Source organism: Pinus tabuliformis, chromosome 4_1 (assembly GCF_031772625.1).
Source record: "Pinus tabuliformis cultivar Carrire ecotype Pingquan chromosome 4_1, CPIR1, whole genome shotgun sequence".
Classification (NCBI taxonomy): domain Eukaryota; kingdom Viridiplantae; phylum Streptophyta; class Pinopsida; order Pinales; family Pinaceae; genus Pinus; species Pinus tabuliformis.
The window spans coordinates 831,031,981-831,104,069 of NC_142303.1; positions in this window are offsets into that span (position 1 = coordinate 831,031,981).

Genomic DNA, 72,089 nt, shown 5'->3' on the forward strand with positions numbered 1-72,089 from the left:
AGAGTATGGTTCATTGCCTTGATTATATTATTTGACATGTTGGCTTCCCTTTCCATTGCTAGCTCAGCTTGCTTGATTCTTGCATCCCAATCTGTGAAGAGAATGTCTTTGTGTGTCTCCTTTATCTTAGGTGGATTGGCTTTCTTTCTGTCCTTTCTCTCGTGCCATTCGATGAACTCTAGGATTCTTGTGTTTAGATTAGTGAACTCGGCTCTCTGGTCGATCACCTTGTCTGTTAGCTCTTCGGTAGTAGCCATATAAGGAGTAATATGTGACATCTTTTGGTCGAAGTGTTCTTGTTGTTTCATCAGGAGCGAATTTAGTTCCAGTGCCTCTTTAACGAACTCCTCAGTAGTAGGGACATCCTTATATCTTTCCATGGCTTGCTGTAATTCTTGAAGTTGCATGTTTTTAGCCGATATATCGGCTTCATGGATTATTTTCAGGACCTCCATGCTCTGTTGCAATTGGGCAAGCTGCTCAGCTGCTTGCCTGTTCACACTTGTCTTCTTTTCTTCAAGATGTTGCTCACATTGTGCAATCCTATCCTCCTTTTCCATTAACAAAGTAGAGACTTCAATATCTTTGTACATGGTGACTGTTTCGTATGCTCCCGTGAACTGTGATAATCTAGTCAAGTTCTCAGCTAGGTTGATAGGAATGTCCCTCCAAACTATTTCCATTGGCTCATTTCCAGGTGGGAGCTCGGGTGTTTCTACCCTTTTCCTTTTCCTTTGTCTTCTAACCATAGCCTTGTGGAGCGGGCTGTAGAACACATCAAGTGGCGGAATTTCGGTCACCTTCAAGACAATCTCTGATGTGGGCAGAGTAGGGATAATCTTAGTCTACTAGGATGTTGTTTCCTACTCATCCATAGGCTTGGACTGCTTATCCGTGGATTTGGACTGCTCGTCCAAAGACTTGGGCTCTGTATTCTCTTGAACATGCAGAGGAGTTTTACTCTCCAATGTTTCTTGGCTATTTGTTGTTTTGGGAGTGCCTTGCAGTTTATGATTAAACTGATCCCACTCCTACTCCATACTACTGCCTTTGACCTCTGAACTTATTTCTGTAGTCGAGGTGATCATCACTTGTTTCTCAGCTGACTTCCTGCTGGAATTAGCTATATTGTCTATGTCTCAGGCCTTCCCTATATCTGGTGTTTTATCAGTATTTATCTGAGAATCTACCCGAGAACTAGGTCCTTCACTATTAACAGTCACATTGGGTGTGGGCTTATCTTCAATTTTCAATAAGTGCATTGGGATTACTTCAAGCCTTTCATTTTTGAATTCCTGAAATTTATCAAAACCTTCAGGACTTAGGTTCACTTTAGCCCATTCGAACACTTGTTCGAAGGATTGGGCCAACTGTAATAAATCTTCAAAATCATTATCATCATGGTTGTATGGCTTGAGCTTTACTGCAGTAGTGATGTTATATGCCACCTTGTCTAGATCAAATTTCCTTTTCGGCAATGTATGAAGCCTGAGGGCTTCCATGTTTTCTGACTCCTTAGTGGCATGAACAAAATTTGCTAAGGCAAAAGAACCACACTTGACAGGAAAAGAGGGCCATAATAACTTCTTGCTGTCTTTGAGAAATTTAGTTAGGACTTTTCCCACATTTTGGTAGGCAATCTCTCTTGCCAATAATTTATCAGAAACATATAAAGGAAGGACATGTCAGCCAGCTGTGCTACCAAAAACCCTAATGTAGGTGAACCATTCTTCAATAAAATATTTTCCAATGGCTAGTAGGTCTGTTGCAGATTCTTGGGAAAACCTGGGGGCTTTCTAATTGAAAATTATTTGATGCAGGGACAAAACAACAACATGACATATTTTATAAAAGTGGGGTATATAATGTGATTCCCATATTTTCTTATGACTTTGATGAATTGGGTAGGGGTCTAGTAAGGTCCATTTGCAACCCATGGTCGTAAATGTCGTGCAAAAAGAGATGGCTTCTGTTGTACCTTAAGAAACCAATTTCCTGGCTATAGAGAAATTGTGCTTAAGACAATAATGTTTGTAATTACTGTCACTTATTTGTCACTTAATTATATGCTATGTTCTCAAATGAAAGGACCTAGAAAACTTGGTCTTTAATCCTTAATACACATGTGACCAGAAAATCTCAGAATGCCATTTGCTACTAGATATAAATGATGAATGAAGAAAGCTTGAAGGAGATGTTAAAGATAATATGCTATTTAACACAGAACCTACTATCCGTCACTTAGAAGAATTATGAAAATGAGAAATAAATCATAGACAATATGCTACATGACACAGAAACTATTATCTACAACCCTTGGAGAAGTTAAAGATAATATGTTGCCTTACACAGAAACTATTATCTATAACTTAGAAAGGAAGGTGAAAACTTCAAGTATAGGAGCACTCTTTTAAGGAATTTTAACTTTATCTACATAAGCAAATAAAGACTTGCAGCGTCATTACTATACTTGAAAGAAGAAAACATAAGATGATACATGATAGAGAAGTTACAAAATTATACCCAACAATTCATGGAAACTTTTTATTCTTTCATTAATCAACAACTATATCAGTAATATAGTAGCTTAGTCTCCAGGTTCTCCAAAATTCGAGCCCCTTCTCTGTAATTTTTCCTCCTTTTATACATTTATGAAACAGTTGTTGATCTTTGGAATTGTCAAACTACTAAAACTGTTTCTCTAACTATCTGAAGTAAGAATTATTATAGAATTTTATAGAGGGTAAAAGACACCTCAAAGAACATACAATAACAAGAAATAACTGAACTAGAAGGTGAGGATAACTGCTTGCTTTTCAGCTCTATTAATTGGCTCTTGAGTTCCTCTGTGGATGCTTTAATAATTCTTAATCCTCTTTAACCGTAATTAACTGTGTTAGACTTTGACTTGTGCGAAAACTGGGATTATGTATATATCGGGCGTTTTGATTAGCCAAAATACAAAGAAAAAATGCCCAACTGCCTTTTCTTCGGATTTGGTTTTAACACTAATTTTCCCTTTATACAACGAAATTAACGCAAAGCAGAACTTGAAGAGAATTAACTCTATTTCATAACCCATCAGATCCGCTCGTTCAATACTCCATTGACTTTCCATCGCAAATTGCAATCGGCTTTCAATTGGTGTATAAATCCAAAACTTAACGATACACAATATAATGGATGAAACGGGAAAATTAAACATAATATATGTAATATCGGGTCTGGCTTATTTCATATCGCAACCATATACCTAAACCTTAACTATTTGCGATAAGATGGACGTGCAGAGTTATAAAAAATAACATATAAACTATATAAAAGGCACTCTGTGTTATTGCGGACCCACTGGCATTATAAATGCAATATATATTTTTGGGTCCATCATCGTAAATCATGATTGGCGGAACCCATATGCACGTATATGAGGGACTTTACTATACACCGGACCCGCCAGAACTTTAAAACATAATATCTATATCTTTTGGGTCCACTTTTTCAGCACTTTATTAACTGCTCAATGCATTTTGTGATTGCGATTTAATCGCGTCACTAACACATATATATCAAGTCTATTCTCCACCATAGATTTCAACTGCAGGATCCGATGGATGGCATCGATTTCGGGTGGACTACTTGCACGAGAGTTACCCACCCGAAATGAGTAGTTTTTCTCACTCCTCTAGTTGCTACGTGTCAACCATTGAATGGAATCGGGATCTCTCCTCTAAAAACCACTTACCATTTTGCATCCACCCAAAATTCCACTTATAGCTTTAAAATTTTCTTTCGTCTTGGTTAATGCCCCGAATTGATTCGCTTCTGATGACCGTAGATCTTCTACCATCGACAACTCTAATATAATGCTCCTGGTCTGACACGATTTGACTTGATCACATGGGCCGATTCTTTAACAATTGTTTCCTTTATGATTTCGATATATAATAAATAAAATACTTCATTTCTTTTAGAGTTTGCGGATGTAAAGAAAGTAAGGTAGCTCCATTTAGGTTGAACTCCTACAATGATTTTAGATCGTGCATGGTGATAAAAGTGATAAATAATCTTAAAAACAATATAAGCTACAACATCTGGCTCCAATTGGGGATAGTGCTTCTGCCACAAAAGCACTAAGAACCGCAGATCAGTGCCTTATCCTCGGGAATGAAGTCATATATTGCTTCACCAAACTTAACTGTGTAAAAATTTATACAGTGAACCCACACCAATATCTGCAATGATAAGATTTTTGTGCTTTGATAGCAAAATATTGAGAATCGTAGATCAGTAGCCTTAGTTGGGCATGGAGTCCAAAAACTGTGAAAACCCTGAAATTTGACAAACTAAAACCTGACATTCTTAAAGTCTGAAACCTCTGCAAACCAATTTCCAACTAGGAAAGTCACCCTTATTCATCAACTAATGATTAAACTGAAGAACTGCAACTGAAAACCAAATGCTCAACACCTGAGCTTATTTATGTATAAGTTCCTACATATGTACATGATTGGTCTCCATCAAGTGAAGTCAATATTCCAATGGTACTAGGTTGGCATTTGGGTGCTTAATCTAGAACCATTCTGCCAGTGAATCTTGAAAATGCAATTCATCTTGAAAAAATAAAAATAAATAAATAAATAAATAAAAAATTATGCGTAGAAGTAGCTCACAACAAAAATTAGGAGTATATCCACAAAATGATATGTGTACACTGTTGATAAATTCTTCCATGTAATCTACCACAAGATCTTCAAAAGTATAATAAAAAATATGTTCTTGATCAGCTCCAAAAAAGAAATTCTCTATGCATGAAGGTTCCTACTCGATTAAACCTTCTGTTGGGATAATATGTTCAATAGAACAATCAACAACATATTTAAGAAAGTGATCTATGTCACTTTCATGTCTCCACTTTTCATCTCTAAGCTTTGATTGAAAATAATTTGTAATTCTAACCTCAGGAAAAAGAAATTTTTTCACATTACTATACGACATATGATAAACTTCAAACAGATTTTTTACCTCTGATCCATGGGCATCCTTATGTTCTTCAATGCAATAATATACAATCTCTTTATCAGCTTTCTTTTTACATAAGATAGCCTCTTTTGCTATGATAGATGGCTCAATATATTGATGTCCAACATATCCCACTTGCTAGTTTCTTCCTGTATGTTCAACACCCAACTGATGAACTTGAAGAGCTTCGTTTTATTCCCCATTTAAACCATTTTCATTATAGATAGGAGGATCATCAAATTTAACAAAATAGGAACTCTGGGGATTTATTTGCAACTTAATTATTTCTTCCTCTTCTCAACTGCTGAGCAGAAATTCTTGATGCATGTTTGAACTTTCCTCCATCTGAATACTCTCTTGATTTGCTTGGAACAGAGTCAACCAATTCTTTGCCTGGGAGATTATTGGAGAGAAATGCTTTATAAACTTCTCCACATCATTTTGAGAAAATGATGCTCGATTTGCTTGGAACATAGTCAACCAATTCTCTGCTTGGGAGATTATTGAAGAGAAATGATTTATAAACTTCTCCGCATCATTTTGAGAAAATGATAGTTCCTCATTTTCAGAGACTTGCTCATAGTTAATCTGGCTATAACTTCTCTGAATTCTTGATATATTATCAACAAGATCATTAGTTTCCTCAATAGGATTATCTTGAGATTTTAAAGTTTCTTTAAAATCATAATATTCACAACAACCTTCAAAAAGAAACTTGTGTGGATAATAAGATCTACAATAAGAATTGAATACTAAATGGAAATCTTTCAAAGATGAAATGCTTGAATGAGGCAAAGACCTGAACAAAACCCTAGGTTCTTTCCCAAAGAAAACAAAAACAACTTCATCTTCACATCTTCATGAATGATGCCCTGCTGCTCCATGCATTCATGAAAATCTTGGAGATGCTGAGCTGGATCTTCATATTCCATTCTACTAAATTTTGGAAGATACTTATTCGACACATGCATATAATGAGGATAGCCAGTGATCCCAGTAAAATCAAATGGATCAAATTTATGGACTAAGAATGCAGGGAGAGCCATTAAAACCCAGGAAATAAAACTTCAAAGTACAATGGAGTCGCCAATCAATATTGTAAGTGAAAATCACAGGTGTGAATGTACAACCAACTGTTGAAACTTGTCATTCTCAAGAATCAACTTCAATCTTAATAAACCCAAGGAAAAATTCTCTTATTCCATTGCTTTGCAGGCTATGGTCTCTATTATTATGGAGTCGCCTTTTATTGCTTTTATTTGAAATAGCCAAGTATTTCCTCCTCACTGAACAACCAAAGGAAAATCGTGAAAACTCGGGGAAAAGTATTCTTGTCTTCTTTCCTCGGAAACGGCGCCAATTAATGTTGTACCTTAAGAAACCAATTTCCTAGCTTTAGAGAAATTGTTCTTAAGACATTAATTTTTGTAATTAATGTCACTTATTTGTCACTTAATTATATGTTATGTTCTCAAATGAAAGGACTTGGAAAACTTGGTCTTTAACCCTTAATACACATGTGATCAGAAAATCTCAGAATGCCATTTGTTTCTAGACATAAATGATGAATGAAGAAAGCTTGAAGGAGAAGTTAAAGAAAATATGCTGCTTAACATAGAACCTACTATCCGTCACTTAGAAGAATTATGAAAATGAGAACTAAATCATAAACAATATGTTGCTTGACACATAAACTATTATCTGTGACCCTTGGAGAAGTTAAAGATAATATGTTGCCTTACACAGAAACTATTATCTATAACTTAGAAAGGAAGGTGAAAACTTCAAGTATAGGAGCGCTCTTTTAAGGAATTTTAACTTTATCTACATAAGCAAATAAATACCTGTAGCTTCATTACTATACTTGAAAGAAGAAAACATAAGATGATACATGACAGAGAAGTTACAAAATTATACCCAACAATTCATGGAAACTTCTGATTCCTTCATTAATCAACAACTATATCAGGAATATAGTAGCTTAGTCTCTAGGTTCTCCAAAATTCAAACCCCTTCTCTGTAAGTTTTCCCCCTTTTATACATTTATGAAACAATTGTTGATCTTTCGAACTGTCAAACTACTAAAACTGTTTCTCTAACTATATGAAGTAAGAATTATTACAAAATTTTACAGAGGGTAAAAGACACCTCAAAGAACATACAATAACAAGAAATAACTGAACTAGAAGGTGAGGATAACTGTTGGATTTTTGGCTCTGTTAATCAGCTCTTGAGTTCCTCTGTGGATGCTTTAATAATTCTTAATCCACTTTAACCATAATTAACTGCGTTAGACTTTGACTTGTGCGAAAACTGGGCTTATGTATATATCGGGCGTTTTAATTGGCCAAAATACAAAGAAAACATGCCCAACTACCTTTTCTTCGGATTTGGTTTTAACACTGATTTTCCATTTATACAATGAAATTAGCACAAAGTGGAACTCAAAAAGAATTAACTCTGTTTCATAACCCATTGGATCCGCTCGTTCAATACTCCATTGACTTTCCATCGCAAATCGCAATCGGCTTTCAATTGGTGTATCAATCCAAAACTTAACGATACGCGATATAATGGACGCTCCGGGAAAATTAAACATAATATATGTAATATTGGGTCCGGCCTATCACATATCGCAACCATATACCCAAACCTTAACTATTTGTGATACGGTGGATGCGCCGAGTTATAAAAAATAACGTATAAACTATATAAAAGGCGCTCTGTGTTATTGCGGACCCACTGGCATTATAAACTCAATATATATCTTTTCGGGTCCGTGATTGCAAATCGTGATTGGCGGAAACCATATGCATGTATATGAGGGACTTTACTATACAGCAGACCCACCAGAACTTTACAACATAATATATATATTTTTTGGGTCCACCGGTTCAATGCTTTATTAATTGCTCACTGCATTTTGCAATTGCGATTTAATCACATCGCTAACACATATATATCAGGTCTATTCTCCACCGTAGATTTCAACCACAGGATCTGACGGCTAGCATCAATTTCGGGTGGACTACTTGCACGAGAATTACCCATCCGAAATGAGTGGTTTCTCTCACTCCTCTAGTTGCTACGTGTCAACCATTGAATGGAATTGGGTGCTCTCCTCTAAAAACCACTTACCATTTTGCATCCGCTCGAAATTCCGCTTATAGCTTTAAAACCATCTTTCGTCTTGGTTAACACCCCGAATTGATTCACTTCCGATGACCATAGATCTTCTACCATCGACGGCTCCAATACAATGCTCCTGGTCTGACATGATTTGACTTGATCACATGGGCCAATTCTTTAACAATTGTTTCCTTTGTGATTTCTATATATAATAAATAAAATCTTCATTTATATTAGAGTTTGTGGATGTAAAGAAAGTAAGGTAGCTTCTTTTAGGTTGAACTCCTACAATGATTTTAGATTGCACATGGTGATAAAAGTGATAAATAAGCTTAAACACAATATAAGCTACAACAACATCCATAATGTAGGGACTAAAATATAATGGAGGAAGTTTGTCTGGAGAGGAGGCTCTCTTCTATCAATATTCGGTAATGATGGTTGCTAGGTTGTCAGATAGGATGGAGGCCCAATTCATGATGTGGGAATTAACGCAGACATCAATCAGAGGGATCCATTCTATGGAAAACTTAGTATTATTGGGTAACCCATATAATCTACATAACATAGCTACTGCATAGTTGTAGGGGTTTTCCAAAGAGGCTATAACATACATACCTGATTTGTCATATTTGAATTTGTTGTCCAATACTCTCCAACCCTAAATCAGCTTGAAGGGGTCTGGGTTCTTCTTTGTGAAGTTGGCCACAAATGTCTTGTCATAGATATCCTGAGGGTCAGGTATGTGGTACATTTTCTTCAAGTCCTCTGCTTTGAACGACCCTATGAGCTCCATTCTTGAATTCTTGAATTTCCTATCTTCAATGATGAGGTTTTCGATCACCCACCTAATCATATCCGTGTATGGGAAGATTTTAGCTCTTGCTCCTATCCTATGAAGGAAAGAACAGGAAGCATCCCTGAATTGAAGTCCTGGAGGCTTCGTTGAGTCACTTGTTGCTCTCGTGACAGTGGTTTTAGGACGTTCGTCCTCAAGCATATTGTATATGACCTCCCAAGTTGTTGCACCTCTGGTAGGGTTGCAGATTGTATCAGATAATATAGGAGCCATCTCTATAAACTCAGATTTAGAAATACTATGCTTGCTCTATTTCTGCATCACCTTACTTAGTTGCATGTCTTTTGTAGCTTTCCTGAAATAGACAAGATATGTCATCGCAGATGGTATCGGGTAATTAAGACTGAAAGCTTCTTTGAAATAAATTTGGATCATGAGAAAGGTTTAATGAGATACTCAACATTAACTACCCATAACTCGGAAAATCATTATCTTTCCACAGGCCACTAAATATTTATTAACCTGTCAATTCGTTCGTTTTGATATTAAAATGTAATTATTTCACATGCTTTACTGCTCATAATCGCACGTCACAATATTTAAATGGATGCAATATAGCATTACCAGATCTATCAAGTGAAATGTGATGATAAATATCACAATCTCACATTTCACAAATTGCTAATGGACATCGTAAAGACATAGTTGAATTGCTTGCAAAATTTGCGAGGTGCAATTTGCGAAATGAAAAGGTGATGTTGATCGAGATATTGCATTAAGATATTTGATCACTCATCGCAATCCTTTAAAGGTGTTTTATGACAGTCACATGGAAAAGTGTGATTTGCGATTTGTGACGACCACTTCATCCTTAGGTCATTTTGCGAGTTTTTTCTAAGTATTTTCTTAGAGTTAGGTATTATTATCCTAAGCCTAAAAATTTAAAAGGGGTCCCCATTTATATCTTTATTCTTAGTTATTTTTATTCATAAATGGGGGGGTTGTTTTGTAGTACAACACTTCCTTGCTCTAGCTTCCTTTTTTTCCTTTCATTCAAATACCTAAAACAAACATGCAAGAAACAACAACAAACATGATAACATAAAATCGAATTCAATTTACTTAAAAGGTCAAGGAGTTCTAAGCTATAAAATGTAATATTACACACGATATAGGAAATAAACCGTTAGTTGTATTAAAGTAAATTTCAAAGAGAAATACAACCGAAGCCTTGACGTTGCAGGTTCCCTTCGATGTGTCTGGGTTCCAGCACCACTATAAGAATCTCATGATTCACCCCCCAAAAAATGGACGTTCAAGGCCTCTCCCTCTTAACCCCAAACCAAACAAAACCACAATATTATTCTCCCTTCACAAACACAAACTAGAAGGCTAAGGTTCTCAAGATGGCTATCAATATTTGTAAATCATTTCAGCCCTTTCATTAGCTAGCTAAGGTTGGAAAAGGAGGAGTTTTGATATCTTTGATAGAGGGGAAATGGATCCTCTTATGATGGGAGAGGTCCTATCCCTTTTGGTTTGTTCCATTTTAATAGGGGAAAAGAGCCCAAAAAGTCTCTCTCGGCCCTATATTGCTTAACCATTTACCAGACTTCCGTTCACAAAGCTTCTAGACCTAGAAGCTTCAGCTCCATTTTTAAAAAATTTCCAAAAGATGGTCGACACATGTCATGAATGGCTTACCAACACCATTCGGCGCTAGGCCTAGTGTTAGACTCTGCAAATCAGCGCAGGGTAGAAACTGAGTACTAGCACCGGTCTTGAAAACTAGGTTTGAAGGAATATTCTTGGGAGACGATGTAAGAGGGAAATTTTCTATAGATGAAGAGGGATCTAAGGACATGTTCTTCATGACAGGGAAACACATGAGGGTCACTATAGAGGTCCTCTAGGATCAAGGAATGAGGAAAACATGAACAGTGACAAAATTTTGTGTAATAGATGCCCCCTAAAACATGAAGGCTGAACAAGAATGAAGGGTGAAATGCTTTATGAGTAGATACATGGAACCACAAACTATCGTCGGAAAACCTGCAAGCAATCATAGATACATATACATCATTGAATCTTTGATATATGAATCTTAGTATGGATGCAACCATCCAAAAGAAGATCATGTAAATGGATCCAAGGTATGGGTGCAACCATCCAGCAAGAAGGATCATATCAAATCTAAGGTATGGTCGCAGCCACCCAATAATGAGAAGGATCACATATAAAAGACTCATGGCATGGTCACAGTGATCCATCTGAAAGAGACATGTATGTAAGCATGATCATGTCACATTTCCCTACAACCTGGACTTTTGTAATCTAAGCCCAGGGTCTTGCGCTCCAACACGACCCGACCAAAGTACAAATTCTAGCATGTGAATAAATGCATTGAAGTTGAACATGATATAAAATCTCTTGATTACTGATAAATGATGTGAACCATTAACAAGCGTGAGAGGAACCACCAATAATGACAATGGCCCTCAAGGTACCAGCATCACAATTCATAGAGTGTGAATAAGGAACTGAAGTTGAACACCCGTGAAGTCACTCGATCGAAATCCAATGATGAGAACTTGTTGTCGAGTGCGAAGAAATTGCCACTAGGGCATGCAAGCTCTAAGGTATCGAAAGGGAGTCTCTCAGCCATCTTCCCAGATAATGAGCTAAAGTTGATAGGAAGTGACCTTATTGAAGGAGGGCCATGATGAATCCCACATCATCAACATGAGACAAGGGGATGTAATGATTATAGATGATACAGAGAATCGAGAATGAGTGTAAATTGCAGAAGGATTAACTCTTGAATATATCGGTGACACGACTCCGGAGTTTGGTAGCTTTTGGATCCATAGGATCGGAGGTCATGATGATGTGGTAGAGATCAAATGGAAAGGAAAAAGTGAATAACCCAAACCCAGGAAGGTTAACGATAAAGTGAGGATATCTCAACCCAACACAAAGTAGAAGAGTGTCATGTTCAAGAGTGACAAGCTTCCGACACAACTGGTAAACAATTTCCCATTTTCCCCCACCATTTCTGACAGGTACCCCAATTATTTTTTATCACAAGATTGAAGGGGATAGCATATGCTTGTAATGTAAGTCCATCCTTCGGATAGATCCGACCTAGTAAGATTAATGAGCCCTAGGAAGGAGAAGCTTAGTGTACTTCATGGTGACGAATCCGATGTCATTAAAATTTAACGAGTTCAACAAAGAAAAGACTAAGTGTCTTTTTCATGTTTAGAGAGTTTGAAAAAGACACGGAAAAGAAAACTCCAAAAGGTCCCTTTTTGTAAAGTTGTCTCTCGAGTCTGAAAAGGTAGAAAATAATACTCGAAAGAACCTTTTGACCATGTCAGCCAATGAGCACCTTTTTTCTTAAATAGTTTATCCCATCCTAAAAAGGGGTAAACGTATACTAGGTAAAAAACATTTTGAAACCATTTACGAGGTCAAAATTAAAACAACTCTACAATCTTTTCGTGTTTTAAGAGTCGGAAAAGGGCTTAAAGCAGACTCCCCATTTTCATTGTCTTTAACGAGTCAAAAAGGGAAAAATACTCGGCAATTGTTTCATTTTAGTTTTTTATGAGTTGGTAAAAGAGCTTAAGCATGACTTTAATTTCGCATCACCATTAGTAAACCATCACCTATCACTGCACAAGCAAATGCATTATCCATTTCTAAGGAAAAATGGCAAAAAATACTTTTTTAAAATCCTAAAACAAAGCTAAAAGCTTATAAAAAGGGAAAAAAGTAAAACATTTTTACCATTTATGTTATTTACCTCATTTGGAGCAATTTTTACCCACTTGTGCGCTAAATATTCAGGAGCTGATTGTTACGGGTCCAGGAGACCGATCGTCGAACCATCAATTACAGGTAAGAGCTAAGGCCTTAATCTTTGCATTAATACTTGTTTTTCAATCATTTAACCGTCTATTTAGGGTTTTTGAGGGATTTTTGGAAAAAAAAATTCGCCCTCAGTCAGCGTGGGATCTAGGCACAAGACTGCACTGATCGGGGGTTTTTAACATGGGGAATCGCATTGTCAGCACAACTATTTTAGAAATAGTTGCGCCAGTGCAAAGAACTAAATTTTTTCAAATTTTGCCCAATTTTAATGCTTCGAATCTGAAATTTCTTTCACAAAGACTGATGCTAAATCAAATGTGGGATGTTTGTAGGAAAATCAAAGAAAAAATATGGTGATTGAGTTGAAAGAATGAGAGCATGAACGAACAGGCCAAATGGCTTTGGAAGATCTGAACTGTCTAGATGCATTGAGGAACTGCGGGCTTTTCAAATTCTTTCTGACACCAGGCCTATAGGATCAACCTAAGTTGTTACAATACTTGATCAGTATATGGGACATTGGATAGGAAGTATTTGTGATCCATGATCAAGAGATGGAGTTGGAGACTTCATACATCTACTTCATTACCGGGTTGTCCTGCAGAGGGGAACCAGTCCAATTGTATGGAGGTAGGCCTGTTGGGGCGAGTGTAAACATGCTGCTTTCCCAACATTGCCCAGGAGCCTTGAAATCTACAAGCGACAAGATTGAAATCATGACCGTAAATGATCTTATATTGCAGGTAATGCTCTTAACCATCAACCGAGTGGTTGGGGCTCAAGCACTACACGAGTCCAACAAATCTAAGTTCTAGTATGCGGTGGACTGCCTGGCGCCCACAGTTTTCAACTCGACAGAAGCCATGAAGGTAAACATGAAACAACAAATATCTAAATTCAAAGGTGAAAACTTGAGGCAATTTGGATATGGTTCCATTCAAGTGACCTTCTTCTCAGAACAGATCCCATTGTTCCACTACAAGATGGCATAGGTGAATCCTCCAGTACCACGAGATCCATGGATGGTCCGATGGATTGAGTTGATGCCTAGATCTAGAAGGGGCCAACAGATGTCCTATAGGCCTTCCTTCTTTGTATGGCTCAGATGACAGTTGATCGTGGTAGAGGATTGACCGTACAGTGGGACTAACTTCTGTGGTGACCCCAACATGCCGCTCCCATAGAGAGAAGATTTTGATGATGGAGGTAAGCAAAACAATTTTGATTTTTGATTTCTTATTGTTTTTACATATATGTATTCATGACATCTCACTTTTTTAACTCCAAAAGTTGGACCAAAAAGGCCAGCAGGGATGTCCCCTATAGCTAGTCATGTGGCTTGACAGTTCAAGGTCACTCCTTATGGGGAAGGAGTGGACAATGAAGAAGAGATTGCCCGAAATATGGAGGCCTGACCAGAGGAATCCCAGAGTATGCACGGATCGAGGACATTCCTTGCCATTATTAAAGGCACACAGTGGGAGTGTCAGATTGGATTCGATGATTACTGACTGAGGTAGTAAGAGCAGTAACATGTTATCATGATCACCATGCATATTAGTCCATAGTTTATCATTTACAACTTTGAGGCCTGTGAGCTATGGATGTGTTCAGAACACATATATTATTTTTTGGATGTTGATGTATTAGACTCAAACATTATCGACATATATATATATATATATATATATATATATATATATATGCTATATTTCCTGTTTACTATGATATAATGTTTTTTCACATATTTCATAAATTTTTGTCTAAAACATAATTAGCCAATGCATTTGTTAATGTATTCATACACCTAGGAATATGATGATATGTGAAATAATCAAAATTTCTTTCCAATAGACAAATACGCAAATACATCTCAATATTTGAGGGTTTTTGACAGAATATTGCCCATTGAGCTGAAGAACAACAAGTTGCGAATCAAGGTTAACAATCATTTCTCGAATGTCAAGAGCAATGGCTTCTGACAAGAGTTCGATAACTGCGCTATATTCAACAATGTTATTAGTTGTTTGACCCAAACAAATACCTTGAAGATCAATCAATTCACCATGAGGTTCATAAGTAGTCCATCAAGCGGATGATAGATTCTAGTTACTACGGCAAGCAACATCAATGAAACCAACGTAAGGAGTCACAGACATCTACAAAGCAGGTGAAGACATAATAAGTAGGAACGTTGCTTGAAAAAACACACCAAAGAAAACTACAAAAAAATTAATAACACACTTATGTACATAAGTAATCATGCGAGATGAATCACGCATAATACTTTTTGAGGTATATCCCATTGTGGGGCTTCCTCAAAGGGTTACCCTCATAATCATTAGCTCTGTTGGCTTAAGGGGGCCTGACCCAGGTTCTGAGTTAATTAGCCAAACAAATCCATACACTACTGGCCCTTTTGGCATCAGCCCATGGAGCGTGAACTGAAGTCTCACCCGAAGCAGTATGGGGGGATGATGGAACCAAGTTTCTGCACCCTCGAGATGTCTGAGGGGTTGATTAGTCCAACTTTGAATGGCTTCACACAACTCACTTCGCACACTGCGCTGACCTACGAGGCCTTCGTGATTTGTTATAATCACCTTCGTGTAGCCCTAACCAGGGGCTGAGGTGCTTTTGCGCTGCCTACGCTATTTCCCCAAGTTACACCACGAATCTTACTTATCTTCTTATAACTGTTAGTTAACTTCATGTAAACAGATATTTTATCTTATGTTCACTTAATCAACACAATCATATAAGTTCGCACACCAGATTAACCATGAAATTGCAATTTATACCCAATACATTCAATGCACAAAATAGGAAAAACATACACATAAATGATATGAAACTTCTCTTTATTACTTCTCCAACGGTTACAGACTCGTCTTGCCCTGCGCACCTAGTAGCAGGGGTCCGTGTACTCAGCTGCGGACTACTAGGCCTCTGTGCACTCAGCTGCAAAGCCTTCTCCTACTCTATGACCCAAGACTTGATTCTACACTTAGATAAGACTCAATTCTTCATCCTTCATTCATGACTTCCCTCTCTCTTATTTAGAACTTAGAGCCTTGCTCTATTTATACAATCCCATGGTCCACGAACCATGGGTAGATCTCTAAAGCTGACATTACATTACAAAAATGAGGGCAGACAACCCTATGACTCATTTACAAGCTCGCACTCCACAGATTCTTTACATCAGATATAGTCAAAATCTGGGCTTTAAGCCCCAAAACTTCCCTTGGGGGATATTGCGCCCAACAGGCCCCCAACAGAAACATCATGACTCGCCCTCGAGTCACTTTGTTGGTGTAGAGATCTTTGCACAAAGACCTCCCAACTCTACCCAGACTGCTGCAAGGTCGGCAGCACACTTAGCAGCTGCCTGTTGTACCTCCTGGACACGTTGTTCAGAGACTACGGTACCTGAACTGCTTCCCTGCATCTCCTCCTGCAGTCCCTACATCTGCACAAGCTTGGCTTTGATCAAGGCTGTAATGACGAATTCCTCATTGATCCAAGGTTGTATGCACACCTTCAAAGCTGCTTCCTTATGTCGCGCCGCGTCTACTTGCTCTTTGATCACTTTCACCTATTGCATCCGTGCGAGCCTCTGTGTAAGGGCCACTATTTGTGCGGTCCCTTTTATGTCATCGTACTTTTGCTACAGCTCACATGCCTATGTTTCTAAGCGTTGTATGTTCGGGTCCTCCTGCAGAGTGGTGAGGAACTCAAACGACTCTTCAAATAATTTGGTTTAGTCCTTCACTGCACTGTTGATCTCCTCTATTCCCATTGTAATGGTGCTGACGTGCTATTCCCTCGCCTCTGGTGGAGTTGAAGGTCATGCCTTCAACTACAGCTCAGCTATCTAAAGGCTCAGCTCTAGTTGAACCTTAGCCATCTCTTCCTTCACCTCACGCACCCTTGTTGCTAGCCTCCAGATGTGCACCTCTACAGGTGCCTCTGCAGGGATGGCCAACGTAGGGACCATCTAGCAGGCTTCTTCAACCACCTGCACAATCTGTTGGTTCTGCACCACTACTTTATCGCATTGTAGGCTCAATTGTTCCATGTTAATTCATTGTTCGCTCATTACCTGGAGTGCGTAGCCCTCCCTAGCCTGCAATTCTGCAGTCACTCCATCCTGTAGAACATAGAGCATCTCCCGAGGGAGTGTAGCCATGTTGATCCCAACTCACTTCAGCGCACTGACTGTAGGCCTGTTGGCCTCATTTTCTGTAACCAGTGCCCCCTCTAGTAGCACTACAGTGTTGGTCATGCGGGCACACATAATTTCCTCAGCTACGCCCATGCCTATTGCGAGGCTGGTCGACAGAGTACCAACATGAGGAGTGTGCACCTACAACTCCTATATTTGTGCCTGGAGAGCCCCCAACACCATCTGATTTTCCTCCGCGAATTGCTATAGGGCCTCCGCGGTGATGTCGTGCACCATCTCCCCTATGTCATGTAGATCCCCCCTCAGTGAGGGTGATCAAGTCGAAAGAAGTCTTGGAGGCTTTTGACTTCTTCCGCTGCCCCATCTTCTCTCTCATATGCTGTCACTTCAGCTGTGTGCACGCTGTCTTTGGGTCCACGCCACCTTCCTCTGTTTTAGGCTCCTGTTCGGGTGAGGGTGACTTCTGGCTGACACGCTCCTTCGCTGCTGCCCGTTGATGTTCTTTTGCTGCCTTCATAGCATCCCATACGGCTTGGGTATTTGCTGCTACTGCTTTGTTCCTTCTCTTTTCTGCCAACTGTGCCATCCGTAGTTTTACCTCATCCTTTTTCCTTTGTGCAACGGACCTCTCTGATTCCACCGCAGAGCTGGCTAGAGCACGTCACTCAGTGGCCACGACTCAAGCATGGTGAATATAACATCGTCTGTGGCTAGGTAAGGTAGCTCATTCCATTATTTGTGGGCTCCTTGCACACCCTGATATACACATGATGGAAGTCCACCTTGAACTCTACAAAGCTCTGCAAACTATTATAGACAGTGGGTGATAACTGCGGCTTGCGGTTAATCTCGATTCTGATGTTCATCTCCATGAACACCCAGAATATCTTGCTGTCTCAGATCCTCTGCACATCTTTAGTTTCCTACACTGAAGTATACTTCGCTACCTCTGGAAGATCCTTCGCAATCATGGGGAACTGGCTGTCCTCAGGAAATTCCCAAGCCACTAGCACTATGGATAGCAGAAACCAAGCATAGTGGAAAGTCTTCCCCGGTTCCTGTGCCTCGCGAAAATTCTCCAGGAACTCCTTGCACAAGTACTCCGAACAGTTAAACTAGACTCCCTCTGCGCACTGCGCGGCAAGTGCAACCACCAGTGCAGGCACCTCATCTGTGTGGCACTTTCGCATAACCTTTCTAGCCAGTGTCTACGTCGCGACTCTGACCACATTATTGTTAATACTAGAGATTGCGTACCCCCTCTTCTTCTTCTCCAGCTTGAATTTTTTCTTCATGGCCTCCGCAATGGCCAAATCGTTGCTCTTACCCTCCGAAATATCTGCTAGGTCCTCCCCCTTGTAAGGGAGTCAGGTAATTCTATGAGTTAGGTGGTCCATGATGGGGATGGGATCCTCCAGCCATAAACACCCATCATGCACTAGGTAGAGTAGATGCCTGATGACAAAAATGGTTACTGGGGTGCGATGGTAATGTGACACCCAAAGCAGGTTTAACAACCCTACTTTCTCTACTCCGCACAACCACGTGTGTGGCTCCAACTCTACGACTCTTGCCACTATGTTTTTCTTCGGCCACATTAGCTGTGCGGTTGCCAAGTGTGGGAGTTTCTCATGGTCTACGAGATCCCAATCTTCAAAATTTAGAACTGGAACCTGTCCTAAGTGCGCTCCTTCAAAAATGATATCATCGGGGAGAAGTGGAGTCTATAGAGAGCTTTTGCTATCATCTAGGTCCTTGGGCACCCTTGATTTCCCCTTCCGTGGAGGAACACACACGGGTAACCTGGTTAGAGGGTCTGCACCCTAGGTTTCTTCCTCCATTTGTTCGTCCTCCTCCTCTTTCACCAGGATTTCCTCAAGTTCTTCCTCCTCCTCATCAGCTTCCAAATTGATCACCTTCCCCTTTTCTTCCATGGTCAATTTAGTTCTCAGCATGTTTCTAGGGGACATGCGCACCAGTACCATAGGCTGCTTGTATTTCTTGGGCCTTGACGTGCGTGGTGATTTAGGGATTTTTGCAACTATCCTGACACTTTCTGGGGCATCTCCTATCATCTGGCCTGCATGGCTTCTTGCGTGGCCTCTTCCATGGCTTCCTCTGGCGTGGTCATACTGTTGTTCCACAAATCTCTCAATGGTTCAGGTAGGTGCTCAAATAATGCCTTCGACTTCAAAAGATCAAACAAATCGATGCTCATGAATCTCTAGGCACACAATAGCTCAATTGTCAAATGGTTAAGTGTTGTTTGCTTGGTAGCCCTTTGCAATTTATAGCACTTTTTGTATTCAAATTCGACCGTTCCCACCAAATCCGATCCATTAATGCTCCCTTGGTAGTAAATTTTCCCAAATCTAAACCATAAATTTTTCCTTAAATGCTTGTCACTCTCTCCATTTGGTCTCAAACCAAGCATCACATCATGAATAGTGACTATAATGGTCACTTTCTAGCCAACCTGTGCGGTAGCGCAGCTACCCTTACGCTATCGTGGACCCTGTGACACCTTGCTACTGCGCACAGTCCTGACATCGTGTAGCTCTCGGGTAGAGTATTTTATAGTCCTGTGCCTCCTTTCAGCTTCCTAGAGTGCTAAGACTGTGCTTCCTGTGGCTAGTCAGTTGGTTGCGCCACCTGTGTACATCTCCAACTGACTGCCATTTACTTTCCCTAAGAAGAGTTCGCTATTTAACTTCTCCAACTATACCATGCGGCCATCTATGATTTCCTTAATAACATATGGTCCCATCCCATGCGGCAACTGAGAAACCCTCAGCGGTGGACCCCAAGTCTATCAATGTAATCAAGCTCATCCTACTTTATCAATACGGTCTTTCTATCAACAAAGTCCTTCTTTATTCCTTCCTCAAGCTTCTTGACTTCTGCTTCTGCCAAGGCACTTTTCTCCCTCATCCGAGCTCTTTCATTCATGAGTTCTTGGAGCCTAATATCACCCTGCTGGATCTCTTCATTAGATCCCAAGTGTTCTTCTTCAAGTTCTTCCAACTGCACGATCCCTTCCAAGGTTCCACGATCCGTCATATCCATGGACGCTGCTATGCGCAGACTAGGCATGATATACTCCATTGACATTACAACATTTGCTCCATAAGCTAGCCTAAAGGGCGTCTGTCCTGTCAGTTTCTTGCATGTTGTCTTATAAGCCCATAAAACTGTTGGTACGTGTAGGTCCCAATCACTTCGCTGCAAACTACATACCTTGTTCAGTGCTTCGCAAACCTTGTTAAATTATTCCGCATGGATAACCTTCTGCGGAATCGTTCTCTCCACATATTGTCTGTCCAACCTTAAGAGCCAATGAAACCATTTGTTGGCTTGAGGGGGCCTAACCCAGGTTCCGAGTTAAATAGCCAAACAAATCCTTGTACTACTGGCCCTTTCGGCATCAGCCCGCGGAGCGTGGACTGAAGTCTCACTCGAAGTAGTATGGGGGGATGCTGGAACCATGTTTCCACACCCTCAAGATGTCTGAGGGGTCGATTTAGTCCAACTATGAATGGCTTCGTGGAGGTCATTTCGCACACTGCCCTGACCTGTGAGGCCTTCATGATCTGTTATAATCTCCTTTGCGCAGCTCTAACCAGGGGCTGAGGTGCTTTCACGTTGCTAAGGTAGTGATCTACGCTATTTCCCCAAGTTACACCATGGATCTTACTTATCTTCTTATAATTGTTAGTTAACTTCATGTAAATAGATACTTTATCTTATATTCACTTAATCAACACAATCATATAAGTTCGTGCACCAAATTAATAGTGAACTTGCAATTTATACCCAATACATTTAATGCACAAAACATGAAAAAGATACACAGAAATGATATGCAACTTCTCTTTTTTACTTCTCCAATGGTTACAAACTTGTCTCGCCCTACGCATTAAGCTGCAGGGGTCCACGCACTCAGCTGCGAACTACTAGGCCTATGAAGACCCAGCTATAGATCCTTCTCCTACTCTACGATCCACGTCTCGATTGTACACTTAGATAAGACTCATTTCTTCATCCTTCATTCATGACTTCCCTCTCTCTTATTTACAACTTAGAGCCTTGCTCTATTTATACAATCCCATGGTTTGCGGACCATGGGTAGATCTCTAAAGCCGACATTACATTACAAAAATGAGGGCGGACAACCCTATGACTCATTTACAAGCTCATGCTTTGCGCCCGCAAAACACAGAGTCGTTACATCAGATATAGTCAAAATTTGGGCTTTAAGCCCCAAAACTTCCTGTGGGGGATCTTACACCCAACAAGCTCATAAGCCCCTTTTTGTAATACACGCTTGACAATATAGGGTCCATTCCACAAGGGTTTAAATTTTCTTGCCCCCAACTTATCGTTAGCTTGGTCATATAGCAATACCGAATCATTGTCAGAAAAAGAACGAGGAGAGACCGACTAATCAAAATGGGATTTAACTCACTTTTTTGTGCTTCAATGACTAAAGCAGTGAGATGGCAGGTTTCATCCAGTCGTTCCAAATATAGGAGACACTCTTCTTGAGGTGAGGTTTCAGGAAGTAATTTGAGAGCCAATTTGAGTGACTGAATTTCACATTCAATCGATAAGGTAGTTTCTAAACCATAGACGAGATGAAAAAGTGTGAATCTAGTTGCATCTTTTGTCAAGGTTGGGTAGGCCCATAGAGATGAAAAAAGCATGAGATGCAAATTGGATTTGTGCATCCCAATGGTGCATTGAAGTACAGTAACTAAAACCTTGTTTATTGCTTCAACTTGGCTGTTAGCCTGAGGGTAATATGGAGTTGAGTTGTCATGATGCAAGCCCAATTTAGAAGTCAACTCAGCCATCATGTAATCAAAAAAATGGGAGCCATGGTTAGTGACAATGGCTTTAGGCACTCCAAACTTGGAAATAACATGATTGAACAGAAATTGTGCCGCTATTTTACCGTCAGCTGCATATGTAGGCATCGCTTCGGGCCATTTGGTGAAGTAATCCATGACAATGATAATATAACCATGCCCCCCGGCCAAATAAGGGTTACATGTCATAAAATTAATGCCCCATTTGGCAAAGGGACCAACGTTAATAACATGGTGAAGGAGAGCGGGTGGTGTGCGTATTTTCCGCTAATAAATATGGCACTTGTGGCATTTACAGACAACAAGAATACATTCCTTAAAGATGGAGGGCTATAATTAACCAGCGCGGAGGATATTTTGAGCAGTGGCATAGCCAAATAGATGATCACCACATGCACCAGAATGGCAGTGATTCAAGACTCTTTCAGCCTCATCGAGAGTTAAACATCAGCAAAGAATTGAATCAACACCAACGTGGTATAAAGTATCCATAATGATGCGGTAAGGTTGGGATTGATGCCAAATGCGTCGGTGATCATCCTTGGACAACGTGGACTGGAAGGTAGATGTTTGGAGATATATGATGTTATCACCGTACCAAGGATCAAGAGTGCTAATCAGAAAGAGAGTCTCATCGGGTAACTTCTCATCAATACCAGTAGGAAGAGAGGCAGAGGGAAAAGAGCAAATCAACTCAGAAAATACAAGTGATTTTTTGGATTTGGTAGTAGTGAACACCAAATTTTATTCTTGGAGGATGAAAATCCACTTGGAATATTTCCCCCCCAACAACTGAGGAGTCAGAATATAAGTCATGGGGGTGTAATCAGAAATCATTGTTGTAGTGCGAAGGAGAATATAATGCCGAAAGCATTTAATAGCCTAAACAACAGCCAAATCCAACTTCTCAACATGAGCATAATGTGTCTCAGCATCGAGGAGATTGCAACTAAGGTAATAAATGACATGTTCATGACCTTTGTCATCGTCTTGCACCAAGACCATAACAATAGTGCTAGAGGATGCAGCTAGATAGAGGAAGTAATCACTATGATAGTTCGGAGGGTGGAATAAAGGAGCATTAATAAGGACAACTTTCAAGTCATCAAAATACTTTTGGGCAGTCTCATCCCAATGAAATAGAGTTCCTTACATAAGCAAGCGAGTGAACCCTGAAGCTAGCTCAACATAGTTAGCCACAAAGTGACGAAGGAAATTCACTTTCCCTTGTAGACTCTGTAATTGATGCAACAAAGAGGGAGGGGGTAGATTGACAATAGCCTCAACTTTGAGAGGATCGAGATGAATACCATCCTTCAAAACAATAAAACTGAGAAGTGGTCTGGACTCAATGTAGAAGACACAATTATGCGGATTTAGCAGAATGTTATAGTGCTGACAGCGAAGAAATATTTGACAAAGGTGATCGGGATGGTTGTGGCGCTTACTTGAATGAGCAAGAAGATCATCTAAATAAGGTTGAATGATGTTTTTAATTTCATGAAAAGCATAAGGCATCGCCTCTTGGAAAGTAGCCCCAACATTCTTAAGGCCAAAAGGGAGCTTTTTATATAAAAATGTCCCCCACGGATAGATAAAGGTGGTCTTGTGTTGATCAGTGGGCGCAATGTTTATATGGCTATAACTAGAAAAACCATCCATAAAGGAGAAAATCTCACTCCCAGCACATTCATCTATAATCTGGTCTATAAAAGGAGTGGGATAATTTTCCTTTGGATAGGCACGATTAATATCATGGTAATCAACACAAACTTGAATGGTGCCTTGCTTCTTGCACATTGGTACAATATTGGACACCCAATCTGTCAGAGGTGTAGGATAAATAAATGCGGATTTAAGAAGTTTTTCAACTTCTTCCTTGATGGAGGTCGCTTTTCTAGGGTGCACAAGATGAAGTCGTTGACAAACAGGCTTTATGTCAGAATAAGTTGGAATTTCATGCACGACTATACTTGGGTCAATGCCGAGAATTTCTTCATACGACCATGCAAAAACATCTTGAAACTCTTGAAAAAGATGATAATAAAGCTTGATCTCATCAGGAGAACAAGTAACCCTAATATGAACATTTTCAACGATACCAGGCTCAACAAAAATGTCGATAAGTGTCGTCTGGGTAATATTACCCATGCTCCCTTCCGACCAAAATTCATAGGTCATGATAGGCATCTGAAGTGGTTGGGTTGGGAAATAAGAAGAGAACTTCTCAAGATAGGTAGACATGGCTCCCTAACTAGGTAAGAACGAGGAACGATGATGAGTATCATTCCAAGGTGCTTCCTCAAGAGACATAATTTCCATGATACTCTCGTTAGTAGGAAACATCTAGATTAAGGGATTGAAAGAATCTAAAGAACCAGTCCAAGGAGATTAAGAATATGCATCAAGAGAGGTACCCAAAACAGTGTGATCAGTAGGTACTGAAGTTGAAGCCGAAACAATCTCCACATAATTAATCTCGGCGGGGCTTAATGGCATGACATCACCCCATGCATCAACTTGATCAGGAGGAGGAATGAACCAAGGATCAGAATTAACTAAAATCATGTTGACTAAGGCAACATGTAGAGGTGGGAGAGGAAAAATACCCATTAAGGCAGGATCTTTGAAAATTCCAGCCCCCACACTCTCATATGGAGCACCGGTACGCTTCACATAAGGAACATTTCCATCCAAGTAAGAAGAGGCAAAGAAATACAACTGGTCGATTGTGACGATTTTCCCTTGATCAAGAAAACAGAGCAAACAGAATAGAGAGGAGGCTACAACATGCATAGCATGGGTCCAACTCCATCCGAGTAGAAGATTATAGTTAATATTTGTGTCAACAATTTCTACTTTGACATTAACTGTCTTGCCTTCCAAGGTGATGGAAAGATTAGGAAGGACACCGAATGGTCGAGAATTGCATCCATCAAAGGCTTCCAACGTGTTATGTGATTGGTTCAGGGTAGGAGAACAAATTTCCTTCCAACAAGACACAGACATGATGCAGGTAGAATCACCTTTATCAATGATAGTACTGTGAATTGTCTTTTCATTAATAATCACTTGAATGAGAAAGGAAATTTGATGAGGTAAGTGTGGAACATGGTTTTAAATATCAAAGCAAATGATATTAGAAATAGATGGATCAACACCTCCAATGGCTGACAGTAATTCTTTCCACTGAGAGGGACAGCTTTGAAGGACCTCGAGAGCAGACATAGTTGATGGCGCTTGAGCCAAATCCTCAACAATATTGTAGTGTTGAGCGGCTCAAGAATTTGGATTATACGAGGAATTTCGCAACACACCCCGAGAGGGTGGTTGGACAATAGAATTAGGATTAGGTCGCTCTATATGGAGAGGACCAGAGGTCGACGGGATAGAGGAGGAAGGGGTACTTTCTTTCTCTTTCCCTGCCGTTTGGGTTTGATAATATTTAGATCTGGTAGCCACATTTATAGGCGTGTTCATCATAAACACTTGAGAACCTGAGGGAGAAAAAGATTGAGGTTAGTCTAACATCTGGGTCTGCTAGGATGGAAAGGATTCTTTTAAGACAGTCGGGGTCCCTTTTAGCAAGCGACTAACTTCAGATCATTGGGAAAAATATTTAGTGTAATGATCCTCCTCACAGATGAGGCATGGATACTTTGGCTTCCTTTGAGAAGCATCGCCAACAGAAGACTTAGGAGGCCCCTATTTAGGGGCATCAGCTTTGGTCTTTCCTGTGCCCTTATTTTTACCTTTAGAGGTTTTGTTCACTTCAGTAGACTGGACAGCGTGAACCTTAGAGGTTTTACCAGGACCAGGTGAATTTCGAGAGGGATCATTGGAACCTGTATTCAAGACCGACTTATTTTTGGAAGAAGATTTTGCGGAAGTCTGAGACATGGAACCAATCACTCCATCAACAGGTGGCATAGTTGGAGACTTTGATTTTGTTAGATCGGATGATGGTCTTGGAGCATTGGGAAACATCTCATATAATGTGCCATATTACAAGTAGACAAGGTCTATGTACTGGACATGAGTGATGGCTTGCTCCTCTGTAACACACCCACCCATAGCTATGTCCCTAGAAATTAGGCTGATGAATGATTTCAAACTTGATCAGGTGATGCCGGCGTCTCCATTCGTGGATGTGATCAGAGATATGGGTTGCAGTGTCTTTCTTAACTAATGTAAGTAGATAGGTTCTAGTTTCATAGTGAACCAACAGTTGGAAATGAGTGAGGAAAGCCATAGCGAGAGTGTTGAAGTCACTGTAGGTACCTCAAGGAAATTTGATGTACCATTTTGTTACAGCTCCTATGAGAGTTCTTTGAAAAATTCGGTGATGAATGGAATCATCGACATTAGAATTGGAGGAGCACCAGAGGTGATATGTCATCACGTGGGCTTGTGGATCCTCCTTTTCTTTTCCCTCAAATTTTGGGCAATTGCTCGGAACTTTCATTGGAACTAGAGGCCAATAAGGTGAATGAAGGATAGGATCATTAGTGAGCCTTGACATGTCTGGTAGTTCCAACATGGCCAATAATGGCAATTGCATATTAAAAGGCATTTGGGGTCTTTGAGTAGACCCAAACTGAGGAACCCATCCTTGTTGGTAAGGATTTTTCCCCCACAGTGGAGGATTTTGTCCATATGGAATATGATTTTTCCCCCATTGTAGGTTACCTTGCTCGTAGGGAGGATTCTGTCCTGGGTAGACTTGATATTGTCCTTTCATAGGCCGTTGATAGGCATATGGGTTAAAAGGCTGCTGAGCCTGTTGACCTTGGATGTAAGGATTCTGAACTTGCTAACCCTGGACATAAGGATTATGTACCGTTGCCCCTGGACATAGGGATTTTGAACTTGCTGCTACCGGACATAAGGATTTTGCACCTGCTACTATAGGGGTTGACCTTGACCTTGCAAAGGTTGATCTTGGCCCTAAACGGGCTAGCCTTCCTTACGAGAATATACGGTATGCAACTGCAATGATTGGATTTGTTGCTGCACAGGCTGACGTTGTGGCTGCTACAAAGATTGGCTTTGCTACTACACAGGCTAACCTTGTGGCTACTGCAAAGGTTTCCCCTACTGTTGCCAAGGCTGGCCTTGTGAGGACAAAGGTTGGGAGGATTCCTGAACAAACTATGTCTATGGCTACAAAGTTTGTTGTGACTGTTGCAAAGGTTTCCCTTGTGGTTGTAGCAGTTGTCCTTGCTGCTGTAATGCTTGCCATTTCTGTAATGAAGGTTGCCCTTATTGCTGAAAAGGTAGCTAGACAGTTCCTGGATAGTTCGTGAATTGAATCTAGCCATACCCACCAGGAACAACGGATGGGCCTGGCTAAACATAATGTCTAGATTGAGGAATGTAAGGCGGGGTAACCAAGGCTTGTGAACCATATGGAACATAAGCTGGTTGGAATAGACCCTGAGCCATGTATGGCTGCTGGTATTGGACATTACCTGGCCCGAATAGATCAACAGGGTTAGGAATAGTGTCGTAGAAAGTTTGATTCATTCCAACCATGTGATTTTGTGATCCACTCACATTGGTTTGGGCTGACATCATAGAGATATTCAGATCTTGCCCCCAGGTGGTGGCACAGTCTGTCCACTCACTGGATGGGGAGAAGAACTTACTGAGACCTTACTTACTGAGATCGTCGATTGAACCAAAAGAGTTGGTTGAAATGACGAAACAAGTTGAGATAGAATCGTAGGTTGAAGTTGAACTGAAGTGACCGTAGTTCATACAATCGGTCGAGAGGTCATGTTCTGGATGAATGGACCCGATGTAGGCATGGTGCCAAAAGACCAGATAGGATTCTGATATAACAATGGCACTAGGAGTGACTAAAACCAACTGAGATAGAGATGTATAACCATGCAGAAATAAGGACTCACTAAACATAGGATAAGAAAGGGACGGGATGCTTCATGTATAAGGGAAACCTTTTGGAGGGATCTCATACGCCTTCTCATCACCCACTTGAAGAGTGTGAGTAGTGTTAGCCTCCTATACCAATAGGTTTTCATCTCTCATGATTGACAGTGGAAGTGCCAAAAATGTCTACCTTCCATGCTGCTAAGGTTCCATTTTTGTGGAAGAAACATACAGTTTAAAAAATGTAAAGAGGGTATGCCTTAAAAGAAAAATCAAAGGGCAAGAAAAGGAATTGGTCAATAAAAAAATAAGAGAAATGAACCCCAAACAAAGACCATGAGAGTGGCTAGTCCAAATTGCCACTACTATTTTGATGGGTGGTCCAACAGCTCAAGCTGGGCCTCTCCATATTTTAAATTGCATGTTGTAGACTAGAAAGGAAGTACCTGTTCAAACAGCTCAAGCTTGACAGATGACTAGGTGGATAGAGAAAGAAAGGAGCCCAACTGCATAATCTGGGCCCTTGGAAGCCATAAGGGTAGAATTAGATAGGAGGGCAGCAAAAAGAAAAGAGAATTGTCAGGGTTTGCAAGACTAAGTGCACCCATACAAAATGAAGAAAAAATGTTAGGCATAATAGGCAGGGTAGGCAGTTGAAGGTTGCAGAAAGCAAAATCCAAGCACATCACTTGGAGTAAATCAAAGTGGCCATCGGCAGGAAAGGCAAGAACAGTGGCCTAGGTGGCAAAGTGCTAAGTCATCACTAACTCCCCTCATTCCCTTCAAAGTTTCTTACTAACCTCCCATGAGGACTGCAGGATCTGCCTGACCAGTCCTCCTTATGCTCTTCATTTGTACAAATTTGATGTCATAAATGACTTCTTTCTTTGAAAAGAAGCCACATTTCTTGTGTAAATTTTTTTTTCATTTTGATCTACTTCCTAACTAAGTTTGACACCTGCAAAACTTAGTAACTACCACTTCTCATTCTCATTCCCCCAGTACTAACTACTAACTGTATTTACATTAAATCCCCTATATTTCCCTTTCCCCTACTATTATAACACCATGGTGTATAAAACCCCAAGCACTGTATAAATATCCCCCCTTTTTTAGCATTATAGCTAAATAAGTTTGTCTAAGGGAGACATTAGTCCACCAGGGACTAGGGTCAACCCTGCTTTGGGATTACTCTAACCTCTGGTTAGAGTAATAACCTCCCCCTGCACCCTCATTTCCCCTCTTTTCCAAAAAATTCCATCAAAAACCCATTTCCCATTTGCTCAAACCTAACCATAACCCTTATCCCCCCAACAGACTAATATAAAACCCACAAAAATCCCAATACCTAAAGTCCCGCGTCCCAAATATTAAAATGAATATTTTAATATGCGGGCGGGTCCCCCCCAACATGCACGACCGGTTGGAAACTCCCGCCAGCCGTTCATCTTCCGCCGCCCCCGATCTAACGGTGGGCGGTCATTTCTAGATCTGAACCCGCCTCCCTTTAACGTCCGGGGAGAGGGCGGTATGAGTGTTCGTACTCAAGACATGTGGCGATCGGCGGGGTTGTTCGCAGCCCCCCTCGCCGATACTGCCTTTGCCCAAAGGTGGTGCGGGGAAACCACTTACCACCTCCCCGTTACCACCTCCCCTCTTATGTCATTTACACGTCACCATGATGTCGTATTACCTCCGCCCCCGTGCCTCGTGGCCCTCCACGTAGCCTTGCCACTGTTCTCCGCCCGCCACCATGTCTAGCCACGCTGGCCTCCAGCTCAGCGTCCACGTCACCCCGTACCCCAGGCCCGCCATGACGTCATGCTGACGTCATTGGCGGAAAAAGCGCCAAATGACCCTTTTCGTCCAAATTTGTCGTTAAAAATCGCGGTTTTGGCCATTTTGTGTCATTTTCGAGCAAAAAAGACAGAGCCGTTGTCGCCGCTTCACCGCCAAGTCGCCTCCGAGCCTCCAAATTCGAATTTGCAACCGCTAGAACTCATCAACTCAGCTACCTTGAGCCTTCACTGTTCGGCCCGCAGGCTGTCCAAGCTATTTATCCAGGCAATTCGCGGACCAAAATTGTAAATTTGTCCTCGAGCTGCCCGGCATTGTTCCCTTTTGCCGGGTGTATACCCACAGCTGCAATTTCACCAAACTGAATCTTACATACCCTCTGCAATTCATCCTGATCAATTCACAATCCCTGTGAATTTAGCCAAGCAAGGCAGAGACAGTCCTGCATAGCCTGCTCATTCTACTTTGAAGAAATCTCTATCACTGGCTATATTCAGTCTGTCACTTGAACTTTGAAGAGCCCTGCAAACCATTGCACTTATCTTGTTCAAATTCAACAATTACATAATGGCTGCTCCTGCACCCACAGCCCTCAGTGTTGCTCCTATAAATGCACCAAATAAAGACCTGGAGTCCTTGCCTCTTGCTGACAGGGACTACCTCATCCAAGACTTTGTGGGTAACAGGGACTATTTGCAGACCTTCAGGCAATTAAGAGATGACTACCTGAATGGCAAGGATACATATGGGATATGGGAGTCAAATCTGCCACACTACTGTCTCCCCTCTGTCAATGTTTTTCCAGAGGTGATTCGCCTATGTGCTGAAAATTATGATGTGCAGCACAGAGCTATTAAGTCTCCATCTGGGAGCATCCTCTTTCACATCAATGCTGAGTCCATAAACCAAATGCTTAACTTCAATCAAACTGAGCTGTTGTTCCCTTTCTCCATGAATTATCTGCTGGACACTGGTGCCAAGATGACCAGTGAGGATATTCAGAAAATCACCAAGATATTTATGAGACCTGAATGCCAGCCCACAGGGCCACCTCCCTACTTGGATGTCTATTTTACTGATGTAGGCAGGCTTCTGTTGGACATGATTGCTTATGTGCTGGGGTACAGAACCAGTGAGCATGTGGATGAAACAATGCTGGTATTTTTAGCTGCTTACAGCCCAGGCCAACCCCCTGCCCGCAAATATAATTTTGCCAAGTTCATAGCTAACAAGATTCATGAACAGCTGTGCAAATTAGACAGACAGGGCGTCTTCAAGTATTCATCTTATATCTATCACCTTTTCATGTACTATCAATCTGAGGCCTTTCCATGCTACATTAAAAAGCTGGATTCTAAAGGGGAAAGAAGATCTGTTATCTTCTAGACATCGGTCTTCCATCAAGTGCAAAAGTCACCATATTCATATTGCGAGTTTATTGATCAGTTTGTTTACCCAGTCTCTTGTTTATTAATGAAGTCCCCTCCTCCCAGAATATCATTTGATATGCAGAAAGTCCTGCAGCTCTCCAAGAATTACAAAATAGGTGATTGGTACCTATATGAAGATCATACAGTCATCAGAATCTATGGCTGTGAGCTCTATCCATACAGGCTCCCAAAATATGTGCCCATGAGGATATTTGCCTTGGAGTATTATAGGCAGCTCATTCACTCTGATCTCACTCACTTTCACAGCTCCAAAAAGAAAGCCCATCTCAAGTTCAAACACCACCTGGGCCCCTTCATCATGAATAAAAAAGAGGGATGGCAAGATGTTGAGCTAATCCTTAAAGATAAGTACATGCTCTCAAAAAGCTTCCGGTGGGTCCCCTATGACCCTGAAGGCTTCATCACGGCTAGGAGAGTCAAGTACCGACTGCTAGGCTATGAGCATTGCAAGTACCCGCATATTGAAAAGTATGCCAATCAGCAAGAGTGGCTGCAAGACACCTTAATTGAAAAATTAACTGAAGAAGAGATAATGCTAAAGAATGTCAAGGATTTGGAAAAGACTCTTGACTTGGATTGTGTGCAGCAGGTACCCTTCAAACGACCGCAGCCAGTAGGAGAAGGTACCTCGGCCTCAGCAGCTGCACCAACCACACAGATATCTTCCACAGCAGCACCAGGCACAGACAAAGGTAAAGGAATAATGGGTGCTGAAGAGCAAACAGTGAAAGAACAGCCTGCCCCCTCAATAGGGCAGCAACAAGAGCACACCCCTCCTCCACAAACTGAGCCACCAGTAGCACCAATTTTACAGACCCCAGCACATGAGGAGAGGGGTATGAAAAGAGATAGAGAAGAGTCCACTCCTGCTAGTGGATCCTCCCAACAACCCCAGGCCAAGAGACAAAGGTTGATTCTCCAGAGATAGAAGAAATCAGTGAAGAAGTCCTTGACAGTTCAAGGAAAGATGGAGAAGGCAGCCAACATACAGGTACAAGCTCCTTTTAGCAAGAGCAGGGAGTGCAGCTTGGTTTGGAGGTGTCATCCTCCACTCAGCAGAGCAAGAAGCCTAAAAGCACTAAGGCTTCTTTCAAGCAAATAAAGGCACAAAATGACTTGCTGAGGGTGGAAGTCTATAAACAGTTTCTAAATGCAACACCAGCCCAGAAAGAAAGGCTAATGTCTGTATATGACATTCAAGAGGAGAAAATGATCCTCAGTCATTTCAAACCTACAGTGCCCCATCTGAAATCAGCTGCAGATTATGTGAAGACAAGGGTGGAGGTCATGGCCAAAGACATCCATCCCATGGACCAAATAGAACTCCACAAGCAGACTGGAGAAATGGTCTATGCCACCTTGGAGGACAGGGCATCCATGGCCCATGAATTAAAAGAATCATTGAAAAATACCAACATTCAGTTGGATTTTGAGAGAATGTCCTCCTTGGCCAAGGACAATAGAATAAAATCACTGGAAGACATCATTGTAGACTTAGGACATGATCCTAAGGATCCAAAGGGTGTAAGGGCCCTCTTGAAGAAAAAAGAAGATGACCTCAATGCACTGAAGAAGAGGTTAAAGCTGCTGCCCACAGAGCACCCTCAAACAGTAGAGTTACAAAAGGAAAAGCAGGTCGATGAGCAACTGGACCTCATAATGCAGCTAAACCAGAAGGTCCTCGATTTGGAGAAAGAGCTTGAAGGGGCATTACAAGATAAGCATGGAGAATCCACATCCCAAGCTCCTCCAACTACTTCAACCACTACAACAACTACAGAGGCAGCAATGGCCCCTGCAACAACAGAAGCAGCAACAACAACAGCTCCAGATCCCAGTACAAGCATGGAAGAATTGACTAAGGCAATTAAAGAAATGGAGCTCCAGGAAAATGAGATAAAGCAGGCCAAGGAAAAGTTGGCAGAACTAGATGCCAAGTATGATAAATAAAAAATGACTGTGGCAGAACAAGGCAGAGAAATAAAGGCCTTGAAAGAGAAAATAAAGACTTTGGAAAAGGAGCTCAAACTAGAGACTGCTATAGCAGAAATCAAAAGAATTTTGTGGGCCCGCATTGACCAATCCATCACCAAGCAATGGAAATCAATTAAGACTGTGCATGAGCAGATGGATTTGATTGGCCAAGCACAGACAGAGGTTCAAAGGGCCAAAATAGTGCTGGGAAACAGGCCGGAGCTGGCCAATAGATTGATAGATTTTTTGAACAGGCAGACAAAGGAAGTACTGGCAGCCATCCATATTGTTAACAGAACAGAGGCTATCCTTATGGTTAAAAAGGTACTCACTCTCAGAAATTATGTACAAACTGTGGAGAGGAAGTGCTATGAAATCCAGGCTGAGGTGGATGAGTACAAGGCCAAAATGGGAGCACTGCAAGCCAAAGGACTGCCTAGCCTACTAGATGGTGTAGGGAGATTGATCTCTCGAGAACAATATGCCACCAGAATGTCAAATTATATTGAAAACTAGATTACTGCATCTGGCAGTACTTCTGAGGAGGCAGGGCCTCCAACAGGACATAGTCTTTTGCAGAAACTTGAGAATATATTTTTTATTGAAAATGAAATCCGCCACCTTTTTGAGACTCCTCCTAATTTTTACAGATATACTGAAGCAGATGAGACTTTGGTGAAAATCCGAAGACACCAAATGCCCAAGGAGGATTGGTGGCAAGCAATGCTCCAAATTTTGCCACATTAACTTCAGATGTTCCATCGCAGTCAGCTACAGCTCAACAAAAGTCAAACATCATTAAAGGCAGCTGAAAAGTGACTCAGCAAAAGACAGCGGCAGCAAGCAAAGGATAAGATATACGCACCTTTTTGACAGCGTATCCTCAACCGACTCCAGCAACCACAAAGTCAATATCTTCTGACCATTTTTGATAGCTAAGGCATTGAGGAGTTACTGCAGCATTTACTCCCTCAGCTGCAACGCTCCAGGAGTTGGCATAACATTAATGAAGCATTTACTCATCAGCAGGATATTTTCTTATGTAAATTATGTATATATACCTCCCCTAACAACGTATGAGGGGTTGATGATTTTCACTCTGAGGCAAATGTATTGTATACTTTCAGATTATCTAATGCAAAGGGTTGAACCAGCTCAGTGATTTCCTGAATGTTTGATGTCTTGCTGATACCATGCGTGCTGTTACAGAATTCTTGCGCTGTCTGATGAAATAATAAGTTTTCTCAATCTCTGTTTTGTCTTCTTATGTTATTAAATCATGCTCATGTTTCACTGATCTAGCAGTAGAGAAAAGGTATAGTGCAGGATATGTTTGGTTACACCTTGTGCTCAATCTTTTATTGCTGTAAATGTTTTCTTCAGAATTAATTATGGACATGAATTCTTAATTGCTCATGTTTTCATTAATTCTATAAATATGAATGTTATCTAGAAATTCTTCACTGCTTCTAAATAATATTCTCACTTTTTCTCCATATCAGTTTATTGGAAGATTCTTAATTGCCTTTCATAAACTGGACACATCACATTCAATCACAATTTCAAAGCGTTGTTTCTCAGACACCTATCTAGCTCTGCAGCATCACTACTGTATCAACACAGCACACCAAATAACTGAAGGACCACTGACTCCATGCCCAATGGCCTAGAACACTCTAGCGAGGACATATATATCTTGACTGAAATCATCATCCAACAAATTCCAAAAAACAAACCTTGAGCATCATAGCTAGCCTAAAATACTACACAAACAAAGCTAAAACACAAAGAGAGAGCCCTCTCTGGTCATAGGTAGGCTAGAACCTGTGACCCAAAGATTGGTTAGTGGTTACCTTGGCCGTATTCCCTTGGGAGTCAAAGGGAACAACCTGAGTGATAACAAGTAGTAGAAACTTCTGACTGACTCGGAGAGGAGACTGGAATTTTGCCTTCTGACTCCATAGAAAACAACCGGTGACAAGCTGAAGATGAATGAGGAGACAGCTCCAATGGAACACCAGGTTGATCGTACAGACTATAAGGGTGCTGTGGAGATACCAAAAAAGGGTCTACGACTAGTCCTTGGGACTATCAAAAGTCTGCGGACTCTCGGGAGTCTGGATAGGATTATTGGGGGATTCCAAGCCAAATTCATAAGGTGACCCAGTATTGGAAGGAGAAGGGCGAAAAGACAAAGGTTGAATACTTAGAATTTCCAAGTTCAACACCTTGATCCTCAAGTGACTATGGAAATTTAGGGAAAGTTTCTCTGGATGACCTTCTAGATGAAGGCAAGGAAGAGGAACGAGGCAAACCTAATGGTCAGCCACGATGACTTTATCTCAAACAAAAGAGAAGAGATATTAATTTCAAGGCTTTGAAAATATATTAAGGATATACTCATGATGTGATATAGAGTAAGACTATCAGGAATGTGATGTGATCATGGGAAAAAAAAAAATTAAGACACTAAAACAGACTGATGCCTTTTCATGTTTTAAGAGTTGAGAAAAAGAAAAAGATGACTCTAGTCTCTTTCAATTTGAATGAGCTTGAAATGACAAGTGCTCGATGATCTTTTAATTTTAAAGAGTCAAAAAGACCAAAATGACTACTCAGGATAGTCTAGGTAATAAGGATTGCCAGGTAACCGTGAACTGCAGAATACCTCCTGATGAATCGAGAAGTATGGGTAGGCAATCTCCCTGAATGTTGTGTTTGGTGTATCACATTTACAAGGCAGTAGACTTGGCTTCCCATGGATAAAGGATTGCAAACCTAGTGGGGTCTCCCTTTATATACATGATGGTACAGGGAGCACAAGTCCATAGTAGCACTGTCTAATTCCGAAGTCAATGACAGCTGCTAGGTTTAAAGATGACAGAACACGTCTCTAGCATATACCTCTAAATGTGAGCGTTTAGTTTCAAATACACCTTAGGTTAATTGAATATATTTTAAAGGTTGATCTTGAAATTAAGTCTCGGTTTTTAGGCCTTATCAATGTCACTTGAAAACTCTTAAGTGCAGCTATATGAGACACAACCCTTTCAATTCTATGAATGCTTACACTAATTGAGGGAAGAGAAAACAATCAATGAAACAAACAAGCAATCGAAAGTAAAATGACTCTTCACTACTTTGCTTTTCAAAACAAAATAATGAAAAATTCTTTCCACGTCCTATTCTTCCTATCGAATGCACTTCAACTAGTCCTTTTAGCAATAAAAGAAGTTCATTTCATTTCCTACGCTCATGATGATGTAATTCTAGCTTTCAATGGTGTTTCTTAATGCAACATATCAATTAAACAAACTAGAATGATGTATTTCTTCAATTCAATGCTAAAATGGATCTTTCACATAAACATTTCAATGAATACTTCAAAACAGCCAAACATCAATCCAATGCAAAGCGTGTAAAACATAACTCCTTTCAAACCAAAATGCAAAGATTCAACCCAAACAAATCGAGCAATGTGATTTATGCTCAGAAAAGATACGTTCAACAACAGAAGAGAAAACACAAATTTTCATTTGTTCAATTGAAACCAAAGCAAGGTTGATGCAAGGAATAAAAACAAATTGCACAAGGCAGCAAACCAACAATATTGACTTGATGAGCAGGTAAAAAAATTTATGCACAATGACCAAGATTCTCTAGGAACACAAACCATCCAAAAACTCAAAAAATCAAGCGAGGCAATCTCGAACCAATCAAGCAAAGAAATCAAGCTAACAAAGCATTCTACCCAGGGAGAATAAAGGCAAACAAGCCGAGAATCAAAACCTATGAGGACAAGACACACTGGAAATGATTTAGGGGAAACCTTGATTTAAACCTATAAGCATCAGCATGACTATCTAACTAGCAACATGCGCCAGAAGGGGTTGTGGCGCGACTATTCAAGAGGAACTCGCACTGGTCGGCACGACGGTTAGAAAATAAACAACGTTGATCGAGGGATTCAAAGAAAAAATAAAAAATTTCACAAACCAAAACTAGACCTGTCACTCTAAATTCAAGACTCAAAGCAGTAGATGACTTGAAGCATAGATTACCTAAGAGAAAGAGTGAAACAAGAAAAGTTGTCAAAAATCATGAAATGAAAAACAATCAAACTAGAGGGATGGATCCCCTATGGAGACGCCAATTTGTGGAGTAAGAGTATCCTCTCTGTGGACAAAGATGATCCCTCTAGCCCAAGAGAGTGGTTCTAGCCACAAACAAGACAATATAATGTAAATTTCCTTATATTAGAATTGAATAAGAGGGCCTACCTCTTATAACGCTAATCCACTTTATGGTGACATTGCTTCCTTGCTCCAGCTTCCTTTTGTTCCTTTCGTTCAAATACCTGAAACAAAATGCAAGAAACAACAATAAACATGATAACATAAAATCAAATTTAATCTACTGAAAAGGTAAAGGAGTTCTAAGCTATCAAATGTAATATTACACACGATATAGGAAATAAACCATTAGTTGTATTGAAATAAACTTCAAAGAGAAATACAATCGAAGTCTTGACGTTGCAAGTTCCCTTTGACATGTCCGCGTTCCAGCACCACAATAAGAATCTGATGATTCGCCCTCAAAACAATGGAAGTTCAAGGCCTCTTCCTCTTAACTCCAAACCAAACAAAACCACAATCTTATTCTTCCTTCACAAACACAAACTAGAAGGCTAAGGTTCTCAAGATGGCTATCAAGATTTGCAGATCATTTCAGCCCTTTCATTAGCTAGTTGAGGTTGGAAAAGGAGGAGTTCATATAGCTTTGATATAGTGGAAATGGATCCTCTTATGATGGGAGAGGTCTTATCCCTTTTGGTTTGTTCCATTTTAATAGGGGAAAATGGCCCAAATAGTCTCTCTCGGCCCTATCTTTCTTAACCATTTACCAAAATTCTGTTCACGAACCTTCTAGACCTGGAAGCTTTGGCTTGATTTTTAAAAACTTTCCAAAAGAGGGTCGGCATAGGTCATGAATGGCTTACCAGCATCATTCAATGCTAGGCCTAGTGTTAGACTCTGCAAATCAGCGCAGGGAATAAACTTAGTACTAGCATCGGTCTTGAAAACTAAGTTTGAAGGAATATTCTTGGGAAATGATGAAAGAGGGAAATGTTCCTCGGATGAAGAGGGATGTAAGGACATGTTCTTTATGACAGGGAAACACATGAGGGTCATTGTAGAGGTCCTCTAGGATCAAGGAACGGGGAGTACAGGGACAGTGACAAAATTTTGTGTAACACTCCCTACTACTGAAGATCCATAGACAAAAGAAGTTGGTGAGCTAGAAAATGAAAAGGAAAGAATGTTCAAAATTATTGTTGAAAAAAATTTACAGATACAAAGGATGGAGACTGAACTAGAAAGTTTATTAAAGGAAAAAGAACAGCAAGAAGATGTGGTAGCATCTATTCCTATTGCAACAACTTCTATTGCAGGTACTTCAGAAGCTATTCCTATTGCAGGGACTTCTATTGCAACAGCTATAGCAGTGGAAACACAGTCCATAGAATCAACAACTAAATTAGCTAAAGCAATGGGAGATTTGTCCATCAAAGGTCAAGAAATTGAAAAGTTGAAGGCTCAACTAAACAATATCCAAGAGCAGAAGCAAAAAATTGATAATTTTTACCTAACAGAGCTTCAAAAAACTCATAGACTAACTCAGATAATAAAGACTCTAGAAAACGAGTCTGTTATTTCTCAAACCATTGAAAAGGACAAAGAAATATCTGGCTAGATATTAATGAGTCTATGAATATTTTATGGCCTTCCATTGAAATTATTTTTGAGCAAGAAAATCTATTGGAAAAAGAAAAGGAAGTAATTGCAAAGGTAAAGAAAGACCTGGGTCAAAAACCACGAGAGGCAATAGAATTAATCAGAATTCTGAATTCAAAATCAAGGGAAGAGCTGGAAGAATATGAAATTGAGGATAGAACTAAAACCATTTTAGAAGTAAGAAGGATTCTCATTGTTGGCTTGAGGGGGCCTGACCCAGGTTCACTGTTAGTTAGCCAAACAAATCCCTACACTACTGTCTGTTTCGGCATCAGGCTATGGAGCGCGGACTAAAGTCTCACCCGAAGCAGTATGGGGGGATGCTAGAACAAAGTTTCCACACCCTTGAGATGGTTGTGATGTTGGTTTTATTCCAACTATACCTGCCTTTGTGCTGGTGGCTTTGCTCTCTGCTCTATCCTTTAGTACCTTCGCAAAGTGTTACAATCGGCTTTCATGTAGCCCTAATGAGGGGCTGAAGTCCTCTCGCGCTGCTAGGGAAGTGAACTACGATATCTCTCGAACTAGGCTAAGTATCTTACTTATCTTATTAATAGATCTTAGTTAGCTTTGCGTAAACAAATGTTCTTACTTGCATTCACTTAACCAATATATTTATACACATTCACACATCATATAAGCATTAGAAGTGAAATTCATACCCAATATAACAGATGCATAAACAGGAAATAAATACGCAAAAATATAGAAAACTTCTCTTTATTAATGATTCCTGACGGTTACAGACTCGACTCGCCTTGCACACTCAGCTACGGGGGTCTGTGCACTCAGCTATGGACTACTAGGCCTCTATGCACTCAGTTGCAGAGCCTCTACCTATGCTATGACCCAAAACTAGACTTTCACTTCAGAGCTATCTCGCATACATTATATCTTCATTGCTTAGACCTTTTTTTCTTCTTCTCCTAACTACTTAGAGCTTAGCTATATTTATACAATCCCATGGTCCCAGACCATGGGTAGATCTTCTACAACTAACATTACATTATCAAAATAAGGGCAGACAACCTTATGACTCTTTAACAACTATGCACTCCGCGCCCACAAAATGCGGAGTCTTTACATTGAAATTACAAAAATGTACCAAAATCTGGGCTCTAAGCCCCAAAACAACCCTTGGGGGATCCCGCGCCCAGCAGGCCCCCAACACAAACATCATGACTTGCCCTCAAGTCACTCTGCATATGCATAGATCTTAGCGTGAAGACCTCCCAGCTCTGTTTAGATCACTGCAACTTCGATAGCACATTGGGCGGCTGCTGCTGGACTTCCTCCATGTGTTGTTCAGTGACCGCTGCTAGTGAACTGATGCCCTGAATCCTCTCCTGAGTTTCCTACAGTTGCGTGATTTTTTCTTCAATGGAAGCTATAATTGTATACGCCTCATCAATCCATGGCTGTAGGCGTACTTTTAAGACTGCTTCTTTGTGCTGAGCGACATCCACCTGTTCCTTGAGCGCCTTTGCCTGCTGCATCCATGCAGGCCTTTGCGTAAGGGAAATTGTCTGCATGGTCCCATTTACCTCATCGTATTTCTGTTGCAGCTCGTGTGCCTCTATCTCTAGGTGCTCCACATTCAGGTCCTCCTATAGGGTGGTTAGGACCTCGAATGACTATTCGAACAGCTTCATGCAGTCTATCATTGCACTATCAACCGCCGCGATCACTGTAGTAACCGCCGTGGTACACTGTTCTTAACTGTTATCGGGAAAACTAGTGTCTATGCAGAGCTGCTAGTCCCACTAAGGCTGGTAGCTACCTTAGAAACAAACAAACTAAAAACTACTTTCGTTTTCCTTTATGAGAAATAGATGAGAGAAGAATAAGGAGACCAACCTCTATCTTGCGCTTGGTTCCCTGCTTGTTTCCTCTCTCTTCTGATAGGTCTTTTCCACTCGCTTCCTTGTCTACCCAGATTTAAAGAGTACATGTAGAATCAAAGCAACATAACACTATCCAAGAACATAGATCTATTATCATAAACAATATAGGACCAGATGTATATTGACCACACAAATGTATAAATCATCAATCATACAAGAATGTGGAGGAAAACTTGAATAGCTTTATTGATAATCAATAAAGAGCAAAGAGGATTACAACCAATTGTTCTGACCCAGCATCATCCTCTCAGCAAGAAATCCCTTCTTCACCTCATGAAAATCTTAGATCACCCAACACTATGATATTGCACCCGGAAACCAACAGCACTTCCTTACAAGATATGAAATTCTAGCCCCTGGATCTCTGGGATGAGGGATCCATATATAGATGTTTGAAAGGGGAATGAGTCAGCTTTTGAGATTTGATTAGTGCCCTCTCTCTAATAGTTCTTGATTCCACTTGGAGATTGATGATCTCTTACTCATCCCTGGTCGAATGCAGAGAGGCAAGTGTCACAGGAGAAGTTTCTGGAAGATTCCATGCTTCTCCACCTTGCGGATTGACCCTGCCATTTGTCCACTCTCGACCATCGCACCCCATAGAAGGACTTTTCAAGATGCACCACACCTACTGTGTGTATTCAGGTGGGATGCAACGCACTTTGACTATGGAGCAGGTGAAATGGTTCAGTTTTGACCAGTTCTGAGTAGTTTTTCATGGAGAACTTCTGGGAGATGTTGTAATCAGTTGACCTTGTTCTTTTAGGGGTTGGAACAACACCTTTAGGGACTTAGGAGCCCTTGGTTTATGGACATTTATGCTTGGGGTTGCAGTGCCCAAAAATGTCTATAACAGTTTCCCCCTAAAGCATGAGGTCGTTAATCTTTTGATGTCGGGTGAAATGCTTTATCATGAGGATCCGAAGTTTTTTCAAGCTGGAAGGCGACCTGTAATAAGATAAAATACAATACATTATCTTCATAATATTTTCATGATCTAGCTGAGGCGGGCATTCCCATGCTCAGCTTTATAAATTCATTTTCATGTACATAGGACAGACAATCGTCTGAGTGTAGACTGATGATTCTGGTAGAGCCATCATCCCTTAGATTGGATGATTATCTGTGCAGCAATGATGTACATTTGATGTTTTTATTTTCCTAAATATATATCGCAGCCTGGATGGATGAAACTAGATCCGGGGTCTTCAATCTCGCTCGATCTTCACTCAAAGTACAAGTTGATCCACGCGAGAGATGTTATGGAGTCGAACATGGAAAGACATCGCCTGATTACCAGCCAATGATGTAAGCTATTAACAGGCGCGAGAGGAATCACCGATAATGATGATGACCCTCAAGGTACTGCAATACAATTCACGTGGTGTGAATAAGGGACTTGGCATTGAACACCACGCAAAATCTTTCGGTCGAAGGCCATTGATGTAAACCTGTCGCCAGAAGTGAGAAACTTGCCATTGAGGCATGCAAGCTTCAAAGTACTGAAAGGGTTGTTCCTAGATCGACTTCTTGGATAATGAGCTGATGTCGACAAGAAGCAATCCGTCATAGGAGGGCCTTAGTGAATCCCACATCAATGACATAGAACAGAGCAAATGATTTTAATGGAGGTGAAAATGATCTGGTGATATAAGGTTCAGGGTGGCGATCATGAAAGAATGGAGCGAAAATGTATTATAGTGGGTGAGACACAGGTGAATTCTCTGAGTGACTTCTCTTGAACATATCGGCGACACTGGCATGATGGATTGGTAGCATTAACCCAAATGTGGATGGTGTGATGGAACCATGGTGATGTGACCAGTGAATGGAACAACCCAACCCGACTCGGATGCGAAGTGAAAGTGTCATGTTCAAGAGCGACTTGCTACCAACAAAGTTTCTTCAAGTTTTCTTCCCCAATTTTCCCCAGTCATTGCTGACCAGTACCTCTTTATTTTTTTCAAGCTTGAGGAGGATAACATATGCCTGTTCTATAATTTTCCCTTTGGGCAAACCCATCGCTATGTTTTAACGAGCCTAGCGATAGTGAAACTCGTTCTTGTCTGTTATGGACAAGTTTGTCATTATTAGGTTTTAAGGAGTTTAACGACAAAGATAACTCGGTCCCTTTCAATTTTAGAGAGTCTGAAAAAGGGACGTAAAGAAAACTCCAAAAATCCTTTTTCGTCATCTAATCCCTTAAGTCCGAAAAAGTATAAAATAATACAAAAGGGATGAATTTTCAGTAATTTTAACGAGCCGAACAAAACAAGCGCTCGATCTTTTTGTGTAACAATCCCTCAGGTCCAAAAATATTAAAATCTAAAGGAGGGATAGCACTTCCAATCACTTTAACGAGCTGGAGAGGCCAATGGCTTGGCAATCTTTTCATATTTTACGAGTCAGTTGAAAAGAGCTTAAAGGAGACTCGTTTTTTAGGAACGAGTGATAGATTCGGGTAGCAGCTGATTCTAGGTAAAGTTTGGAATTTTACAATCATAGCAGTGTCACAAGGATGGCTAACAGGATCACTCTTCGCAGCTGTTCCTCAAAAGGGGTAAACAATCAAGTGGAGGTGAACGATCGGCCAATACAGAGTGGAGGTGATGATGAGAACACGACCAAGGCTTCAAAGGCTGAAGTAATACATTCACGATGGTTATTTACCTGAAATTGGTTCATTTTTTAATGAGATTAAATGCTGGGGGAAACACTTGCTCATTGCTTATGTTTATTTTTTAATGAGCTTGAATTCCACGTTAAAACTGCTCGATAATCCAGTCGTATAATAAGGATGTCTCATATATAAAAACGACATTATTTCAAAGCTTTGCCCTGCATCCTTTCTTTATGCAAGTTAGGAAACGACCAATCCTACGAGTTTAAAGGGTTAGAGGAGCTATAAATTTAAAAAATAAATGGTCTCTCTTTGCTTGCACGCTAAAAGGTTTGCATGCCCCCAGGTATAGCGAAGTAGAGTTTCCAGGTTACCCCTCAATTTGCAGACAAAACATTTGTTTTATCGGGAAAAGCCTACCTTTTCAGGTTACCCCTCAATTCGCAGACAAAACATTTGTTTTATCAGGAAAGGCCTACCTTAATAGAGGTATCTTATTCCAGTCTAATCCCATTTTCCAAAATGGACGGGTGTGTTAGGCCAGTCATATACTCTTCGCAGAAACCCACCCTATACCCAAGGTTCTCCTGTCGAAACAGGACAGGGTGCATGCCCCCTGGGTTTCAGTCATATCCTCTGAATCACTCGCGCTCATCAGGAGGATGGACTAGGGATTGATGAGACATTCTTTGCATGAAAAGACCATTCAGGGTTGGTATATGACTATTTGCTATGTGTGAACCGGGGAATGAAATCTGGTCTACGAGCTTGACCACTCTTCCTTCGTGCAGAAAACACATTACTCTAAAGAGTGAAGAGACAATGGCTCCCATGCAATAAATATAGTCTCGTCCAAGGAGTAGATTATAATCCAGGGGTCCTTGGACTACCATTACGTTCATGTGAACGGTTTTCCTTCTCAATGTTATCGGCACATCGGGAAGGATCCCTAATGGTCGACTGGTTCCTTTGTCAAAGCCTGTTAGATTTCTCATCTCAGGCAAAAGCGATGGCGAACCAAGCGCTTTCCAAGCAGTTGAGGAAAGGATACTCACAAAAGCCCCTTCATCTATGATGGTACCGACCATGACCATTCTATGTATTTGAGCAATGATTCGAAACAGTACACTAGCTGGTAAACGAGGTCTGCCTAGTAGATTCCAGTCAAAGGAAACAACCAGGTTGCTTGGAGGTGGGACTGAATACACGGCCGGATACGACTCTGACGAACTTCCTTCCTACGGTAAAGGAACAGGTAGACTGCCCCCATGTTCATCGGAGTCTGTGCTTATGAAGAGAATTTGAACGGTGTCGTTCTTGTTCTCTTCGGTGACTGTATCATCTGAAGATTGATCCTCTGAAGGCACGACCGGGTCAACTGCCGCCTCGACCTTTTGACTTTCGTCTGGTATGGATTCAGATGGTTTATCTTCAATGATAGATGCTTCGACCGACCACAAGGGCGTGTCAGCCGGATTTTCAACTAGTGACAGACTCAGCAAGAGTTTCTTGTATCCAGGAGGAAGCTGTAACGGTGAAACTGAACGGTCGTCCAAAACTCTTTTAGCTTCATCTAAGAAGGGACAACGGTGGACAGCGTGATCGCCTTCACACAATTTACAAGGAAATTTATATTTTCCTTTTTGTCCAGGGGCTTTACTTTCACTAGTTGACGGTGTATGTTCAACATGATCGTCAGAGGTTGATGACACCGGATTGTGCAAGCGAGGAGACTAGTCCCTTAAGATCTGAGGGATGCAAGGACAATCTCGATGATAGTGGTCTCCTTTGCAAATGACACATGGTGATTTAGGCCTGGTCGGTGCAGTGTGTGGATTTTCGCTAGACGATGCTTGGTTGCCCTTTTTCGCCTTTGGCTCCTTCTTCTTCTTCTCTTTCTTCTTCTTTTCCTTCTTCTTCTCAGTTACTTGATTTTGGGCTTTACCAGCTTCATCAAGCGAAGAGGAAGGAGGAGAGGAAGAATTGGATGAAGTAGAGGGTTGGGGGGTAACTCTGGTATTGTTTAGTTACTGACTCGACTATTCAGGAATCATGGTATTCTGAATGATAGAAGTTGAGAAGAGCCATACGGGCAAGCCGATCATCGATCCTGGAAGAGACAATGTGGCCATATGGGGTGCACCAACATCTCCCCAAGAGGAGAAGGGACTAGGATTTCCTCCAAGGGGAACTCCTTGGTTGGTGGACTCCATTTTTTCTCAACTTAAGATCAACGTAGGAAAGGTGATGATTACTCCATTTAAAATAAATTTTAGATGCTTTGACACAACTTGTTTTTTCAATTTTTAAGAGTCGAGAAAAAACAAAAGATGACTCTAGTCTCCGATTTTTAATGAGCCTGAAGTGACAAGTGCTCAAATGGACCTTTTCCGTTAAGGAGTCTGAAAAGGAACGAAAGGGACTGCTCTGGAAATCTAGATAGAGGGATTACCAAACCAATCGCAAAACTGCAGAATACTTTTTACATTACGGCAGTCAATCTTCCTGAATGCTGTGCTCAGTGCATTGTGATCGATAGGGCGACAGACACGGCTTCCTATGGATAAAGGATTAAGCCTATTGTGGTCTCCCAAAATATACTTGACGGTACATGGGAGCACAAGTCCATATTGGCACTTATCATCTCAAAGTGGAGGAATCACCCAACCAACAGTGAAAACAACAGTTACCAGGCTTTACGACGCCGGAATACGTCTCTAGCCTAGACTTCTAAATGTTGTGCGTTAGGTTCCAAAGCGTTTTTAGATTCATTAAATTTATTTTATAGTTGATCTTGCTTAAGAAATTTTCCTTTCAGGTTCACCGCGTGATGTAGATGTACAATTCCTAAAATGCAATCTAAGATGATAAACAGTCGTTTAATCTTCTTTTTGCAATGAAAATCCTAGCTACTAAGGAAAGAGAGATGGCGTTCTTTCAACAAAGAGCAGAGAGCACACACTATATGCACTATCCTAAATCAAACCAACAAACAATCTAAATGCAAATGCACATGCATGTATTTGTTTTCAGCCTTCTTAATGTGTGAATGATAAAAAGAAAGCTAAGCGCAAATCTGAATTATTTTTCAAAGCGACAATTACTAGTCAAGTTTCTTTTCAAAACAAAATGAGGACAATGACGACACTTTGTTATTTTGAATTAAAAACTTGCTTTCGACACTTGAAAAACTACTAATTCAAATCAAATACAAGAGTAACAGTGTAGTTCGACTATCAAGAACAATCAGATTCTCTTCTATGACTGAAAACGACACTTGCGACACTTTCAAATCAAGAAACGACAGTACGATTACGCTACTTCTTTGTAAAGGAGAACTGAAAATGACTCAAAAATACATAAAAAAATTTACAGTTCTTTGCACAATGGAGGCGGAATAACAGCAAGGAAAGGGGTTTCAACAGAGGTGTACTGACTACTAGCAGCAAAACTCCTGAATAGAGCTGAAAAGAGGGAACACAGAAACCAAAATTTAGGAACAAGGCCTTGTCTGATCAGCGCACCTGTAACACAGTGAAACTGAAATGCAACGCACCTACTACACTCGGGAAGTGCGATGCATTTGAAGTTCACAGAATAGACAGTGCGCTGGACCAGGGATGAGACTTTGATTGGATTCCGGGTCACAGTTTGCAGTTCAATTCAGGGATTTAGGCCGAGCAAGTGGTAATTAGTAAATCAATCACAGGGGTAGATCTAAGGACGTTACTAGAGCCACCACAAGGGCAATTAGAGAGCTTGTAAATCAATCGTTTAATTCATAAACAAAACCCAAAGATAGACTGAAGCAGCGTTGATCTACTTTGCACTTGCATAGCAAATGCAGTTCGAAGGCTAGTTGGCTTGACTTTAGGCTCCGTCTGTAAGTTTATAAAGTAAACAAATGTAGATGAACAAACAATCTATTCACTCCCCAGCGGAGTCGCCATTTTGTTATCGGGAAAAGTAGTGTCTATGCAGAGCTGCTAGTCCCACTAAGGCTGGTAGCTACCTTAGAAACAAACAAACTAAAAACTACTTTCATTTTCCTTTATGAGAAATAGATGAGAGAAGAATAAGGAGACCAACCTCTGTCTTGCGCTTGGTTCCCTGCTTGTTTCCTCTCTCTTCTGATAGGTCTTTGCCACTCGCTTCCTTGTCTACCCAGCTTTAAAGAGTACCTATAGAATCAAAGCAGCATAACACTATCCAAGAACATAGATCTATTATCATAAACAATACAGGACCAGATGTATATTGACCACACAAATGCATAAATCATCAATCATACCAGAATGTGGAGGAAAACTTGAATAGCTTTATTGATAATCAAGAAAGAGCAAAGAGGATTACAACCAATTGTTCTGACCCAGCATCACCCTGTTAGCAAGAAAGCCCTTCTTCACCTCATGAAAAGCTTAGATCACCCAACACTATGATATTGCACCCAGAAACCAATAGCACTTCCTTACAAGATACGAAATTCCAGCCTCTGGATCTCTGGGATGAGGGATCCTTATATAGATGTTTGCAAGGGGAATGAGTCAGCTTTTGAGATTTGATTAGTGTCCTCTCTCTGATAGTTCTTGATTCCACTTGGAGATTGATGATCTCTTACTCATCCCTGGTCGAATGCAGAGAGGCAAGTGTCACAGGAGAAGTTTCTGGAAGATTCCATGCTTCTCCACCTTGCGGATTGACCCTGCCATTTGTCCACTCTCGCCCATCGCACCCCATAGAAGGGCTTTTCAACATGCATCGCACCTACTGTGTGTATTCAGGTGGGATGCAATGCACTTTGACTATGGAGCAGGTGAAATGGTCCAGTTTTGACCAGTTCTGAGTAGTTTTTCATGGAGAACTTCTGGGAGATGCTGTAATCAGTTGACCTTGTTCTTTTAGGGGTTGGAACAACACCTTTAGGGACTTAGGAGCCCTTGGTTTATGGACATTTATGCTTGGGGTTGCAGTGCCCAAAAATGTCTATAACATTAACCTCCAGTGGGGTTGAAGGCTGAGCCTTCAATATAGTTCTATAATCTGCAGGTTCAGCTCCAGCTGAACCCTGGCCATTTTTTCTCCTACGTCACACACCACTTTGGCCAATTTATGGACATGCATCTCCACCTGTTCTTCTACCTGAATGTCCAACTCCGAGACCATCCGAAAGGCTTCCTGATGAGCCTCATAAATGGGTAATTATATGGGCTCATTTTACCTCCTAACCTAGTCAAATTAACCATTCTATTAGCCAGGGAAAATTTTAAGAACCCCCTCTAAATTTATAAATATAATAAATGGGCGAATCTCCATGGTATATAGGAAAAATGGAAGGCGATTTTATCAATAATATAATATGTATATATAATTTTTTGGCGAATCTCTCACCAGGCATGGCGAATATTTTACTCAATTATAAAATCTTGTAAGATCTTGGCGAGTCTTTCACTAAATAATAAAACTTTGTAAAGTCCTAGTGAATCTTAGCATAGGCTACATGCTGGTTTAATTCCCCCATTTAAATAGGTTACATTCCAGGTGAATACCATGGGTCAATACCATGTGCCATTTTGGTGAATACCATGGGTCAATACCATGTGCCATTTTTACTTTTATTAGAATATTTTACTCAATTATAAAATCTTGTAAGATCTTGGCGAGTCTTTCATTAAATAATAAAACTTTGTAAAGTCCTAGTGAATCTTAGCATAGGCTACATGTTGGTTTAATTCCCCCATTTAAATAGGCTACATTCCTTGAATACCATGGGTCAATACCATGTGCCATTTCGGTGAATACCATGGGTCAATACCATGTGCCATTTTTATTTTTATTAATTCAAATATTAGGGTTAATAATGGTTTTTTGCATGGTATTAATAACAATCTAGTCCATGGTATTTGTCCCATAGTATTTTGGCCATAGGTTTCACCTAAATATAACCCATTTTTTGAGTGTTCGTAAATATAAGGTGACTTATGGAGTAAATATAAAAAAATGTTTTATTTGTTTACCATACCTCTCGTTTATTTATATTTTTATTAATTTACCATACCTCTTTTACAAATATGGTATTTGGCCCATAGGATTCACTTAAATAAAACCTCTTTCTTGAGCCTTCATAAATAGAATGAGGGTTATGGACTAAATATAAAAATAGGTTTTATTTATTTACGATACGTCTAGTTTATTTATATTTTTATTTATTTACCATACCTTTTGAGTAAGTATTAAAAGACGTTTTATTTATTTACCATACCTCCACTTTACTTATATTTTTATTTGTTTACACCCTTACATGTATATAAGGTGACTTATGGAGTAAATATAAAAAATGTTTTATTTATTTACCATACCTCTCATTTATTTATATTTTTATTAATTTACCATACCTCTTTTATAAATATGGTATTTGGCCCATAGGATTCACTTAAATAAAACCTATTCTTGAAAATGGGCGAATGGATTCACTTAAATAAAACCTATTCTTGAAAATGGGCAAATGGAAGGTTGTAAGTCCTAATTTCAAGGGCTAAATTTACCTTTTTACCCTCTCCCTTAAAATAAGGTGGGCTATTTGAGGTGATTTGTAAAAATGTACTATGATACAAAATATTCGCCCACTAAAAATTTAAAACCCCTTAATTTCGCCAAAGGGCGAACATTCGCCCCTAAAATTATCCTTGCTATTAGCTTATTGTATGATTTTTTATTATATTTATGCTTATAGAGTGAGTTGAGTTAGTTATTATGCCATGTGATCTAACATGTATTTAATGCAAATTATTGATGGATTTCGAGGTCAAAGTCAAGGATCTAGTGGTCAAACTGCAACAATAACACAAAGTATACAAATGAGAGGACTTATAGGAGGGAATCCACCTCATTTATTGCTCCTCACCTCAAATTCCCCTTCATTCAGCTCAGAGTACAAGCAGCTGAATCATGCACTAGATGGCAACCGAGCAAGTGGAAGATGATTGATAGTTATCTCGATTTTTGGGAGCCAAGCCTCCCTAATTTAAAAAAGTTGTTGGTAGCTTCAGATGTATAAGTAGAGAGGTCTAGGGCCTCACTAGGGTCAACTTTTTGCTGGTGTAAACTCTGCTCAAATTTCGAGCTTACTATTTTATGATAGTTTTATGTAATCTTGCTATTTTTTGATAATGAAGATGGAATCCTTTTTGAGCTAGCACTGAGTTACCTCAGAGGGATGAAGCTCTTGGGTTAGGGCCCAATCCAAGCAGCCAAGCTTCTCTTTACTCGTATTTATATTATTTACTTCAGCTTGCAGATTAGTTTGCTATTAGATATATTCCTCTTATGGTTAAGAATAGGTTGCTTTTGATGATTTAGTAGTTTGCTTCCATTTGTGCTTTTTATAGCACATTAAGCAGTGATCAGAGAAGATTTAAAAGGATAGCAATAGTGCCTTGGCCTCTCTTCCTCCCTCTGGGACCATGATTTGAGGCAAAGACTCTCTTGCTGCCTAAAAAACACAGATTTTCCTCATTCCTTGGACTTCTAGTGTTTGCAGCTCTCTAATAGGTTGATAGTCCAGTTTTGCTTTGCTTTAGATCTTCTTTATCATGTTCACTTCCTAATTTGTAGTATTCCTTTTTCATGCTTTCCTTTCTTACAAAATTTCCCAGCATTTCCTTCTATACATCATAGTTTAGTCCATTTTAATGCAAAACCCTATTTTTCCTAGGATGCACTCATTCCATTGGTTGCTTGATTTTCTTGGTTGACTGTTAGTTTCTGGGAAGCATATCTCTTCCAGTAGTAGGCTAGCTTACTATCAAGCACACCCTCCATCTGATCCATGCCCTATAGGTCTCCCAAACCTCACCTCAATTTTGCCCTAGTGTCCTTCATTTTTCATAGAACTTCTTCCTCTCTCCTTGAGCAAATCTAATCATCTTTCTCTCCCCTAGTGATTCATGGTAGACATTAGGCACCCTAACACCTCATTCCAACCTTTATCCACCTTTTCCACCCACTATCACACCCTAAAATAGAAAAAATTTCTCTCGGCCTCCTCCTGTAGGCCTCCTCTAGTTTCCCTGTTTTCCTCCTTTAGTTTTCGCATGTCCTCCTGTAGTTTTTCCTGTAGGCTTTATTTTGAAGGCCGAGTGTGGGAAAATACTCCATAAGGCCACCTAAGACCTCCTAGGACCCATCCACACCACCCTACATCCTCCCAAGCTCCGAAACCACTCTTTAACGCCACCTGTTCGCTGCCACATTCACACACAATAAATTAGATGCATGTTAAATTCACATAAAAACACATAAAAATCCAAAAATATGTTTTTTTCTTATTTACTTCTAAAAATAGCATGGTTAGATGTTGTTTACTTCCTTGAGTAGGTAATGGCATTCCTTTCATGGTTTTCATAATGTTTTTGGAAAAAATAGAGTTAGCTTGTTAATTAGTGTTTACTAGGTTTTGCTTTAAATTCCAGCCTTTCTCCTTTCTGCAGTTAGAATAGCATCTGTAGAGTAATATTTCTTTCCTTTCATCACGCATAGAGCTTCTTATAAAATCCATAGAAGTTGGCTTGAGTTCCTAGTGATCTCGCACCGGCTAGCCAAGTGACAACCTGCAGTGAGAACTAGTACTTGTGCATATAGCACCGACGCTTCCAAGTTTATTACGAACTATTGGGTTGATAAAAGTAAAGTTGGCAGCCTAGGAGTTGCAGCATTCTTGCTGCAATACTGGCACTCACCACTTTTTGGCACCATTTCCAAGGAAGCATCAGAGTATTCTATGATTACTTCTTTCTTCTATTTTCTATTGCAACATTATGCTAATAGTTTATTTCGGCAAAAGTAGACTAGTCATTTCTTTTCTTTCAGTTCTGCATTTCCTTGCTTTCCTTTTCAATTCTGCAAATTTCCATTCAGCAAGTTCCTTTCAGCTAGTTGCAATTTGTTTGTTCAATCAAAATTTCAGTTTCTGCAGGTACTTTCAGTGTGGGGAAAAGAAACAAAAAACCAACCAAAAATATTTCCTTTCATGCCTCGTAGGAATAGAGATAACTTAGGAAAATTTTGGCCCAACACCCCCACTGCTTCACACAGCCAACCTTCTCTCTTCTTCGATGGCTGCAATCAAGAAGAACCCTTAGTTGAACAACCATACATATTTGAAGAACCTATAGGGGAAGAACAAGAAGAAGAAAACATTCCTCCGGAGCCAATGGCTGAAAACAGAAATGCTAGGGGAAATGGAGAGAGAATAGAGGGTACCTTCCCCATTCGGGAAACCAATGGGGACGCCAAAATGAAGAATATAAGTCCTTCAGCCCTACCTCACTTCCATGGTCTACCTTGTTGTAGCTCCAAATCTCACTCTTATGGTTTGTGATGCTGCACTCATGGCCTAAGGCAACCCCTCCTTCCAGACCTAGTCCTAAAATTTAAAAAACAGTGTTTTATCCCTTATACATGACATTGCCCTGAGTTAAACACGTGTATACGCGGGTAGGCATATACCCAACCCGTGTATATGTATTAAAACACTTAAAAAAATATAAAACTCCTTATTTTCAGGTGGAGATCGCAGGTTTTACCTGCTGATCACCTGTTAGTGCCCATGGCCCAACTGTTCCCAACCAACTCCCAACTAAAAAACTACTATGGGAGAGGTATAAAAAGACCTCAAAGGGAAGGCCTAAAGGAGGAGAGAAGAGAGAGAAAGGTTATTATGCTGAGATTTTTCCCCTGACCAGGTCTGAAGTCCCTTGTGCCTTCTGCACTTCCCCCATTTGTACAGGAAACTCTTGTTTCCTTGTGTGTTGATGTTCATCCACCATTTATGACATCATGGAGAGAATCATGGAAGGAGTTTGTTAAAGGCTTGAGGCTGGAACGCATCCGGAAGGAAGCTTTGCTTGGAGCCTGTTGAAGGTGACTCAGGTGAAATTATTCCTTTTTATGTACTTTATTTATCTATAATAAAAGAAACACATGTATTGGTTCCCGAAATGAATCTTCTTTATGTTTATGATATTCATGTTTAGAATTCATATGTAAATGGTTGTTTGGATTTCATAACTAGCTACCTTTATTTATAACATGAAGATGGTTTCTTTATAAGGTTTTGTCCATATACTGCTGTGTTCTTTGGAATTGGCTATTTTGCAGGACAAAAGAGAATAAGGGAACTCCAAGAAGTGTTTGAACCCTAAGGGCCTTCTCAAACGTAGGACCTAAGGTACGTACCCCTTTACAATGGAATTTGCTTATAATAGCATAATGGTTGTGTGAATGTGTGTTTCTTTCAATAATAACTTTCAGTCTGCTAGGGTTTCAACCCAAAAAGCCCTAGGGGAACAATTCCCTCAAACAGAATTGGCGACTCCACTGGGGACAACACTCTTGTTGTTCCTAGTTTGGGTGTTTTCAAGCCAATCAAGGCTCATCTGCGTTTGTTTGTTGTTGCTGTCTGGTCTATTTTTGAACTTTAAGTTTTTCCAGTTTCTTCAGTTTGTTTTTCATTTTTCTTGAAACCTTTTATATACGTTGTTTTTCTTAGTTACAGAGGCGTATGTACGCATGTTTCTTTAAGTGAACCCACGTATAGGCAGGATTCCTTAGTTACAGTAGCGTATACACGCAATCTGTACATAAGTATAGTCACGTATATCTTGCAATTTTCAATATTTGTAAATCTTTTTGTCTCTGAAGGTCTGTCTGGTAGTTTGATTCAGTCTGAAACAATCTCTTTCTAGTATCAGTTTTTGTTTTTACAACGAGCATCTTGTTCCAAATTCTCTCTGATTATAAGGAGTATTGGTCTTGTTTTTGTTGTTGCAAGCGTCATCTTTTCTTGTTCAAGCACACAAGATTTCTTGTCTGGAATCTTGGCTGCTCTGATTCATTAGGGTAGGGAGATTGATATCAATCTTCGTGTCAAATCTTGCTTTGGTGACTTTTTGTTTGTTTGAAAAAACCGCTTTTATGACCATTCGCTTCTTTGTTTCATGAAAGTTGTTGATTGACACTTTCTTGGAATTTGTCTTTTTGATCTTTTTGGTTTTCATTGCCAAAGCTTTCATTGCTGCTTTTGATTGTTAAGAGCACTTTTAAACACATTTATTTTTGTTGAGTTTTCATCCATTGAGTGGTGTCAATTTGCAAAAGTGTTTGTTGCCTATTCTTCAATCACAAGTTTCAGTGTTGTTGAGAGCATTTTTGAAAAGACTTTTTTGTTGTTGCATTTGAAGAAAATCTTTTTGAAAAACTTAGTTTTTGCTTTCTTGAACTTGGTTTTCATTTGGTTTCCTTTTAGTGAATGAAAGTTCTTTATGTTTGTCTTAGAACTTGTTTTTAGTGTTTAGACGAAATGAATGGTAGAATCTCATATTCCATCTAGACATTTTAAGTGGCAAGATAAAGATTGATAAGCAAGCAACTTTCATTTTGTTAGAGTAGTTTCGAATCTTGCATCGGCATATATTTGTTGCATTAGGATAGATTTGCATACCTTTTTAGGCATACATAGATTTGTTAACTTTTGTGAGTGTGAAGCGTGAATTAATGAAAATAAAAAATAAAAAGTTGTTTTATTAGAAGTTCCTCTAAACCCTATATAAATTGCTCTTCATTGAAAAACGAAAAAGTGCATGTGCATGTAGTTAAGTTTTTATTAATTTCTTTTGCGTCAAAAAACACCACTAGTTTCACTTCCGTTACCTTGTGACTTAAAGAACGGCCTATTTTAAAATCAAGCGTTAACTAAAATTCACTAGAACTTTTTGTTTAAGTCAATTACACCAACAAGTTTAGGATTTTAGGGCCTTCGATTAGGTGTGTGGAGTGTTAACTCTCCAAGGCCATATAAACGTCAAACGTAGGAGTCTGAATAACAAGAGAAAATCCAATAGCGTTAGGAAGACCAGGAAAGCTCCGTATCTGGGAGTTAAGCACGAGGGTATGTGAAGACAGGGAAGAGAGATACCCCTCTCCTACTTGTCCGAACTTACCTCACGACTGTTCCGCCTGGCTTCTGCGACGAGTTGGTATCCATAGTTGCTACTCCTAGGGATCTACACAGGTGGCTGCGGAGGGGAAACCCGTGGCACCTGAGGTCGACGTTGCATCACTCTCGACAATACTACTGGAGAGCACCCTTGCGAAGCTTGGGGGCTTGCATCGGCGTAGGCTATTGTTAGGAGGTCAGCGTAACTTCCTCTGATACCTTCGCTGATAGGACTGGGCCTTCATCATCCCAGACTATCTTCGAAAGGCCCCTTAATTCACTTTCTTGTATTTTGGTGTCCGGTCTTAATCACCCGGAGTGGAAATACTCAGAAGTTGTTTGACTTGTTATTATCTTTAGGGACTTTATAGTGTGTGCTCTGTGCTCTTAGTTAGCCTAGCTTTCAATTTTTTGAGTCTTTAGTTAGATCATAACAAAAAATTCAAAGTGGCTGACCGATCTCCCAGATGGTCTCGAAGACTTCGTGGTCTTTCACCACCAAGTTTAGAGCCTTCTCCTAGAAGGCGCAGAGGTAATACTACTTGTGGGTTCCATCCCACGCCGGTTGACACATCGGGGATTGATCCTCCTCTCGGGGGCATTAGTGTTCAAGCAAGGCCTGGCACTTCCGAACAAGAGAGGGACACTCCAGTCCTTTCTCGAGTTCTCTTTCAAGCGGAGAATAACATAGAGGTAGAAGAACTCTCAGAGTCGTTAGCAGCTCTGAATTCTCCACTAACATCTAGTCATCCAGACGTATTACAATACATTGGGACTCTGACGCATAGACCTTCAAGTCTAGGTTACGCTACGCGCTTACCATCGATGACCACTACTGGAAGCATGGCTTCTACAAGTGCTATGACTATGCAAACTCCAACATCGGTGTAAGGGGGAGGAATGATTTCCATCTCCTCTGCATCCTTGTTTGGATCTTTTGCTAGCACATCTTTAGTTGGGTCTACCTCCATTTTGTACACGAGTGGAAATGCCCAAACCAATGCTTTTGGTATTGGATTCTTCCCATTTGGCACCCACTCACAGGGTATTCCATCAGTTCTGTTTAGTGCCACTACGTCCATGATGGGCGGATCGGCTTCATTCCAGGGTTTTCCTTTCTGAAGTGGTCATATACCACATTCCAACCCAACGATAGGATCCATGCCTTTTTCTTCTGTAGGACAAAGCAGTAATCCTTTCCAAGGTTGGACTAACCCTGGGGTTAGTGGCGCGGGAACTGGGAATCCGTTTATCGGCCAACAAGGGAATAGGCCGTACTCCACGCTTAGTTCGTTTCAAAGTATTCCTCCCTTAGCTTCGGCTTGGAATCCGTATCAGGGGTTATCAACTCCTTATAATCCTTTAGGAGGAAACTTTGCTGGTTGTGGAGGCTTTGTGGCTGGAGTTGGTCAAACTCTGAATTTTGCTGGATCACAAGGCTTGCCTTTTGGTTCAGCCGGTTCTACTAGTTACTTCGGGCAGCCTGGTGCCTCCCAAAATCCAGGACAATCTTTTCAGAACTTTGGGAGTTCTGCCCAGTCTGGGTGGAATCCCCAAGGTCCTCCTAGGCTTCCCTTTCTGGCAACATTGAACTTTCAAAATCTTACTAAGTTAACAAATGACCCAATCAAATACAATCCGGCCTGGCCTTCAGTCCCAACCAAACTCCCTTCAGACATTCCAAAATTCGAAGGGAAGAGCAGTGAAGACCCAGGCCACCATGTAACCACATTCCATTTGTGGTGCTCATCTAACTCCCTTATCGATGACTCTATTAGGTTGAGACTCTTTCAATGCACCTTGACTGGTAATGCGGCCAAATGGTATATAGAGTTGCCAGGGGGCAGCTTTACATCTTCCGTTGACTTAGCCAATATTTTCTTAAATCATTTCCAGTTGCCTATCCGTTATGATGCCGGAACTGAACTTCTGGCCACTTTTCGTCAGGATAAGGCAACTCACATTTCTGACCATATTCAGGAATGGAGATAGAGAAAGAGGCTCATTAAAGCTGAAATCCCTCCGGATTACCGTCTCGAGTGGTTTTTGAAACCTTTACAACCCGAGATCTCCAAGGATGTCTCCATGTCTGGAGTCTATTCTGACACCTTCTTGTTCGAGTTTTCTTGCATCTGTCGAACTTATGACTATGCAAAATATGAGCAAAAGTTGAGACTATTCCCTTCTACTCTCAAGGATGCAGCATTGTGCTGGTTCATGGGATTACCTAGCAATAGCATCACAACTTGGGCTCAGATGTAGTAGACCTTTAATGAAAGTATTGAGACTATTGTAGGTCAAAAGATACTAAAGAAGAAATCTTCTGAATGACCATAGGAAGTGATGACTCCCTGGAAGACTATGAATAGAGGTTCTACTTAGTTACAAAAGGGCTAGGTGTACACTTGACCCTGAGTCTCTGAAGTTGGTCCTGCTCAGGGGAATTCAGGAAGACCTTTTAGACACCCTCCATCTACTAGCCAGGGGAGACATCTACCAACTACCCTATGAGGACATAAGGAATGTTTTTAGAAACCATTCTAGAGCAGCCAGAAAGAAAGGTAGGGGGAGTCAACCCATAGCCAGTACCTCTTCTTCCAATTCATCCATTAAAGGTGAAATTGGAAACATGTTGTAAGACTTCAAGAGTGAGATGCTGTAGACTCTTTCCATGCAAATGGATACCTTACATATCAAAAGAAACAAGAGGAAGCAGAGAGGGCTTTGGCCATTTTTTTCCCTAGATGCACGAGGAGGCATCCTAGGAATGAATGCCCATTGAACTCTATAGAGGTTTGCTCAGTCTGTGAAGAAGATCATTCTACAGATAAGTTCCCTTCCTTTCCCGGACTTAAAGCTGTATACCAAGGGGCTAAAGGAGTCACTGAACAGATCTATTATATAAACCAAAGGAGGCTGCATGGACCTAGACCATACCAGCAGGGGATGCAAGAGACATCTCAGGCATACTACAACCCCAACCAAGCCACCTCCATACCTTCGTGGGGTCCCCCTACTCATCCCTCCTAGTCCACGCCTCCTCCTTGGTCCTTCACATCTCAATATCATGCCCAACCAGCCACCCATTCATTTCAATCCTATGCTCAACCGCAACCTCAATGGAATGCATCTCATCAGGGGTGGAGGCCCCAATACAACTCTCTTCATGCTCTTCTGCCTCCACCACCTGCCCAACCACAAACGTTACCTTCCGCTCCACCAAGGCAAGCCCAAATGCCTGCCCAGCCAAATCTGAACCTGAACAACATACAAGCTCAGCAAGTGTATAGTGGGGAACCATCATGCCCAACTTATGTTGTGGAGATTCAAGAAATTAACTTGTGATCCAGGAAAGTTCTCCTATATATCCAGCCTCCACCCAGGGAGGTTGAGGAAGATTAAGAGGAAAGAGAACATAAAGCAAATCCACCCTTTCTTGAGAGACTGTCCATGACAATCTAGCCTACCCCAGAAGAGACTGAACTCCTAGGAGAATTGAAACATTTATGTGTGAAGATACCACTTCTCCAAGCCATAAAAGATGTGCCTATCTACAATAGGTTGATCAAAGAGAAGTGCTTTAGGCATCCAAGAAGGTGCAAGAGAGATGCCCCAACCATCAATGTCATAGGACAACTGTCCGACCTGATGTTGGGGTAGATAATCTATCCAAAATATCTGGACCCTGGAAGCCCAGTAGTTGATGTCCACATCAATGGCACAATGGTCCCACATACCTTGATTGATCTGGGAGCTGCCATTAATGTGATGACAAAGGACACAATGCTCAAACTTAACCTCCAAGGCTCCTTGAGGAAGACCACGACAGTGCTGCAGCTAGCAGACTGCTCCATAGTGACCCCTGAGGGGATTGTGGAAGATGTGATGGTCTCCATTGATTCTTGGGAGTACCCTACTGATTTCTTAGTTCTCCAGCCAAAGGCAAAGCTCACTAGGTATCCTCTCATTTTGGGAAGACCCTGGTTGGCTACAGCCGATGCCTACATCAGCTGCTGAGCTGGGAACATGACCATAAAGAACGGGCACATGTCCAAGCAGTTAATCCTATATCCTCCTGCCCAACCCTTGCTAGAACATGATATACCTCTCTGGTTGGAGGAGGAAGATGAGGATGAAGTTCATTCTGCACCACTTTGTACATTAGAAATCGCCATGGGGGGGAAACCGCAAGATGAGGACGATGTGATTGAAAATTTGATTCAGAACCCACCTCCCAATGTATCACCATTAGAAGACATAATAAGAGAAACCCAAAACAACCCCATAACTAATCTCTATGTGGCCGACCCCACTTCTCTCCATGTTAAAAATATAGAGTTCGGCCCAGAAAGAACATTGAAAATCAATCCATCCCTATCTACTTCCCAGGAGAACGAGCTATGCAGCATATTGAGAAAACATCTAGATGCCTTCGCCTGGGGTTATAAGGAGATGAAGGGAGTGCACCCTTTAGTATGCACTCATCATATATACATCAAGGAAGATTGCAAGCCAATCAAGCAGCCTCAAAGGAGGATGAACCCAACACTTAAAGCTATTGTTAAGGAAGAACTACAGAAATTGCTTGATGCAGGATTCATCTATCCCATCTCTGACAGTGAATGGGTCTCTCCTTTGGTGCTAGTGCCAAAGAAAAATGGTAAGTGTAGAATCTATGTCAACTATCAGGAATTGAATAAAGCCACTAAAAAGGACCATTTTCCTTTACCTTTCATAGATCAAGTGTTGGACGGTCTGGCATGGAAGAAGTTTTTTTCCTTCCTAGATGGGTTTAGTGGGTACAATTAGATTCAAATCAGCCTGAAAGACCAAGATAAGACCACTTTCACTTGTCCTTGGGGTACCTTTGCATACTGGGTCCTTCCTTTTGGTTTGTGCAATGCTCCAACCACTTTCCAAAGTGCAGTATTGAGTATATTTTCTAGACTGGTTCATGATGCAGTAGAAATATACATGGATGATTTTACTCCTTATGGCTCTGACTTTCCAGAAGCTTTATCTAACCTAGGAAAAGTTCTCGATAAGTGTATTGAGATGAACTTGTTCCTCAGTTTGGAAAAATGTGAATTTTTTTATGACTGAAGGGATTGTGCTAGGTCATGCAATATCTCAACAAGGACTACAGGTGGACCCCAACAAAATTGCCATCATCCAAAGGGTCCCACCTCCTCAAAATGTGAGAGATGTCAGAAGCTTCCTAGGCTTAGCTCGATATTACAGGAGATTCGTTAAAGACTTCAGCAAGTTAGTCGCTCCTTTGTTTGGCCTCCTAGGAAAAGATGTTGAGTTCATATGGTCGGAAAACTGTCAAGAAGCCCTAGATACCTTGAAGAGCAAGCTAGTGACTACCCCAATTCTCAGAGGCCCAAACTGGGCCCTACCCTTTCACATTCACACAGATGCCTCGAACAAAGCAATAGGAGTAATCTTAGGACAAATTGATGGAAATTTACCTTATGCCATATACTTTATAAGCAAAAACTTGTCAAAGGCAGAGTTAAACTATACAATGATCGAGAAGGAACTCCTAGTTATCATGCATTCCTTAAACAAATTCAGACATTATATCATAGGCTATCAAACCTTTGTTCACACTAATCATGCTGTAATTAGATATTTAATGAACAAACCAAATGTAAATGCTCACATTATTAGATGGTTGCTTTTACTGCATTAGTTTGATCTGACCATTATTGATAAGCCTAGTAAAGAGAATGTTGTTGCTGACTTTTTGTCTAGAGTAAATTTGCCTACAGGTGAAGAAGGAATGGTGGATGACGAAATGCCAGATGAACACCTATTTTCTATATCAGTGCTCTCTCCATGGTTTTCTGATATAGAAAACTACTTGGTTTCAGCATAGTTCCCACCACACCTATCGTCAAAAGAGAAGAGCAAGATAGTAAGGAAAAGTTCCCCTTTCACCTAGATTGGAGGCAATCTCTTAAAACTTGGCCCAGATCAGATCTTGAGAAGATGTGTCAGGGAGGAGGAAGTCTTTGACATCCTCCTAACCTATCATGACTGGCCTTGCGGAGGTCATTTAGCAGCAAAAGAATCGCCTTCAAGATATTGCAAGCAGGCTACTACTGGCCCACTCTTCATCAAGATGTGATGAGATATACAAGCCAGTGTGATCGGTGTCAGAGGATGGGGAACCCACTCCAAAGGATGAAATGCCAATGCAACCTCAAGTTACCTTTGAGCCATTTGAGAAGTGGGGCATGGACTTTGTGGGGCCTATAAACCCCCCTTCAAAGCAGAAGAAGTACATCATTGTGTGCACTGACTACTTGACAAAGTGGGTGGAGACAAAAGCAATCAAAGTAGGGACAGAGGAAAAAGTGGCTGAGTTTTTGAGGGAAAACATATTGTACAAGTTCGGGTATCTGAGAGAGTTGGTCACAGACCAAGGTTGTCAGTTAAATTCCAACCTGATTGAAAACCTGCTCACACATCATAAGATCAAAAACAGGACTTCCACCCCTTACCATCCACAAGCCAATGGGCAAGTGGAGGTCACTAATAGAACATTGGAAGAGATCCTAACCAAGGTAGTGAGCAGCAGTAGAAAAGACTAGGTGGACAGATTAGTTGAGGCCACTTGGGCCTACAACACAACATGGAAGACCACCATCGGGTTCACACCCTATGAACTGGTCTATGGGAAGAAGGCTTTGCTATCAATAAAGTTTGAATTCAATACCCTAAGGACGGCAGCTCAGCTGGACCTAGACCTCAACCATGCATAGAAGGAGATATTACCTCAACTCAATGGATTTTATGAATACATATTGCAAGCCCTTCTCCATACAGAGGTAGTTCAGCTTCAGAGAAAGATATGGCATGACAGAAGTATCAAGGAGAAGCAATTCCAAGAGGGAGATTGGGCACTACTCTATGATTCAAGATACAATGATTTCAAAGGCAAGATGAGGACAAGATGGCTAGGACCCTACACTGTGGAGAAATGCAATGACAACAGTTCAGTTCTGATCAGAACCATTGATGATGAAGCCATCCCCATGCTTGTAAATGGACATCGGTTGAAAGTCTACAAGAAACCCCTCTCTAAGTGAGAGTTTATTGAATATTTGAAGAAAATAGTGATGGTAGTGGAGCATGTATTAGCTTCCACTTCACCCACTCACTGAAGAAAAAAGAGAAAAATAAGGACTCAAGTGAAAACCTCCATGAGGCGCTTGAGTCCCATCATTGGGTTGAAAACCTCTTCTAAGGCGGCCCAGTGATGTGAAAAAAAAAGGGGAAAAGTATAAGATCCCTAGGTGAAAACCTCCCTTGGAGGCACCCAGGGTAGGCAATTAAGGTGAAAACTCTTTGAGGTGCCCTAGTTGTTTTTAGAAAGAAAAAAAAAAAAAAAAGAGAGAGAGAAAGAAAAAAATGATTTTTTATTGCATTGCAGGTTTGCAGGACTACAGGGAGCAGAAGAAGGTGCCAAGGGGACTCTGACATTCATACCAGCATCCATATCATCTTCTCCACACCTTCCTCCATCATTTTTGGCATCTCTTTCACCCCGCTATACCTCTTCTTCCAAAGCTGTGTTTTCTACACGAGGCTCCTGTAGGAATTACAGAGAGCCAAAAGTGTCTACAAAAGGCAGTTTGAGGGACAAGAAAAGCTTCATGAGGAACCTACAATCCCTCTTACCATCTTCAAACATCCTTGCCATCATTTCCAAGCCTGCATCACACTCCAAGCATCATTATCATTTTTTTTCCTTTCCAAGAAAAGAACACAGAAAAACAGTTTTTCAGTTTTGAAACAACAAAAAATAGGAAAGGGCACCATTAACTTTAACTGAAGCTTACCTACTATCCCTCCATCATTCATCTCCATCTCTAGCATCATTCTCGAGCTCCATGCACAGGGAAATAGCTGAAATTTCAAGGGGAGAAGCAACTACAGGAGCTCTTGTAGGAATTCCTGTAGCAGTTGATCCCATAGAAGTCCAGCACCAGCAGCAAGGGACAACACACCTAAAGGTTGAAAAGGCACATGTAGCTTAGCTCCTGCAATAGAAGAACCTGCAAAAACACACAACAACACATCAGCAAGTAGAGACAGCATGAAGGAAATAGTTGAAGCTTACCTACTATCCCTCCATCATTCATCTCCATCTCTAGTATCATTCTTGAGCTCCAAGCACAGGGAAATAGTTGAATTTTCAAGGGGAGAAGCAGCTACAGGAGCTCATGTAGGAATTCCTGTAGCAGCTGATCCCATAGAAGTACAGCACTAGCAACAAGGGATAAAACACCTAAAGGTTGAAAAGGCACATGTAGCTTAGCTCCAGCAAAAGAATAACCTGCAAAAACACACAACAACACATCAGCAAGCAGAGACAACATGAAGGAAAATGAAGTCATGCAGCAGAGAAAGCCAAAGCACCTCATAGTCGATGGCAGCAAATACACTTGGATCACAGGTAAGTAGCTAAGTAACTCCTCTATCCACATTTGTGTAACTAGGAATCATACGACGGCAACGAGATGGTTGAAATTGAAAGAGGGAAAGGCGGCCAGTTAACTTGGCCACCTTCATTTAGTTGACTCCACTTAACTGAGATACCACCCACACGTGTGCATAGTCAACTCAAGCAAAAGATGCAAAGGACAGGTAGTGGGATGAAGAGTTAACTCCAATGCAGTAATGAGGTGATGATTATGAGGGGGGTCATGATGACCAAGTAGGTGGGGACCAACGGTCCTAATCTGGGCAATGTACACCTTGCCAGCTCAGCACTCATAACCGAAAATAGCCATAAAAGGTAATGAGCACTCCTCCCCGCGCATTATCACCACCTTTTCTTCAGTTTCTCCTCATAACTCAGCCACACAATAGTCTTCTTATGCCCCCATAGCCTAGTATCCACCATCGTCCATCGATTTCCTCCATATTTTTTCTCTTGGCATTTTCTACAGGAGCACCTACAGGAAATCTACAGGAGGGACAACAGGCTTCTACAGGAGGGACAGTGAGACATTTTGAAGGGAGGAAACATAAATTTTGGCACGAATTTCAGTCTAAAGAGGTAGAGTTCATGAATTCCCTCTGTTGAATATCAAAATATGAAAGAGTTGGTTTCAAATTGGATTAAATGAGCCTTTAAGAGGGTAGAAAAAACATTAAAAAAAAATTGTTTTTAAAAAATAAACCACAGTCCCCTCTGTCTTTCTATTTCACTCAAAATTATTTGTTTCCACCTCCATATCTACTTTTTAAAAAGAAGTATAGGCAGTATGACAGGGGGGTTTATGAGAAAAGAGCCCACTAACTCCACTAGACTCCATGCACATCCTCAAGTGGTGGAAATATTTACAAGGGAAAACTAGATGAATTTCTTTGAGAAGTTTAGAGGATTTGATGATGAAATTGCCCATGAATTTGCTCTCCCTCTGGTCACTCACACAAGAACTCATGCTACAGTAACCATTAGAGGCCTCTCCATTGAAATAACCCCTGAATTAATTAGTAAGGTCACTACCCTTCCTCTTGGGCTGCCTTGGAGTAAAGATGAGAAACCAATTGGCTAGGCTGCCAAGAGGAAATTTTTCCAAGATAATGAAACCCCTGTTGAAGACAAAAATGGAATTAGGAGGGCTAGTGTACCATATCCCTGGAATGAGGTTAGCTACCAAGTGATCAAATACATTTCTTGTGAGGGGAGGCATAACATTGTTTATGCATATCATTTCTGAATCCTCCAAGAATTGAGATATGGCATGGATACCCCAGCACACCAAAAGCTCAGTATCCCTTACTTTCTCCTTCAGTCCCTCATTGACTCCAGCACTAAGGTACAAGAAGGAAATTCACAGCAGCTATCTCACCATGGCCTAATCAAGATCCTAGTAGAGGAAGCCCTCCATACCCTTACAATCCCTATAGCATGGGATGTTTTCAGAAATATGACAGTCGAGGATGACATCAAGGCATTACTATGATGTCGGTCCTGTTGTCAGTGAGGAGGAAGAATAGTAAGGAGGAGAAGATGAAGCTAGTGGTGACATAACAGACCAAGAGAGGAAGGAGGACAGAAAAGAAATAGAGGAAGGGAGAGTTGAAGAGACATAATAGGAGGTAGGAAAAGAGACAGAGTAGGAGGAGGAAAAAGAAACAGAAGAGGGAGAAAAGGAGGCAGAGAGGGCAGAGTAAAGAGAAGAGTCCCCTGAAACTTTGGAAATAGAAGCAGTAGCTGCCCTCACTACCCTCGGTACACCAGTCAAGCAGAAGCAGAAGAGGAAAATAAAAACCTCCATGTATTTCAAGGCAAGCAAGAGTACTAGAATTAAAACAAGCAAACCTCAGCCCTCATCAAAGACTCCCATTAACATTGAAGATTCACCATCTGCCCAGGTGAAAGAAACTCCTTCCAAGACACCCATAACCTATGAAAGGAGGACTACAAGATCTTCTACATGGAAGGGGAAGGAAATTATATAGGACCCTAAAATAGTCCTACAGGAGACACCGTCCAAACTATAGGAGACACTAAAACTTGAGGAAAATATAGGAGGACAGCCAGATGTGAAAGAGGAAGCACAAGAGCTACAAGAACCTGACCCCCAACCTAATCTTGACTCTTATTACAGACTACTTGAGGGAGGCAAGATAATCCCACAAAAATTTGCAATTCCGCTATTTTTTGAATTAGAAAAAGAGAGAGTAAGAACACATACGTGGATGTAGATAGCCAAGTCCAAAGGAGTTGAGGATGTTGGCCACAAGGAAGAAAAACTCATGGAAATGGGCAGGGAATTGAGTGCTCTCAGAGACAGAGAAGCCATTACAAGAAGCCACCTTGAGAATGAGAATGAATTACTAAGAAGGCAACTGCAGGAGAAAGAGACTCATTTGGCATACATGGCTAGCTTATCCATAAAATCATTACAATGCAGAACACCAACCAAATCTTATGGCCTCTATCTAAAAGATCAATGGCTTCAATTCCAAATAAACTCTTTGGCACAAAGAGGCACAATGCCTTTCCAAGACTACCGGAAGTTCATGGATTTGTGTGACCAAAGCACCTCCGAGGACAAAGCAAAGATGGCAGAGTTCTATCTACACAACATGGCCCTCACAAACCTGAATGTGTGGGACCCCAATGCCAAGCTAGGGGATCTACAATTAATGGCCATGGCATCATGGATGAACCATGAAGAATTGACGATAGTAGAAATGAAAATATTGTTAATAAAAGAGCAGAATGAACCATTGATGATAAGAGATGAGCCATCAGATCCTATGGCACTCATCAGCACACACAACCTGCTTGCCAATGACCCTCAGATCACCCCTAAATATCTAGCCAATCAAGAACAAGCCATTGCACACTTTGAAGATATGCTTAGGCTACTTGGGGATGACTATGTGCATGCATGCACGAGAAGATGGAACACCCTACCCTACAGCTTGCAGATCAGAGAATACCATTCCCCCATGAGGCTGAAGGAGGCATTGAAAAGAGTGCCAATGTTCAAGCACTCCATGCAAAGGTTGAAGGTCAACTGGATTGGCCTCAAACTGAATCCTCCAATCATATTAGGCATGCTGGAAGGCAAAAGAGAAGAAGAAGAGAAGGAGCAGTGGAAGGACATAGATAGAAAGGCAGCATTTTATGGAGAACATGAAGAGACCACATCAGAAGCTTGGAATGCTAGGGATGCCACTAGGGCCATGAAAGACTAAGAGATTGACTAGGTTGCTCAGAGGATGAGAAACACCTTCAGTAGGGGGGTGATGATGAGCCTCATAAATGGGTAATTATATGGGCTCATTTTACCTCCTAACCTAGTCAAATCAACCATTCTCTTAGTTTATTGTATGATTTTCTGATTATATTTATGCTTATAGGGTGAGTTGAGTTAGTTATTATGCTATGTGGTCTAACATGTATTTAATGCAAATTATTGATGGATTTCGAGGTCAAAGTCAAGGATCTAGTGGTCAAACTGCAGCAATAACTCGAAGTAGATAGAGGAGAGGACTTATAGGAGGGAATCCCCCTCATTTATTGCTCCTCACTTCGAATTCCCCTTCATTCAGCTCAGAGTACAAGCAGCTAAATCATGCACTAGAAGGCAGTCGAGCAAGTGGAAGACGATTGATAGTTATCTCGAGTTTTGGGAGCCAAGCCTCCCTGATTTTAAGGAAGTTGTTGGTAGCTTCAGATGTATAATTAGAGAGGCCTAGGGCCTCACTATGATCGACTTTTTGCTGGTGTAAACTCTACTCAAATTTCGAGCTTACTATTTTATGACAGTTTTATGTAATCTTGCTATTTTTTGATAATGAAGATGGAATCCTTTTTGAGCTAGCACTAAGTTACCTCAGAAGGCTGATGCTCTTGGGTTAGGGCCCAATCCAGGTAGCCAAGCTTCTCTTACTTGTATTTGTATGCTTTACTTCAGCTTGCAGATTAGTTTGCTGTTAGATATATTCCTCTTATGGTTACGAATAGGTTGCTTTTGATGATTTAGTAGTTTGCTTCCATTTGTGCTTTTTATAGCAAGTTTAGTAGTGATCAGTGAAGATTCAAAAGGCTAGAAATAGTGCCTTGGCCTCTCTTCCTCCCTCTGGGACCATGATTTGAGGCAAAGACTCTCTTGCTACCCCCAAAACATAGATTTTCCTCATTCCTAGGACTTGTAGTGTTTGCAGCTCTCTAGTAGGTTGATAGTCCAGTTTTGCTTTGCTTTAGATCTTCTTTATCATGTTCACTTCCTGATTTGTAGTAGTCCTTTTGCATGCTTTCCTTTCTTACAACATTTCCTAGAATTTCCTTCTATACATCATAGTTTAGGCCATTTTAATGCAAAACTTTGTTTTTCCTAGGATGCACTCATTCCATTGGTTGCTTGATTTTCTTGGTTGACTATTAGTTTCTAGGTAACAGATCTCTTCCAGTAGTAGGCCAACTTACCAGCAATTAAACCCTTCATCTAATCCATGCCCTATAGGTCTCCCAAACCTCACCTCAATTTTGCCCTAGTGTCCTTCATTTTTCATAGAACTTCTTCCTCTCTCCTTGAGCAAATCCAATCATCTTTCTCTCCCCTGCTGATTCATGGTAGACCTTAGGCACCCTAACACCTCGTTCCAACATTCATCCACCTTTTCCATGCACTCTTATGCCTTTAGAACAAGGAAAATTGCTCTCAGCCTCCTCCTGTAGGCCTCCTGTAGTTTTCCTGTGTCCTCCTGTAGTTTTTCCTGTAGGCTTTCTTTTGAAGGTCGAGTGTGGGAAAAGCCTCTAGAAGGCCACCTAAGACCTCCTAGGACCCATCCACACTACCATACTTCCTCCCAAGCTCCAAAATTGCCCTCTAACACCACCTATTCATTGCCACAGTCACACACAATAAATTAGATGCATGTTAAATTCACATAAAAACACATAAAAATCCAAAAATATGTTCTTTGCTCATTTACTTCTAGAAATAGCATGGTTAGATGTTTTTTATTTCCTTGAGTAGGTAATGGAATTCCTTTCATGGTTTTCATAATCTTTTTGGCAAAAGTAGAGTTAGCTTGTTAATTAAGGTTTACTAGGTTTTGCTTTACATTCCAGTCTTTCTCCTTTTTGCAGTTAGAATAGCATCTGTAGAGTAACCTTTCTTTCCTTTCATAACACATAGAGCTTCTTCTGAAATCCATAGAAGTTGGCTTGAGCTCCTAGTGATCTCACGCCAGCTAACCAAGTGACAACCTGTAGTGAGAACTAGTACTTGTGCATATAGCACCGACGCTTCCAAGTTTGTTACGAACTACTGGGTTGATAAAAGTAAAGTTGGCAGCCCAGGAGTTGCATCATTCTTGTTGCAATACTGGTGCTCACCACTTCCTCTATCACCTACGTAGTCTATTGATTCTACTTGACTACCTCATTGCACTGCAGGCCCAACCATTCAATGTTGATGCGCTACTTGCTCATCACCTATACAGCACGACTCTCCCTGGCCCGAAGTTCTACAGTGACTCCATCCTATAAGAGGTAGAGTGTCTCCTGAGGAAGTGCAACCATGTTCAACCCTACCCCTTTCAAATTTCTCACCGTGGGTCTGTCGGCCTCTTTCTCTTTAGCAAGTGCCCCATCTGGTAGCACCTTCGTGTTGGTCACCCTAGTGCACAACATTTCCCCAGTAGCTGAAGTGCTGACTGCAAGGCTGGTGGACACTACACTAGCCTGTGGAGTGTGAAACTGTAACTCCTACAACTCTGTCTGAAGAGCCCCCAACACCAACTATTGTTGTTCCTCAAACTACTGGAGGGCCTCCTTGGTGACATCCCTCACCGTTTCATCGATATCATGCAAATGCCTCTCAATGAGGGTGATTAGGTTGAAGGACGTTTTGGATGCCTTGGTCTTCTTTTGTGGCATTGTTTGCTTGCATGGTCACTGATGCTTGAGCTGGGTGGATTTTGTTTGTCGGTATGTGCCACCATTTTCTATGTCTGTCTCTGTGTTACACAAAAATATCGTCACCATGATTATTTGCAGTTAGTATGGGTCTATCATCACTTGTACTGTCCTCTTGAGTAAGTCTAAGACCTCAGCTCTTCAAATCAAGCTTTGGAAATGGGAGAAAGACATTAAAAATCAATGTAACTCTGGTTCCGTACTTTCTCTCATGGTCACCTGCGGTCCTGCACCTTCTGTGTACAAAAGCTGCGTACCTACCCGCTCTGTCCCTAACGGTGTAGGTGCGGACCCCTGTGAAAGTTAAAAGGTGCAAGTTTTATCTTAAAAAACTCACTTTGGGTTAATTCTAGAGTTTTCTAGAAGGAATTTTGACGTGGATTGTTCGCTCTGAGGTGGTTCATGCATCCCAAAAGAGAAGGATCTAATCCCTTGACTAAAGGAGCCATCCCTTTGAAGGAGGGCTTTATCCCTTTGAAGGAGGACCTAGTAACTTCTCTCCATTGCACTATAAATACAGGCATTGGGGTGAGGACTAGAGAGGTTAGAAGCTGAACATTTTGAGGGTAAATTCTGGTGAAATTAAGACTTCCTAGTTGAGCTTAAGAGGAGAGATCACATACCTTTCTGGCTTCATTGGGGAGTGAGTGAAACTTGTCAAAGTAGAGGAGACTTCTTGTTGGACCCTGGGAGGAGCTTGTACAGCGTCAAGGCAAAGGTTGTAAGGTTCTTCTTCTTTTGAATTAATACAATCAAACTCATTTTTCTCAACAAGTATCTTATGTTATTTGTTTCATGGACTCCTTGACTTTCATGTTAAATATGTTTTATGCAATTGGTTTTTTAGGTGCTATTTAATTTGTTTGCCTTGTTTGTGTTTGCAGATTCGCGAAAAGGAGCTCATTTGGATCAAAGGAGCGAGGGCATCCACAAGCTTGCGTTGGACCAAAGGTAGGCCCTAAAAACACTTGTTTGCTATTGTTTATTAAATCATATTTAGAGAAAGATAGTGTCTGGTTGGTTTGCTTGTCATTAGGTCTTCTTTAGATTCTAGGAAGGTCTATCTTGTCCGCAAGATCGACTTATTCATGCGACAAAATGGCGACCATACTGGGGACTTGATTATTTTCCTTGTTTATACTTTGACCTGAGAAATTGTATTTTTGTTTCTGTTTTTGACTTGATGATTGTGGGATTGGGTGAATTTAGTTAATTTTGAGTCATTTTTTATTTTTCATAGTTTTGGGAGAAGTACGCACCCTCTGAGTTAAGCACAGTGCGTACCTGTACGCACTTTTTCTTTGTACACAGAGCGTGGACGCACCTGTGTAAACAGGCTGCCTGCGTACCCTGTCAAAAATTTGAGAAATTTTAATTTTTTCTCTTTTTTATCAGTTTAGAATTTGTTTATAGGTTTTAGCCATTGCCCAGACCTACTTGTTCCCTGTCAAAAACTTTCCTTGGTTTAATTTCATTAGTGTTAGGGTTTTAGGTGGAATTCCTAGGAGTTTTGCTTGTTGGGCTTGTTTTTCAATTTGGTTGTGTAGTGGCTCTAAGCTTAGAAGCTGTAGGGACCTCAGATCACATTGGTGTCTACCAGTCTTCTTATGAGTTTGACCATTTATGAAATCTCCCCTTGTTGAGGAATCCGCTTTGTGTTTTCTCATTTCAAAATTTCGAAAAACTTGTATTTGAAAGTTTGGATTTTTCATTTTTAAAAAGAAAACGAAAGATCAGTTGTTTTTTGACTAATTGTGATTCTGCATAAATTAGTCCTTAGCTCACATTTAGCTAAGTAAAACATCCTCAAAAAGACTTTTAGTAGGCTTTGACTTCAAGTAGCTTTTTATAGTTTGTAGCTCTCAAAGTTAGTCATTTTCATTAGTTTTGAGTGTTTTATTTAGAAAATATAAAAAATCTCTTTTGGAAAAAGTTTGTTCTTGTAGTGGTTGAGTGCTTTGAAAAGAAAAGGGAAATTTTTGTGAAATAACTAGTTGTCTCGTTTTGAGTGCTTTGGAAAGGAAAAAGCTCTTCTTTTAATTTGTTTAATTGAGAAAGATTTGTGTTTACAAATTATTTGCATTCTCAAACTCTTTATTAGTTTAGAAGTTCATCGAAGAGAAAAGATTGTTTAAATCATCTTAGGTGCATCTTTTTAGTGATTTCGAGTCGAGTCTTTACACCATGAGTTTCATCTCCGCCACCTCTTGACTTAAACAACAACCACTAAAATTAACGCTTAAAGTAAAATTCACTAAGTAACATTTTATTTCTAGGGCTCTGATACACCAACTTAGCTTAGGCTAGTGTCTTGGAG